Here is a 71,349-nt window from a genome sequence, read left to right on the forward strand (position 1 = left end):
CTCAGATAACCTCTCTCACCTCTTTTTTTCTTGTCTATACATTTCTATCTCTTTCATGGGAATTTTCTATCTCTTTCATAGGAATTGTCTGGCAATTACATGAGATACTATACTGGAAGTCACTTTATTGTAAGTTATCAAGTTAAAAGTAAAGTGATACATACACATGAATTAGATAGATATTACAAAGTTCTAGTTCAAGTCTGAAGGACGTCTGCTCTAGAATAATTTCTTGCTCAAGCGAGGGTGCTCTTTTTGGTCTGTTCAGGCCTTCAACAGATTGGATGAGACTAGTTCACATTTGGGAGGGCGATCTGCTTTACTCCAAGTTCACCAATTTATGTTAATCTCATCCAGTGATAGCCTCAGAAAAGCACCCAAGGTAATGTTAGATCAAATCTCTGGCCACCCACAGCCCAGCCAAGTTGACATAAAAATGGATTATTACAGTATTATTATTATCACCTCAAACAAGCCACACTGAGAGGTGTGTAACGGCTGAGTTGTATTCTTGGCACTCATCTTCACCTCGACTTTTTCCAAACTATGGTTACATGTACAGATGCTTCTTTTTTTTAAAGATTTTATTTGTTTATTTTTAGAGAGGGAAGGGAGGGAGGGAGAGAGAGAGAGAGAAACATCAGTGTGTGGTTGCTGGGGGCTGTGGCCTGCAACCCAGGTATGTGGCCTGACTGGGAATCGAACCTACGATGCTTTGGTTCGAAGACTGAGCTCAATCCACTGAGCTACACCAGCCGGGGGGCTACAGATGCTTCTTGCCTTACAATGGGGTTACATCCCAATAAGCCAGCATAACGTGGAACATACTGTGACTCGAAGGACAACCATGATTAGGGACAGCCATCAGCTGTGACTGACTTCCCCTCAGCACTCCAGAGTTGCGCCTGGGGGAAGGTGGCTCTGGTAGGTTCCGGGGCGCACGAGACGGGCCCCACGCCTAGGTGGTGCGACCTGACAAATGTTGAGTGGCCCCACCTGAGGACTACATCTTTCCTCGGGGACATTCCTTGGATTCTCATTATGAAAGGCTAAGCCAAAAGACCTTTTTAAAACACACAGAAGTGTCAGCATATTATGGATTTATTTAATAAGTAGATTAGAACAGGAATAAAAAATAGCTTTGCAAGAGGAAAAAGGTGATTATACTCTCATCTTTGCTCTGGCAAAGAATGTTTTTTTTGTGGGTTTTTTTTATCAGACCTCCCCCTCCAAAAAATATTAGTCTTGCTAAATTAATCTACTTGTTTACCTGAAATCAGGTAGGTCACAGATTACTGGCTGTTACGGCTTTATGGCCTGATTCCTCACCACCTTCTCCATGTGTTCCTAGCTAGCCGTGTTTGCTTCCCAACGATGGAACCTACAATAAGCTTTAAAGGATTTTCCATTTTCTTGGGAAACATTGGTGGAGTTTGATGGCTCTTTGTTTTGCTCAGCTAGAGAAAACATGAGGTTCAGACTTTGACCTAAAGAACGGGTACGGACTGCAAACAGAAAGCCTTCTGATTGATCAGCATACGGCAATATTTGCAACGAACACTCTAACAGGAAGAAGAAAGGAGTTTTTGAAGGATCCTTATCTGATGTGATAGGAACAGCTAAAACCGTTCTCAAATAAACATGTTACATGATCACATTTTAAAGTTAAATATGATATGAAGATGGTTCACTTATAGGGAAGCTACGTGAGCCCCTTGTGGTGGTCACTCACTGTCACTGTGGCTCATCCATCACCGTTGTTTCCTGGAATGAAAACGAAGGAACCTTTACAGAGTTTTCAATGGAAGTGAACCACGCACAATGGAGCTGCGATGTAGCCAGCCTTACTCTCCCGCATGTACAGAGTCATGCGGCTGGTGAGTGGTGCATCTCAGACTCCGACCCAGGGGTCTCTGACTCCCACGTGTGTGTTCAAACTACTGAGTCACACCTCTTCACACATCTGGGAAGAGAAAGGATATATACATACACGATATTTTAAAAAAGGAAAAGAAAGAAACAGAAGACTAGAAACTGCCAAAGATGTGTCCTCAGAGTAATGTCTTCACTGATGAATATATATGCACAATATTTTACGTATCGATAGTCATAGTATCTATTATGCTAATTAGGCCACAGTTGAGCATGCCTCTTATAACGTCCAATACCTTTCAGTTATTTTTTCAAAATTCCTTAATTTATTAAGGAATAAGTCAAGTATATAGTTTTCATTTTTAAGAAATATTTTTATCATATTTGAGTTGCTTTCATAACTTTAGAGAACTGTCCACTGCTTTTATGGACATTTCGTAGTGTCTGCCTTACTGGAGACAAGGCATATGTAGCATTTCTCTGAAGTCCTGTCATATATTTGTTTTTTGCACTTTGGAGTAACAAGTATTTATAAAAGCACCAGAAAATGATTTCTCAGTATTATTTTGCTGACTTGACCATATAAAGGGGTATTTAGCTTTTAGCTAATATTTCGAATACATATGGCTAGATATTTGAGGGATTTCCCCCCTGAACTATATAGAATACAGTGAACCTTGTATTTTATGTTTCCTACATTTCTGCATTTATTTAAATAAAAACGCTACCAAGCCAAGGAAAACACCAGTGGGTCATGCTGAGTTCCAGCACAGAACAAGGCCCGGCCCCACACGCGGAAACGAAAGGAGGCTGGAGCACTCTAAGCTTCAGTTTTCTCCCTGGGTAGCTACTAATTAGGAGCGGTGGCTGTAAAACAAAACCTGAAACTCTGCAATGAGGAACTGCGTTATTTCCACTGGATTCATCTAGGGGTAAATATGCTCACAAAGACCTTACTTGGTTTTGAACAGGGACAAAAAAACTGTGATCTCCAGACTGACCCACATTGCAAGTGTAGTTGCAAATATCACTTACTCATGTTTTGGTACCATGTTAAAATATGAAATCAAATCTAATCTCTCTTCATAGATGATGATCCACTCGACGTGAAGACCTCTTCAACTCCCTGGGGCTCGTAATCTGTCCTTTTATGTCATAACCAGAAATCACAGCGGAAGTCCCCGTGTGGACTGCTGTGTGGTCACTCACCACACGGCCCCCGCTGAACTCAAGATGCCCTGATAAAATGACCCGGGACTGACGACCCCTGTTTCCATCCCAAACGCTCGCTGACCCAAGGCTACTCAGTAAGGTTTCACACGGGGGAAATAGATGTCGCCACACCAAAGAAGCTGCCGTCACCCACAGAGAGAGGCTGGGGCCACTCTTCTCCCAGTTATCGAAGGCCCTGACCTTTCCATGTTAAACTAGATCCACTGCCATGTCCGCAAAGAATGAGAGAATAAGCTGCAAGTGCACCAAACTTTCAAAAGTATTTTGTAATGACTACTTCTCAGGACCAACAATGGGACAGTGGGAGGGCCCAGTCCTAATACCCAGCACCGAGGATCCACGGGGCAAACAGAAGTGCACATTCTATGAGAAGGTTTTTACTTGGGGCGTTGCCCCCAAGTGCCCCGAACAGGGCCCAGACCCATGAGAGGGCCCCTGTCAATGGCTTGTACGATGGTAACAGATACACTTATTTTCATTCATCAAATGAAGGCATGGACATACTGTAAACCCAGCTTCGTCTTGGTTACCCAGACGTACGTCATTCCATCTTCCCGAAGAAAAGAATGTGTCATTCTTGCAGAGAGGCAGAGGGATAGCACAAGGCCCGGGACAGAAGCGTGGTCCGGGGAACGGGAGATGTGGAACCCCAGCCATGGCTTTGAACTGGCGTTTGCAAATCTCTGGGCTCCCCAGTTTCCCTATATTTGAGATAAAGGGCCCTGGCTGGCGTAGCTGAGTGGATTGAGCACAGGCTGAGAACCAAAGCATCGCAGGTTCCATTCCCAGTCAGGGTACATGCCTGGGTGGCAGGCCACGGCCCCCGGCAACCGCACATTGATGTTTCCCTCTCTCTCTCTCTCTCTCTTTCTCCCTCCCTTCCCTCTCTAAAAATAAATAAATAAAATCTTTTAAAAAAGATAGAGGGGCTTACAGGTCATTTAGATCTCCAAGTGCCCACTAGTTCTGCAGTTCTCAGCATGTGAGAAAGCTCACGGCCAATGGAACTGCCAGGTGGGCTAAAAGAATTCCTAAGGTAGTGTTATCAAAGGCAAGATAAGAAAAAGAATTACTTGATTTCTCTAGTTAAATAATATTAAAGGAGAAAAAAAATCAATAATTAGAAAAAATAGGCCGGCACCTATTTTTAGTGTGATAAAAATAATAATTGATAAGATAGAATTTACTGAATTGAAGTGAAGATTTGCAATTGTCCTATTTCTCTCTTGCTTGAAAGTGTTTTTATTAAAGCAGTTTCCTAGGGCAGTATCTTACATTCGGTATTAAGAAAACACTTTCTCTAAACACTGAGTTCCTAGCGGACCGGTACATTTTCTCTGCTTCTCCCTTCTACCGCCTGAGTCAGCTTCATGGAATGAGGCCACTGTCAGCCTGCTCCTCCCCGTTTACTCTGAAATTCTGGCTCCGGCGTGCATGCTGTTGTCCCCCGAGATCCAGCTTGCTGTGACGGACTCCCTGCTTGGCGTCACCTGCAGAACGTGGAACACGCGCCGTACATCTAGCAGGCCCGAGGTGGAAGGCTTGCTTGCCAACCTCATTGGTTTCCTGTTGCTGTGTAACAAGTCACACCAAATGGGGTAGCTTAAAACAACACCCATGTATTATTTCACAGTTTCTATAGGTCAGACACCTAAGCACGGAGTAGCTGACTTCTCTGCTCAGGCTGATGCGCCAAAATCAGGGAGCTGGCTGTGGCTGTGGTCTCATCCGGAACTTGGGGTACTCATCCAAGCTCACGTGGATGGACTACTGATGCCCCGTTTTTTTAGGCACCGTCACCGTGGACAACTAGCTCTTTGCTCGGTGACCTCTCTGGGCATCTCGGTTTGCTGCTTCTTTGGGGCCGACAGAAAAGCATCCTTCTGACTCTTCTTCACCTTCCTCCAAAGGGCTCCTCCTCTTGTTTAAAAAATGCAAAGTAAACGTAAGTGTAACCCAGTCATGGGAGCGGTACCCCATCCTGTTTAAGGGCCCTGCTCACACTCAAGGGGCGGGGACCATGGGGGTCATTTAGTGTTCTGCCCACCACACGCACTCACACTCAAACTTCTTCGCTGCGAGTCCCCCCGGGGGTTAATTGTTCAAGCCCCAAACCGAGGAGCCTCACTGAGTCCCCTTCCCTCGCAGCCTCTAGCCGAGCTGCCACGAAACCCTGGGAGCTCTCCCTGCACAGCACAGCCCGAACCTGTGCATCTCCTTCTCTGTAGCCACCATGTCTGCAATTCTTTCTCTACGCAAAGCAGAACAGTTTTGTGAAAGTCACCCTCCCCTCCCCGTCCTGTCTGTCCAAGGCTCCTGTGCAACCCCCATCCCCGCCCCGCCTTGGTGCCTTCGGCCCCTGCAGAAGCCACGAGTGAAGCTCTGTCCCCGAAAAACCGCTGACCCCAGAAGCCCATGGCTCCCCAGGGTCAGGATGCTGTCTGTTGTAGCCCCACTGGGTGCAGCGGGGCCTGCACGCCCCAGCCCTGCCCTTGCGCTCCGCTTCCCCACAGCGGGGTCTGAACCTTTCTCCCTGTGTCCGTCACGCCCCCATTCAGGGAGCTACGGTGTCCATATTACGCAGAGAGAACTCTGTATTTATGGGGGATGCAGCGACCCTGGCTAAGTCCCTGTCTCCGTGCATAAATTGTACAGACCATGAAGAACAAAAAAGGTTTTCATCAAATCCTGTTGCCTTCTTTTGGCTTCATTTACCAGTCTGAACGCAGGCCAAAGTCTCCAAGGAGACCTGCGAGGTCAGACGCGAAGGCCTCTTAGAAGAGACACTGTTTAATAGTGAAGTGCCTGGCTGGGGGGGAGGGGGGGGAGCTCCACCGCTGTCCCAGGGAAGACCGTCACCTGGCAGGGAAGGGGTCCCCGGCAGAAACCCCAGGGCGGAGGGAGCTGGCCTGTTTGGGGAGCCAGTGGGAGGCGTGGCGTGCCCGAGACCGTTGGTAGAGCGGAAGAGGTGCGTCAGCCACAGCTGCTGACCCTTCCAGGAAAACGTAAGTATCAGGGGAGATGGTAAGTGACTGCTGGTGGTGTGATTTAGCGCTGGTGTCCCCTGTTCATGCTGCTAGTAGTGTGGGGGTGCCCTGGGGGGGGGGGGGTTTGGGAACCCCCGATCCCTGGTACGTGGTCAAAGCTCCCTCCATTACTGTGCGATTTCGGGGACTGGATCCCTTGGAGATGCCCCCAGCTGTGGCGTTTCGTGCTCCGGGCTGTGCTTTCCCCGCCCCAACCCCAGTTCCCCTGGAGGCGTCTCTCACACAAGCGCACACTGAGGACGTCCCTTCAGCAGCCCTTGGGTGGTCCTCGGGTGCGGTCCTTGCAAGGGTCCTACTGGCTCTCTGCCCTGGGATGGCCCGTACGGGGCCCACTCCCACCTCCTTTGCAAGAGCCTCCTGCTCCCCCCCAAGCAGCTAGGTGGCTCTTTGTCATCCTCCAGGTAGAGCAGGTGGGCCTCTGTCCCCAGGTGCCGAGGCCCCCAGAGGTCAGGAAATGCACATGAAGCTCTCCAAGTGGCCTCGTTGAAACCCACTCTTTTCAAGACCACCTTCCTTTTCTGAGAAGGGATGAGGTTTAAAGCACCATTGTCCTTTTTCCCCCAAAGTTCTCCTCCAAGTAGTCACCCTTCTCCACACTCTGCCAGTTGCTTATGCCCTTGAACTGCCTGAGGGTTCCAAAAATCAGAGAACTAAGTTTCTGAGTGTCCCTCTGTGTGCTCAGCAAAGGAAAGTTCAGGGTAGGGTCTGCCTCCTATTCCTGCGGCAGCTGCGGCATTATCAATTCAGTAAAAAATCAGACGAGTCTCGGCAATCTCGCCTGCACGCAGCACGCACTGCTTTGCGTCACACAGACTCGTGGACGTGCGGCTCGTCTCGTGTCCACTGCTAAACTGTATTCTCTTTAGAAGAAGACGCAGTGATCTCCTTGTTTATGTAAGCTTTATGCCGTATGGATCTTCCCCAAAATTAATTGCTGAATTGAATCTTTACACAGCTCAGCCTGGAAAGCCGGTCAAGGGCCGGGGCTGGGGGTGGAGGGCTGGTCTGAAGGGGCAGGGCAGAGCGGGAGAGGTAAGCAATTAAAAATAAAACATCACATTGCAGAGCCTAAGTGTGCGTGAGTTTTACTTGTCAATTATACCTCAATCAAGCTGGACAAATAAAAACATAAAAAAAGAATCAGATATGGATATAAATCCACACTTTCCCTTTTACCAGCCTGTGGTGTGACCTTGGACTCGTGGCTTATATTTTCTAAGTGTTTGAGTTTTTATCTGTAGATGGTAGAGAGTAAAGTTTCCCTCAGAAGCTTGCAGTAAGAAATAAGCGAAAAGTTATATAAAAATCGTAGCTGTTTTGGTTATTAGATTTATTGTTATCCATATTTCTAGAAGGATAATAGATCTGGCCCAAAATAGTAATAGACTGTATGATAAATAATTTCATATGTAAATAAAACTAGTAAGTCAGCAATTATCTGGACAACTTAGTCATTAATAAGCAATCTTACTTTCATTATCTGAATCATGAAACTAATTACTTTGCATCTGTTTTTTATGCACTTGTCTTAAAGAAGTAAAGAAGGAAGGAAGGAGCAGTGACAAGGGAGAGGATGGAAAGATAAAGATGGAAGGAATTGTGTGAAGAGTACTAAGGATCCAATATATTTTTAATGGTTTTATTACATTCCTTTAGTTTGAGAAAAGTAGTAAACTACCCGTGTGAGAGGAAAAAGAAGGAAAATGTTATGTGGTTTATACTTGAAGATGATTAATCATGGAGAATGTGATTAAAATGTGTGTTTCGTTCGATACATATTCAAGGGCAGTGAGTTGGCCTGTGTCCTCCATCCCAGGTGGCTTCCTACCACTGAATCCAAAAGCCACTCTCCAGGTAAGGGTCCCTCTAAATTTACTTCTAATCAACCCAGATATTCATTAATGAGTTTAATGTAAATTGGATTTCCAATGGGGCCACTAGGTAAGTGGATTAACTAAAATTTCGCATAGACCTTTCCCTCCAGTCCTTTGTATGGACCCGTTATAAGAATCGGCAAATCTTGGACCGTTTACCCATATAAATGGTGCCTTAGGCTTTGTTCTTATATGGTCCTGCATTTACCAGTGATTTGAGAGATTGTGGATCATCAGACTCACGAGTTAAAATATTGCTTATCTGCTTCCAGTGAACGTTTAGGTCCTTGCAGGAGGGCACATGGGACAGAGGCTGGGACCTCATGGCCCAGAGAACAGGGTGGAGCCCCTTGGTGTCTGCTGATGCACTCTACCTGTGTAGCAGAAAGTGCCTTTTCTTGGTGGCCCGGAGCAAGGCTGCAGGACACTTACTATATCCCTCATCTACCGCTAACAACTGGCGGTCATGTGTATTCCCCACAGAAAATCTAATAGCTATGCATTTCCAAATTCTGTTAGGTCAGTTTGCACCAGAAAACATCAATATATAGTACAAGTTACAGAAATAATAGTAATAAAGCTATGTATTTTTACTTCTCGGAAGGGAATCCACTTTGAGATACAGCCTTGACACTGGTATTCAAAGTGGGTAGTGCTCCTTGAATTATAGACGGCTTCCTGGCTAGAAGAGGGATGGAGGAACAGAAGTGAATTGTATCCATAGTCATGGAGGGGTGAGACATGTGAGAGGGGTGATGGTAAGCAGAAGTATCAACAGAAGTATCTTCTATTCTAAGAGGCGACTGTACTAATAAGAGGTTCCTACGTGGTACTTAGAGATTATCCATTTCTCCTTCCTTGTTTTCCATTGCCCATGTGAACCAGAACTGCAGGATGTTTGCCCTAACAGTGCCACCCATCGGGATAGCTGGGACTTAGGTATGGCTAGATAAGGCCCTGATTCGAGTGGAAGGCCTCACACGGAAGTGTCTGGAGCGGCCAGGTTCACAGCAAACTCGGACACCTGCTGCCTCAAGCAGCCGGAGCGAGTGGGACCAAGATAGCAGCTTGCAGCGAACCACAGCTCTGCCACAGCCCGAGGCGCCGCTAGGTGACGGGACACGTCGGTGTGGGTTCACACGGGGTCGAAGGGCAGCAGGGATGACGCAGCAAGAGCCCCAGCTCAGGCGAATGGCAGGGAACATAGGCCTTCCCCTCTGAACCTCCTTCTTTATCATAAGGGCAGAGGGTCTGGCTTCGAATCCCCCAGATTCAGTGCGCAAAATCACTAGCTTTATTTTTAAATAAATTTAGTTTCTGTTCTGGGCCCCATTACCCCATTTTGCTGGGCAGTAAAAATAATCTTGGTCAATTCAGGGTAATCTCAACCATCTCGGCTATTTACCCTTCTCCCTATAAATTCTTCCCTGAGCTTGTATCCCAGCTGCCAGGGCCCCAGAGGGTATCACAAAATTAGCAGGTTTTCTGTGGCTCTGAGTGGTCACTTCACACTGGTTCCCACTGCGGTGGGCATTCTGCTGGTCTCTGTCATCGGCTCATACCCATGACAGCCGTGTCTTTCTGGTCCACGTGGCCCCTCCTCCAGCCTGCTGAGCGTATCCACGCCTCTTTCAGCCCCTCCACAGAAACACCTTCTGCTGCTCTCTGGGCTGTGTCTGGGGGAGCAGGAGACCCTAAGAGGCCATGGTAGGAGCTGTACCTCGAACACCTCATTCCCGCTTTTGTTCTTCCTCGTGCAAGGGTGGCGGGGGGCAAGGACGGATGAGGGTGGGGAAGGGCAGGACGGATATAAAGCTTGACATGCTTCTAAACTCCCTTGGGAGATACCTGGTTTCCTAGATTTGGAATCCCAAGTTTATAGGGGTTTTTTGTTTGTTTTTCAACCCATTACCCCAGAGCTGAGGGAATGAGGTACACAGAATCGCTTCTCCAGTGATACACCGGCATCTGAACACTGCTCACCCTCTGTCTCTGCTCCTTCCCAGCCCCTGAACTTGCTCGAGTAGACTGGGACAGCTGGTGTTGATTGATAATGCGTCCATGTATCATTGTACCTTGGCTTCTTTTCCCTCCTATTGTCTATGCTTTTTAAAAAATCGGGTTTTTAAAAAAATGTTGCATTTGAAACTCAGATACCAATACTTTGGTTTTGTTGTTGCTATTCTGCTGTTTCATCCCTTTCCCAGGACAAGCTCAGAAAACCCCAGCTGTTGATAACATTGGAACCACAGTGAGAGGGATGTGGGGGCAGAGGAGAGGCCAGCAGGTAACAACCCAAATATCAGCAGAAATCCTTCAAACTATTGCTATCCTGCTGCATCATGGTCAGGGTCACCGTGGTTCTTACAGAAGGCCTACACAATTTCACAAAATATTTTCCTAAGTAGCTCTATTGTTTTTCTTCGGAGTCTTCCATAATCTGTCTCCAGAATAAGTCTCCAGGCAGGCCTATATTAAGCACCGGGTGCATCATTGATCTTGGGCAGTTACCGGTGTTGTTAAAAAGAATAAAGGAGAAAAGATTCTGTCTCACGCATAAAGGTGTGCTTATTAAGACCTGTTTGGTTATCACTGATAAATATCACAATCTGAACTCTCATTAGCGTTTTTATCCATACAACTGAGTATTCGGTTTCTCTCAGTCATTGAAAGGTCTGATCAAATAAATGTTTTCTACAAAACCTAATCAATACATCTGATTCTAATTGTACATGCAAATATGGCGGCCAATATGCCGATAATGCTTTCAAATTGAATAATGTCTATACTTTCCTAAAGGACTCCTAAAATATCTGAATGTTTTTAAATTATCTAATTATGACCTAATTAGATCAGATTGAATTTATTTTGGAAAGGATGCAAGGTAGCCCCTGGCAGATGGCTCATTTAGTTGGAGCACCGTCCCCTAGACCAAAGGGTTGTGGGTTCGATCCCCATTTGGGGCACGTACAGGAGGCAACCCATTGATGTTTCTCTCTCCCATCAACATTTCTTTTTTTTTCTCTCTCTCTTTTTTCCTCTCTCTCAAAAAATCAATATCCTCGGTCACTGGAGGTTTACAAAAAAGAACCAAAGGACGCAAGGTAAAGTTATCACATGTACATGTAATTGCATATGTGCGGGCTTATATATCTACGGAAGATTTTGACTCTGCATCTCTTCCAAAGTGATATGCACGCACACATCAGCCACGGAACCCTTTATGCTATAGATTCCAATGCCAATGTCCAATCAAGACAGACCCAAACACTGATCTCGCACGACACAAAACAGCGCCCGCCACAGAGCGACCCCCGCTGCAGCGGCCCGGCAGGCTGCTCCTAGGCACGTCTAGCCAGGGCCGCCCGGCGAGCCAGAGACAGCGCCGCGCACTGATTCGCCTTTCCCCGAGATCTGCAGGACCCCGGCTCGATTGCAGCCCAGCCCGCGGCCAGCTGCGCCCGCGCTTCCACGATCGGCTCTGCCTCCACGTTCTGAAACACTAACAGGCTTCTAGTGGGTGGGATCGGATGACCGCCCCTCTCCCTTCACCTGTGAAATTTCAGAGCCTCTTTGAAAAGGGCCATTGTTTCCCAGGAATGCCAGGCCCCGTCCAGGAAAGAAAGTCTTCATTTCAACAGGAATTTGGAGCCTGCCTGAGGAGGCCAGCCAGTTACTTGGTGAAAACTGGCAATTCATTCAGGTTCTGAACAGTTACTATTCCGGCCTCGCTTTCTGACTTTCGGCTCCCCGAGCTTCATGACTAATGTGTTTTTTTCCCCTGAATCACAGGGATGTGCTTGTGTGTGCCTGCGTGTGCGTCACCGCAGAAAGGAGTGTGCGCGCGAAGCGCCGCGGATGAAGGGGCCTCTCTCCTCCGACAGCAAGCTGCAGCCGCGAGCGGCCGACACAGGTCCCCTCTGTTCGAGTTCCAAGGGCAGCCGGGCCCGACGTTCACCGCGCTGGGGTGCACGCATGTGAATAAGCTCGCGGGTTTCATGAGCATTCTGAAATAGGTTCCCAATAAAACACATTTGTGCGAGAATACAAAACAAAGACACAGTGCCCGCATTCAGGATTCAGACAGAAGGCCCCTGTCTGGAGCACATTAGAAATAACGTCTAAAGCAAAATTAGGACTGGAAGCCAAAAGAATACATTGCTCTAAAAAGAAAAATAAATAAATAAAACCGAACCTTGACACAGAGGTGCAGCAGTTAGATCTTTCTTGCTGGAGCACAGAGGGGCCGACCTACTGTTCGGAGCCCTCTGACATTTTCTGCAGGGTGACTCGAGCATTTTTCAAGATGTGTTCATTCCACCAATAAGATATTTAAGTACCCAGAATCCTTACTAAGAAAACCTACCTCTGCCCCGTAAATGTTCCAAAACATCTTCGGACATCCACATTTGCTAAAAGGTAAGAACTAAATAATAATATCAACAAACTTGAAGGCTAGCATTCACCTCGATGTGTTTTTATGAGCAAGGAGGAAGTGGTGTGGCCGAGTCAATCAGGGTAGAATTTGGGAAATATTTTTTCAGGGCAGAGGTGAGCAGATCTGAATACGAACTGACGTTAATCGCTTTACTCAGCATCTACAGGTCTGGGGAATCTTTTTTTTTTTTTTTTTATGGCTCCCGATACAGCACAGATTCAATCTCTCATTTAACAGGAAAGCACCACTCATTTGTGGCAAATGACCACGTAATTATGTTCCAGAGAGCATATTCTAAAGTTAGAGCCCTGAAAACAGGCTAATCGAGTCAAAGGGTGACATTTGTTTTCTTTCCTCCCCTTTCGTCAGACGTTTCCTGCGATTTTGTGACAGCCCCGATGCGGTCACATTATTAGTCGCTGGACTTCAGGAAAGATGGGGCACAAAAGGAAGCCTGTCCTTTGGAGACCTGCTTTTGAATCAGTTACAGACGGCAGAAAAATGCTCTTTTGTGGTCGCTAAAGTTCAGGAATGAATTCTGGCAGCCGTGCCCAGTTCCCTAAAGCGGAGGCCACGTGACCCACATCTAATTGGCAGGCTTCGCCCCTGACTCCCACTAGGGCCAGGGTAATGAGTGGATTTGGCGGAGGTGCTCTGAGTCATCTGCGGAGGGCTGGTCTGCGCACCCGGGCTCTCCCTCGGACCCTCCCCAGGCGTGCCACTCGAGGGAAAGAGACAGGCTGATGTGCTTTTGCAGAACAGCCACAGACGCTGCAGTTTTATGGAATTGGAGTCCCAAAGAACCTTTGTTTGTTTGTTTTTTTTTCTCCATTCGATACAGAAAAGCAAAAGAATCTTAGGAAATGAAACATATTCTCGGTGGATGGCTTGATTCCTTAATTCCCACTCCAGAAATCTTTTCTATCTGGCTTGAATATCCAGCCGGCATGTGACTCCCTCCAGGCCTGCGCCAGGTTATGTCTTAGGTAGAAATGGGGCCCCTCTACACCCAGAAGGCAAACGGTCGAGGCTGATGCGAGAGTCTGATGCCCACCGTGACCAAGTGAGGTGTGGAGACAGACGCTGTGGCATCCCGCAGTCTCAAGGCCAAGGAGGATTTACAGTCGCTGCGTGAACAATGCAGGGGTTTGGGGTGCTGACCCCCATGCCGGCAAAAATCCGCCTATAATTTTCGTTGGCCCTTCAAATGTCCACATTCCCAAATGTGGGCCAAAAATACTATCTTCAGTCCACACTTGGTTGGATCTGCAGATGCGAAACCCATAAATAGAAAGGGCTGATTGCATTTATATTTATTGAAAATAAAATCTGCATTTAAGTGGACCCACACAGCTAAAACCCGTGTTCGGGGCCAACTGTGCTTTCATTTACGAAGTAACTGTTTTGTTCCTGTGTGACAGAGGGACGGTTTGCTTGTTTCCTCTAGTTCAGCACATGTCAATAGCCTTCGATATTTAATATTGATCCATTTTCCATCTTGTTAATTCTTTAAATAATTTATGCCAAGTTCTATCTGAAGTATTTTCACATCTGCCCCTTTACTGAAGTTCCACCAGTCTCCCATATCTAGTGACCAAGACTGAATATTGATCACTCCAGTGCCAATAATAATGTCCCAGTCGAACTGGGCAAGTCGAAGAGAGGTTGAGAATGAAAATGCAATGGCAACCGTGACGAAAATCGATGGATGATGTATTAGTGCTGGAGCAGCAGTCTCACTTTCCACCAGGAGACTTTGATACAGTGATATTATTTACTGTTTTGGCAAGCATTTTCAGCACTGATTTGTCTTGAAGGAATATAGGCTCCGGCACAAATACCGCCCCCATTTTTTCATTACAAAATCCTAAGCATGTAATTCTGGAACTTAAGAATATCACACTCAAGCCCACCCTGTGACATTTTAGGTGAAATGTTCAAATTAAAACTATAGCCCTGGCTGGCGTAGCTCAGTGGATTGAGCGCAGGCTGCGAACCAAAGCATCACAGGTTCGATTCCCAGTCAGGGCACATGCCTGGGTTGCAGGCCAGGTCCCCAGTGGGGGCCATGTGAGAGGTAAGCACACATTGATTCTCTCTCTCTCTCTTTCTTCCCTCCCTTCCCCTCTCTAAAAATAAATAAATAAAATCTTTAAAAAATTAAAACTATAAATTATGACACCCACATCGTCACCCTGCCAACCACACTCACATGGGCATCCTTGCTTTTCTGCCTGACCCCAATTCAGTCACAGGGAAGTAAGTCATGAGATCATTTTCATTCTCTGCTGTATTCTCGTCCCCTCTCCCTTCCCCAGAACCAAGATACAACACACACGCTGCACCAGCGTACTTCAAATGAGTGCAAAGACAAGAAGTCTCAGTAACAGAATCCACTTCGGGAAGCTTGGGGCTTTGAACTTCTGCATCGCCGGCCCCGGGTTTCCGCATGGGCGGCCCGAGAGAGCCCCGGCCACGTCTGAGTGCAGCGCGAACAATGGCCCCCTCACAAGTGGGCCTGTAACTGATTACGGCTGTGTTTATGGAAGCGGAAGAGAACTGACACAGGATGACAGAGTCCCTCCATCCTCCGGGTTTGCAGGCCTGCATGCGGTGGGGAGGGCGGCTTAGGACTGGTCCTGCTGCCTCTCCCCACGGACGACCACTGGATGGCCGTCTAACTCAGGGAACGCTGAAATGATTACTTATGCCATTTTTTTACCAGAAGTATCTCCCCAGTTTTTTTTTCTAATGGGGTAAAACCTGCAGTTTTTAAAAAATACGTAGTCCATGTTTACAGAATTCAAATAAGGTCCAGTTTCCACCTGTCTTTAAGCCATACATTCTTATTAAATATTATAGAAGACCACTAAATAATAGGAATTGATGAAAGCTTAAGGAGTCTTTCTTCTTTCAGTTTGTTTACAACATTGCAGAGATGGGAAATCCTCCATCGTGTGATTTGGGTAGCTCATCCAAGTAGCAATATCTACTTTTATCACTTGGTTATCTAAAAATACCAGGACTTTACATTTGGGTTCCCTTTTTATAATGTCGTTATCCGAGGCACTTTCCAGTGCTCAGGGACCCACAGAGCTCAAGAATTAACTCTATTAACCTGTGCTTCCAAAAGGCTTTTCTTTTGTCTGGTGTCTAATGGTGACCTCTGCTGGTCAACTGTGATAACAGCATGCACCCCGCGGTAGCTGCCGTCCAGTCCAAGGTGCATTCCCTGAAGAACGGCGGTATGATTGTTAAATTAAGTTGAAAATATATTAGACCATTGGTGACCATTTAGACCTAAATGACCATTTAGATTTTAAATCCCACAAAAGATCAACTGGTCTTATAAATACCTGTGTACTCTGATTTAAAAACAAAGTGATACCTGGCAAGGTCTTAGCTGATTTATTTAAAGAGAATTAAAAAAACTTTGGTAGCATAGAAGCGGAAAAGCCTAAAATGTATGTTAGTGCCAATTTTTTTTGTTAAGAGAAACAAAGAAGAAAACATTAGCTATGACTTCTAGTTCTAAGAGGTGAGTAATCATGAACGCCGATATAAAAGAATAAATCTATAAATCTATATTATCTCAGAGCACAGACAGTATTTTCCAAGGCAAGTATTTTCACCAACAGTATCCAACATGGACTTCTCTTTCAGCCCATAGTGCAAATGAGTAGTTTTGAAAGTTTCTTATTTATTTAGGAATAAATTGTATGCTTGTATTTTACTATCATGTTGTTACGTCATTGCTTTTGAAAAGACGACATACCCTGGTTAAGTCCACAACAGAGAGAATACCTCTCTTGGCAGTATTACATCTGATCATCCTACACAAACCAACTGGGAAATGTCTCACCATTGCTTCCGTTCCAGTTACCATTTCGGATTCTCAAGGAAACACCCGCTCTGACTCCAGTCTGCCCACAAATAATCCAATAACCAGACTTCCTAGTTTCAGTGACTTTTCTTCTAGTTACACCAGCTGGTCCAACAAACACCTGAAAACTGTGGGTCAACAGGCTGCAGGTTTCTGACGCCGACCTCTTATCCTTCCGCCTCTTCCCATCACCCCACTGGGGCCCCGAGTGGACGGTCATCTCTCTGTCCCCCTCGCCCGAGGCCCAGCGCTCCGAACACTCCCTTCCTGGTCCCTTTATTCCTCAGCCCCACGCCACTGCCTGCCACCAGGCCAGCGGAGCCCCAGCCTCCTGTCTGTCTGTCCTCTGCAGGCCTGCTCTTCCGGGGAGGAGCTGGGCAATGCAAGAACTTGTTTAAAATCGATAAACATTCCCGATAAACCAGGCAGCATCTCTTGAAAATAATAAGGTATGGTTTCTTGGCAAATAACTATTACTTTAAATAATAAGGTTCTCAAATCTGGGATTTAAAAAAAAAGAGTTATAAAAAAGACAGTTCCATCCTAGCCAGAGCAATTAGGCAGGAAAAGAAAAAGGCATCCTCATCGGAAAGGAAGAACTGAAACTGTCACCATTTGCTGATGATACATGACACGTGAGGCTGTATATAGAAATCCCCAGGCTCCCCCGAAAGGAGCCTGTTACAATGAATAGGCAAATTTAGTAAAGTGACGGAGCACAAAATCAACAGACAAGATTCGGTTGCATGTCTATACACCAACCACAAACTACCAAAAATAGAATTCAAGAAAATAATCTCATTTACAATTGCACCAAAAGGGACGTCATACCTAGTGGTTATTTAAACAAAGGAGCGCAAGGCCGATACACTGAAAGAATGTATGCAGGTAGATATGACCGTAATGATACACTTGAATACAAAAAGAAAGAACAAAAATAGAATGTTAAACATGAGCGTTTAACAGTAATAATGCATACTATTTAAATACTCCTCACGACTCCACTCTCTAAATTTTTCGTTTAGACTCGTCCACCATTCCGTGTCCCAGAGACTCGCTCGCTGGACTCCGCAGGAACCGCAGGCCCCAGAGGGGCAGGCCCTCAGGACCTTCCCGCCCACCTCCTCCTTCCGCCAGGGATGGCCACTGTGCGGGGAACTGCCCGAGGCACCCGCCGCCCCGTGATCAACCCGAGCCTTCCCAGACTGAGCCGGAGGGCCGAAAGTTAAGAGTTGCGGCGGGTGCTCCTCATGGGCACCGCACAAACGGGTTCGAAGGGCAGACAGACAGACAGACAGCGGCTGAGCAGCAGGGAGGACGCTGGAAGGTGGACTGCAGAGTGTGCAGGGCCTCTGGGATGAGCAGAGAGCGGTGTCCACTCCCGAGACCCCACATGCCGGCCCCCGGACTGACACCCAACACCACTCCTGTCCGTTCTCTGGGATCCTGACACCGCGTGCCTCTATAATAAGGAGGGGGCCTTGGAGACTGGGTGGGGAACAGGGAAGGGACTAGAAGGTGCTGCCCAGTAAGTACAGAATGGCCACCGGGATGCAAAGCACAGCACAGGACTGCGGTCAGCAATGCTGTCCGACGTGTGGATGGTGCCGGGTGGGGCTGGAAATACCGGGGCGCCGCTTCATTACGTAGGGGATTGTGCCCCTGAAACTAATACAGAACAGTGTGGACTGTAAACTGACACTGAAAAATAAAATTTAAAAATGTATGGCGTGAAAAACATTGTAAATAAACCACTTTTACTTGTTTACTAGTTTAGCTTGGTGTCTGTACCCTGAAACCTAAAGAATTGGACAGAATAAAGAAAAGGCAATGCATCGGAACACCTTCATATATACCCCCCCTTTTTACTAAAAGAAAATAAGAGGAATATCAGCTAAAAGTGTACACGAGTTCACACGGCTTCTTTTACACAACCAGCTGAAATCTCACTTACACGCAGACAAATGAGCGGGAGAGCTGGGCGGAGAGGGATGAGTGAGAGATCCCAGCGTGGGAGGATCTAACCCGGGCGCTGGCCCCGCAGTGCGGGGGAGGGTTCCGCCGGGCCAGGAGCACCTCTGCCCCACAGCCACTAGGAACTGGATCCCCAACAGCCTGCAAGGGTTTCGAGGGGGATTTCTCCTGGAGCCTCCCGGGAAGAGCCAGCCAACTCTTTGATTCCGGCCTCATGGAACCTGGAGCGGAGAAACGAGCGGAGCCCGTCCGGCCTTCGGACCCACGAGCTGTGAGATGACACAGTTGCGCTGCCTTCGGCCACAAATCTGTCCGATTTCTTACGGCAGGCGGCCTTAGGCCACCTCCCTCAGGGGGCGCTGACATGACCTCCAGTGGCACTGGGACCCCAGCGGAGCCTCGCCCAACCGCTGACCCACGGACTGATGACTGAAGCCACACAGTGTGCGGGCGGCTCGGTAAGCAGTGAGACAGAACGGACACAGAAACCGGTGCCGAGGAGGGGAGTCCGCTGTGTTGAAAACCTGATGCAAGCGGCAGCGTTGGCTCAGAGCTGGGCGAAGGGTGGAGACTCGAAGGGAGGGAGGGAATGGGCCGTGGAGGCTGAAAGAGGCTGAAAAGTGCTCATGAGACTGCTATAGGGCGCTAGGACTGGTGGCCGTGTGCTTGACAGTATCCCCAGGGAGAGGGTGCACAGTGAGAAGGGAACCGTTCCATCCTGGGAAGCAGGAGCAAGGGGGCGTGCAGGGGGCAGGAAGCTGTCGGCAGAGGAGGCTGGAGAGTCGTGTTTGCCCAGGCAGGCAGAGGGTCGGGGTAGAATGATTCAAGCAGACTGATAATCGGAGGCCGGAACGTTGTTTGTGAGGAATCTGACAACGTGTCTTCCAGGCGTCAAACATATGTGCATACTTCCCTGCCCTGGCTGGTGTGGCTCAGTGGATTGAGCACCAGCTTGTGAACCAAAAGGTCACCGGTTCAATTCCCTGTCAGGGCACATGCCTGGAGGTTGTGCCAGAGGCAACCACACATGGATGTTTCTCTCCCTCTCTTTCTCCCTCCCCTCTGTCTAAAAATAAATAAGTAAAATCTTAAAAAAAATAAGGTGGATGAAGCACCTATATCAAGAAAGCTTTAAAAATATATAGGTATGTTTCAATGTATAATTATGCATTTGGCAAATTATCCTAAGGAAAATGACAGCATTGTTTCATAGCCAAAGAAAACTTCAAAACAATCTAAACACCCAACAACAGAATAATGATTAAATTAATGAGGGTGCAGCCATACTAGGCAACCATTCTAAATTATTTCGTAAAAGGCTATTTATTGACATATAAAGATAGTAACCTTTTATTGACTGGTGAGAAAAGCAGTTTACAAAATTTCATAGACTTTGCATTTAAACACACATATGTGTGTGTACATATTAGAAAATATCTGAAATCATGTTTAGTAAAAGGGCAATGGTAATCCCCTTTAAACTGTAGGATTACCGGTTTTTCTCCTTTTTATTCATATTTCCTAGTTTTCCTATGATGGATACATGCAAGCCAAGCTTTTTTCACTTGAATGTTAATGCATGTCCTCTACCAAGGGTGCTCAGAAATACCGAGCGGCACAGAGAATAAACCAAGGGGGAAAGAAGTGGTCGCACGACCAACAGATTATTGACGATTTAAGAGACGCCGTTTCACGTGAACGTAGAAAATGCAGGGAGGTCGAGGGACGAATGGTAACGTGGGCAAGGAGCCTGGCCAGAGCCTGATACATGGGAACAGAGTCAGCACCCAATCACTGAGCCCCGTGGGCACCTTAGACGAGGGTGACCGTCTCCACCTTCCGGGGGACAGGCTCTGCGTTAGGTCATCTCAGGTCCTCGGCCTCCCTCAGTCTGTGTCCTCGTCTGGGACCCGGGGGTGGGGATATCCACAGACATTTGCTCACAAGTTAGGACTTCACACTGATAATACGTGCAAGCCCAGGCTCTGAGCCTCGGCCTGGAAACATTTTTGGAGTCCTGACACGGGGACAGAGAGAGCCAGGCTGCAGCGCCCTGACAAGGAGCCTGGCTGTGGAGTGAAGGAGCGTGAGCAAAGCTCCCAGCACTCAGGGACTAAGGGAGGGTGGTTCCCAGACAGGAGAGATCAAGTGTGCGCACTCACCCTCCGAAGAGAGGGAGAGGGCCAAGAGTGACCAAAGGGGGCCACAGAGGGAGACTCATGTGCGAAGCAGTTTCCTTGGAGAAACAGGAGCGGGTGGGCTCTCGGGCACAGGGTACGCATGTATCCCAATCCCCTCTCCCGGGAGACGGGAGGTGAGGCAGGTTTGAGTGTGGGGGCCCCGATCCCCCCGGGAAAGCCCGCCCTGGCCTATCCTGCCATGTCTGGCATCCACCTGGGGCTTGGAGGCTGTTCATGTTTGACCCATACGTTTGAAAGCAGCCACCATCACCACCAGCATCATTACCAGTATTACCATCATCATCATCACCATCGTTATCACTTCTTGTTTTCCTTGGTGTATTAGAACAGCAACCCCACCCTCAGGAACAGCTTAACTGAGAAAGGTATTTTACTGGATTAAAAAAAAAAAAAATGAAAGACATTTCCTTCCTTGAGTAGTGCCCTATTTAAACACCTTACCCCCAAACCACTGCTCGGCCCCAGGTACCTTTATACAATTAGGCCTCAGTCACGGGCACCCCCGCTCCACATAAACACCGCTTCACACAAGGTGCGTGCTTGTTCCCCTAGTGCTTTGAATGAACATTTTGAACGCTTCTAGTTTTCCGGGTCCTGTAAAAGGAACATTTTCTAAGGTATTTTTGGCAGGTGCTCTGGCCAGCCTCACTGAACCCATTCATCAGTACAAGGGGGCTTTCTCCACGGGTCGCGGAGCCAACCGAAGGTACAGCTTACTGAGTAAACATTCCTGTTTACTTGTCACGGCCACTGATTTGATTTATGGTCAAACTGGTTTACTGCACACAATAGTTTTGTTTGATAAATAAATTAACAAATATCATACCGGGGCCAAGATAGATAGTTGGCTAAGGACAGTAGAGCACTGTGGGACTTTAAATAAAGTAGATTATAATGTAATTTGCATAGCTATGCATTGCAATTATCATCATCATCATCACCATTATCATTTCAGAAGTTTCTCCTAGCCCATGGACAGGAACATATCTTATACTTAGTAACTACTTTAGCTTCGCCCCAGTGTTACGGTTCTCCAGAGAAATGGAACCAATAGGTTGTGCATACATACAGAGGTTCAAGCGATTTGCGTTCCTGGTTCCAGAGGCTGGCAAGTCCCAAACCTGAAGGGTCAGGGTGGGCTGGGAGGCAGGAGACCCAGGGGAGAGCAATGAAGGCTTCTGCCAAAGGGCTCCCTCTCTCTCGGGGGAGGTCTGGCTTTTGTTCTATTCAGCCCTTCAACTGATTAGATGAGGCCCACCCACATTTTGGAGGGCAATCTGCTTTACTCAAATTTCGCCAATATAAATATTCATCTCACTTCCAAACACCCTCCCAGACACACCCAGATTCATGTTTGATCACACAGCTGGGCACCACAGCCCAGCCAAACGGGCACATAAAATTAGTCATTGTATCCTTCCTCAGTTGCAACCTACCTTAATGCAACTTAGAGAGGCTGGAAGGAGACACCTGTGAGAAAGAGTTGGGGGCAAGGCGTTACCACCAGGGAGAGACCTTTCAGGTGCCCGTCCCTGCCTCAGTCATTTCTGCCACGCAGGACACACTATGTGCCAGGAACCCCTTCCCCCACACCCACCCCTACCCTTTAGTGCAGATGACCGTGTGTCCGGCACCATCAGGAAGGCAGGGAGGAACGGATGATGGGCACAGGTAACCAGCAGTGTTGACCACATGTCTAAACTTCAGTGTCACAGTTAATTAGGTATGTACACGTGTGATTTTGTGTGCATATGCTTGTAGACATGCATAACATGTTTAGAAGGAAGAGTAGTGTATTTTACAGCTTAAAATTCATTACTATTGTAACTATCCCTCTGCTATTGTGATATAATACATCTCTGTCAAGAACTATTTGCTTTGTGTGATAAGGTATACTAGATTCATTTGGATTAAATTTGAAAATCTGTAAGCACTGGAACATTTCTCTGTGGATATTAAGTAAACTGTGTGGTTTATCCATTAGTTTGTCCCATGAAAAAAAAGTCTCCTCACAGATGAGTATCAGCCATTCCTGCGGCTGTGCCTGTGACATGCCACCCCACACCTCCGAGGCACGAATGGCCGGTGGCAACCATTCGTTCTTGCTGCCCAGCTGTGTGCTGGCCGGAGGCTGTCCGGTTTAGGCTGAGCTCGGCTCCCAGCTACCGGCTGGGTCCCAGCCTGCTCTCTCCCTCCGTCCGGGGTCAGGGGGACGACTGGGCTACCTGGGGTGTGTTCTTCATGCGACAGCCACAGAAACACAGGAGGGTGAACTCGACTTCTCCGTTACCGTTTAGACCTTCGTTTGTGTCGTGGCTGCAAGTAGTGCACAGACCGCGGCCGGACAAACGTCCAAGCCCCCGCCCGAGGGCTCATCCCCCACCCGGCACACGGCCGGGACGTGAGTACACACGACTAGTGCGAGGCAGTGAACACTGGGGTCACTATGTCAATCTGCCATGAACTCACACTGCGCCCCTCCAAAGCCACCGTAATTCCACTGTGTGTATTACACTCATTCATATGCATGGATTCACTTCCTCTCTATTTACTTGGCTCCTATTATGTGTGAGGCACAGATTTTTTTTTCAAACATTTTTAAGATACATCGCTTGCTGTATGGAAAAGAAGAGTAGTTTGGTGAAAGGTTACAGCAAGTTTAAAAGCAGTTACACTAGAACGTGGTAAATGCAGCCACAGAGGTATGGAGAGGGCAGCAGAGACCAGAGGGGGCATCTGTTTCAGCCGGGGGGAAGGGAGGAGTACTGGGAAGACGGCGTGGAAGAAATGTCTTCAAAAGCTGTGATAAAACGGGGGGCGGGTTAAATTCTATCAGTTATCTTCAATGCGTTAAAACTACCCAAACAACCCTCCGAGGAGCTGTTTGGGTTTGCTGGGGGGGGATGCTCTCAGTCTCACCCCGAGCCCAGAGCCCAGAACCTGCCAGGGTCTGTGCTTCTCAGGGGAACCTGGGAACCGCAGTGAGCTAGAGGGAGTGTCTGCAGGAACCAACACAGGTGTTCTAGCTCCCAAAATCCTATTGGCCGAGGCCAGTCACATGGCCGAGCTCATTATTAAGGAGTAAGGCAGAAAATAGATTCCTTTGCATGTGGGGGAGGGGTAGAATTAAAAGGTCACAGGGCAAGTGATTGGGGTGGGGGAGTTGAAGCAAATAATCCAGCCTACCTTACAAGCAAAAACATCACCAAAACCTAATTTCCTACAAATACTGATCTATGTATCTGGCTACACTCACATGCGTTACTATAAGTGAAAAAATAAACACATAAAAAAGACAGATACATACGCTGTGTACTGAGTCCACACCATGTGACTCAGTCCATCTGGTGTGATCGGCACTATGGCGTTTGGATGCATTAATAAATATGCATTATTAGTACACACCGCACCAGCTCTTAGAGCTCGGGGAACGCTCGCTGACTCCCTGGCCCTTCGTGATGACAATGGGGATATTCCTTTAGTATTTGCTTAGTATTGTTATGCCATTTTCCATATTACCACAGAATTGACTTGTGGTATAAATTTTTTAAAAGATTTTATTTATTTATTTTTAGAGAGGGAAGGGAGGGAGATAGAGAGAGAGAAACATCAATGTGCGGTTGCTGGGGGCCATGGCCTGCAACCCAGGCATGTACCCTGACTGGGAATCGAACCTGCGACGCTTTGGTTCACAGCCCATGCTCAGTCCACTGAGCTATGCCAGCCAGGGCTTTATTTGTGGTATAAATTTTGAATATAGCAAACCATTTCTTAAATTCTCAGTACCAAATTTGGTGGGTTATTTTTTATTGCATGAAACGTAGTCCTATGGGACTCAGTCTTGGAGGCCGGCTTTATTAAAAGACAGTGAGCATTCACAGCACCTGATGGGTTTGGTGTCTGTGTGTGACTTAAGTTCCACCAAAAATGACAGCTTTGTCTTTGCATCACAAGGGCAAAGATTTTTTTTTTAACAAAGTGGATTTTTAGGTCTCTCTTCAAGAGTCTGATGGCGTATAGGCTGGGTAGGGGTTTGAAAACACCTAATAGAAGTAAGTGGAATCTTTCTAACTATATTGTGAAAAAGTAGTCAGGTGGTACAGTTAGTCCTGGAACACAATTTGAGAAATATTGATTGTGGGTTTAGGAGCGCAATGGGAAAGAAATCAAAATAGCAGGTAACAGCGGACCAAAAAAAAAAAAAAAAACAGTGCTTAGCTGTTGGCTATTTATTTTTCTGACAGGCACTGTGAAGATAAGATTTTTTAACATAAGGCGCTAAGTGGATGTGTGTAAAGCACCACTGAAATGAGTCAATTAAAATGCAGGTTGTTTTTATTTCATTAAAATGTGCAATGACTGTGGATATTTAGTAGCATTTTCTAATTGGAAACGTCCTCAATGAGATGCTGTTCGGGCTGCGGTTGATTTTTACTCAGCAAAGAAAAGGCTTCCAATAATCTGCTTTCTCCCTTTTCCATTATTTGAAGTGTTCTCGGGTCTCATGACTGATACCTCTATTCTCATTCTTTCCTAATGTATCTAATCTGCTCTAAAGAATTAGTACAATCCGATAAGCCAGGAAGGGTTTTCGGCTTCCCCGTGGTGGGCATTCCTTAAAAGTGGCTGCCAGCAATATTCTTAAACTGAAATATCTGATGTGAAAATCTGATAAGTGATTACTTGATGAAGTATGTAAAATCCAAACTGGATATGTCCAATTTAACTACAGGGTTTAGCTTCCAACAACACTTAAAAGTTACAACAACACAGTAATAACCAAACATTATTTAATTATGGCAAAGTTGATCATTCATTACGATAGTAGGAGCTAGCGTTGCTTGAGGTCCCACAAGCTCCTCACAGATGTTATTTCATTAAATCTGCCCAAAAGTTCTTGAGCTTGTTCTTGTAATTATTTTACAGATGAGATCAGAGAAGTGATTCCTCACGATCACAGAACTAATAAGAGAGCTTATGAAATACGATAGCTATTTTCTCTGACTTAATAAACTGGAATATACCATCTGGCTGAAACTATCCAAGAACAGTTAAAAGCTTTTAGAAACTTCAGAGATCGAAGCAAGAGAAGCCTTTAAGCTAGCCTTTCCTTTCGGCTAGACGTGGAGGGAAAATCACATTAACGTGCCTTTTGACTATCAGGAGGTAAAGCCGAGAGCCTCTTCTGGAATGAAAAGTTTAGAAAGGTGAAGAGTTGGGAGTTTTGTGTAACATTGCACATGCGTCCTTTACTGTGATGGGAGCTGCACGAACGTTGATTGTGTCCTTTAGGAAGACGGACCTTTGGTAAATGTGGATGCAGACGACGTCTCTGAAAACCACTTACTTGGAGGAGATATGGCATCTACGTGTCTTCGTATTCGAGCAGTAACTCCCAAGGGACAGATCAAAACAAGACGCTCGGCGAAGGCAAGAAGGAGAAACTTGACCTCAGACAGATGCAGGGTCTCTTTGGGGGCTGGAGGCCAACCTGGATCGCTCAGCTGGAACCTCCTCGTGCGGCTGTGACTGGGGAGATGTGCCAGTGTCCACGGATCGCCGTGAGGCAATGCTTCCGTTTGGGAGTGGGGTGGCGGGTTCCCGTGCGTTCTTTTTATTATCATTAGGCTCTCTAACATCTATGTTACACATACTCTTTTGTATAAAGTCCTGTGTTTCAAGATGTCATAAATAAGAATAGTAAAGGGATTCATTAAACCCATGCATCAGGATTCCATAAACTATGATACGACGAACAATGCATAATCACACAAAATACGTTTGCAGTACATTACTAAAAATTACAAAGTAACACGAATAATACTCAATTTTCATGAATACATGTGTAAAATCTAGGTAGTGTAAGTAATAGATGACCACCTTTCTTACTAAGCAAAGAATAGGAAGAAAAAAAAAGATTTCTTCAGGGATGAAAAAAATTAACCAAGTTTCTTTCTTTTAGCCAATAATATATTATCTCAAGGCACAAAGGGGAAAAGATTATAAAGAAATGCATCACTTTTTTTAAAGCTACATTTCTAGTGGTTTTTTCATAAAATGAGAAAATATATTTTCCAAAAATTATTATAATAAAGACTATTATCACTGTCTTAAAGAAGAACTATGATTCAATTTTACATGTCCACATTTTGAATATATTTTGGTGAATTTAATTTATCAAAGCATATACACACATTTAATCAATTTTAATTGATATTTACAAAACTTTCAAAACCCCAAAAAATGTGATCACGTAGAGGTTATCTAATTTGTAGCCTCTTCAACACTTTTTGTTTCTTTGTTTTGTGCCAGGTGCCTGTAGGTAATTTTGCTAAAAAAGGCGAAGTTAGACCAGCAGGACAGCATGCAACCTAACCTATTCTTTTCCCCAAAGGGTACATGCATGTTGTAAGACAACAAAAACGACAGGTGCTTCCCACCCACGAGTGCCCGGTAATCAGAAAACAAGATGAAGTTCTTGCTCAGGAAGGAAGAACAGAGGGTATATGATAGAGAGTAACGTGTTCCAGCCAGAACCATAACAGATTTTGCGAGGGGGCCCTGTCCTGTGGTGTCCCCCGGAGCTGCGGTTGGAACGAGACTGCCAACACCAGACCTGCTTGGGGAGAGAAGGCTGGCTCATCTCTCAGCGGAGAAGAGCCCCAGGTCCTTCCTCCTGAGGCTTTTATTGAGAAGATCTGTGCAGTGCCAGTGTTCAGCAGGCTTGCAAAGCTCATCAATCCCGGTCCAGAGGCCACAGTTGCAGAAAACAGGTATTATCTACGGATAACAGCTGAGGAAACACAGAGATCTGCCTCAGGTCAGGGTCTGTGAGATATGCCGAGCCCAGATGGTCCTTAAGGCGGGGCTCAGGAGTCTTCCTCCCTGCCTTGAAGTCAGACACCTGGTTATTCATTACTGGGGCTGCAGCAGAGCCAGCTTGGGTGTATACAATGCATTCTCTAGGTCAGATTTCCCCGGGAACCCTCGGTGCCAGCATTGGGGCTTGCCTGCCAGCATTCCCAGCGTTCTGGTCCAGGACTCACAGGCCCTTATTCAAGGCCCCGCCCACCCGTGCAGGGGCTACAATTCCCGATACCCCACAAAGCGGTCCGCAACAATTTTGGAAGCAGCCAGTAAAGGGTTTGAGGTTGAACGTTAGGAAAACTCCTGTTAGTAGTAAATAGTAGAAGAGACCTCCCTAAACATTGGTTTTATTTATCCACAAAAAAAAAAAAAAAAAAAGGATATCAAGGTGTTAGTGGGGTGCCAGAAATGCTAAAACGCGTCCTGTGTAAAAGGTGACCGGCTGACCCCCACTGTGCCCTGCGGGCCCTGGGCGCCCTGCCGGCCAGGGAGGTGCCTGCACTGCGCAGCCGCACCCCCTCACTGGGCCCTGCACCAAGTACCTGGGGGCGACAGAGGAAAAAAGCCGCTGCCGCCCTCCTGGGGCCTGTGACCCCGTCTGGGAGCCCGCACGCAGGTTCTCCGGAGGCTCTGACTCGCGGTCGGTCCCCACCGGACCACGCGGGGCCTCAGGCTCTGGAATTCTGAACGCGCACATCGCCAGGCGGCTGGTCTGAGTTCGGTTTCAGTTCGGATGCTCAAGGGATCATCCTAAGAGCTCAGCAAATACGGGTTTGTGTGGCTCTCTAGCTGTCCCCGTTTGGAACAACGTCCCGAGGGGAGGAAGGGACAGTTGCCGCGGTTGGTCCGTGAGTAAACAGAAGTAAAGGAGGAATTTCTAGAAATGAAAGGGCTGAAACTTGTGCATATCCAGTTGTATGCCTCTTGCCGGCTTTGGTGTTAATGCTTTCAAGATTTCACCCCTACGAACGAAAGGTCAAGGGCGGGGACACCCAGAAAGGGAACGTGCCCAGGCCTCGGGCCTGCCCTCGCCGTGGGTCGGTGGGACAGCTGGGGGCCACGTCAGGGTACACACACCGGCGACAGGCTCACAGCGGCCCGGCTGTGTTCATTCAGTGTCTGTGGGGGGCTAGTTACAAATTTTAAAAATTAAATAATAAATAAAATAAAAGAGGAGCTCCTCAGGAGGGTAGACCACCCAGTGGAATGAAACAGAATAAATCTTAGGCAATTTTTCTTGTTTATGATTGAGCTGTCATATTCCTAGCATTCTACCAGCCAAAACATATTTATATAATAACAATACATGTTATACACATATAATATATAATAATATTATATGCTATTAATGTTATTATATAACAACACCTATTATACATATATTATATAATATTATACTGCAAAATGTATTTCCCCCCATCTTCAGTTCTGGAGGGCTGAATGCCAGCAACACTTGCCTTGCCTAGGACGCGACTGCCACCTCGTGGCCGACCCTGATAACTGCAGGATGTGGGACCGCGTTCAGGGCACACGTAGCGGCAGCAATTCCTAGCGTTCTCCTTGCGCGCTAGGACGCAAGGGTGGGGAAAAGTGCTGTGGTTCCCAAAAACCTAGTGGGGACGACAAAGACGGACACTACTCGAATAATCACCAATTACAAAACAACAAACAGAACAACTCCGTGCCAGGTTAACTCACTCAATACTGCAAGAGGCCTCTGAGGGAGACGGTCTCCCCATTTTACAGGTCACAAAGCCTGGGTACCCCTGCGTGTGAAACTGAAACTCTGGCATAGGCGAACAAGACGAACGCAAGACTGGACAACATTCATTCGCTCGGCAAACATTTACCGACATCCCACAATGCGCCGGGCGCCGTGGGCCTGCAGATACGGCAGCACGCCAGACAGACACGAGAAGCGCTCTCACCTCGTGGGGCTTATCTCGCAAACGCACGCGTGCCCGCAGACACGCACGCATACCTTAGCGTTAATGTCGCCTCTGGGCTGTTCCAGGCCGAGGGGTGAATCAGGTAGGATGAGTGACCGGGGAAGGCGGGGTGAGGAGGGGCAGTAGGTCCAGCGCAGTCTGGACGGGCTCTCTGAGCAGAGGAGGAGGGACCCCGCTTTTCCTTCTGGCCTCCACCCCACCCTCACCCCCAACCCCGGGGCAGCAAGAACCAGTGCTGGGAGTGGGCGAGAATCAGAATAGCAGACCATGAGGCCACAGAGGTACCCGGGAAGGTGCCGGAGGACAGCTTAGGCCTTCAGATTTTATTCCAAGCGCGGTGGGAAACCAACGGACGTTTCAAACGGAAGCAGCCTGGTCAAACTGAGGTGTTTTAGAGATGGCAGGAGTTGCTGGAGGAGAGCAGACGGTGGTGGGGTTGGGGGTGGGGGGTTAGGAAACCTATTGGAGGGCTCTTGCAATATTCCAGGTAGGAGACAACGGTGAAGTGTAACAATGTATCAAATCCACCTTACAGACTGCTCAAATACAAAGGGAACCCTACCTGCCACAACAGAAGGTACAAAGTACACAGGAGATCAAAGCAAAGGTCCCGCGTGGATGAGGATCAAGACCATCATCATTTAGGCCCTAAATGTCCAACTCATTTTCACCTGGGGCCACATCAGCCTGTCCAGCCCCTAAAGTGATAGGGGACTTAAGAGTTGGAAAATCTTAGTTTAACTAATAGCTAATAAGCTTAGTAATCAATGCACATAAAAGCTGTTGTCCCAGGAACTGAAGGGGTGACCCACCCTGACTCCAGGAGACCACAAGCAGTTCCACCTTTGTTCCTCCGGGGGACTGCAAGCCACTCCAGATGACATCTGAGCCACTGTGCGCCAGGGTGAGACGCCCACCACCCAGGACACAGTTTAAGGCCACCACCTGGGGCAAGAATGCTGGAGTTGCTTTTCTTTAAATCCAATTAACTCCTCCCCGAATTTCAAAACCCTTCACCACACCTTGTTTATTCCCTGCTACAAAAACATTGGCCTGGAAAGAAAAGACAAGGTGGTCTGCTCGAATACAAACCTGCCACTTCTCGGACCGCTGGCCATCTGAGTAAAGCGCCGTAAAGACTCAATTGCTGTCTCTGCCCATTGGGTTTGCTAGTGACAGGCGACTGAACTACAGTGTCTTCACCAGTTTCAAAAGGGTGGAATGTACCTTCAGGACTGTGTACAGGTTAACTACGCCTTAACTAGGGGCCAGGTGCTGCACCGGGTAGAAACAAGGTGCTGGGCCGCAAAAAACAAGGGGGAGGGGCGGATTCGGCCCGTGGGCCTCGTGTTTGCCGCCTGCGATTCAGGGAGACGTGGGCAGCAAACCCAAGTGCACAGGAGCAGGAGCATGGGGGTGTCCGCAAGAAAGAGGAAACAGTTCAACTTCCCCGACACGAAGGCTGGTGGAAGGGCAAAGCGTGGATGAGAGCCAAATAGTGGGGGACTCAATGGATTCCGGAGCTGAAACTAACCACTATTTTTTCCTTCTCTCTGCTTTCTTACCCAGCTTCCCGGGAGTCGCCACAACATCCGGGGCCAGGCTGCTTTCTACCTGTCAGGCTGATTGATGGGTCTTTTTAAGAATGTGGGACACAGAAAGCGTTCATCAGAAATGGTCGATACACCTGCGCAAACACAACCAAACTGGGACCCGTCCGTAGTCTGACCGAGTTAGACTCATTACTTAGACTCACCACAAGTGCTTCCGGAGCCGCAGAACAGCGGGGTTTTCACCCACAGGCAGAGCCAGGGTTCGTACAGGTTTGGGGGCAAGGTGGAGCTGAAGTGAAATGTGAGCGAAGGGCTCTTCCATAGGGTGAGAGGGCACAGGGCTGGACTGAGAACTGGGCTTCAGGTTCCGTTCCCCCGGAAACTGCAAAGTTGGGACAAATGTGGAATCTGGGGCCTGAAACCACCGTCTGAATCTTCGCAGCTGTGTGGGGAAGCGAGGCTGCTTTCATCTGTCCAAGCGCCTCCTGGCTCCGCCCCCCAGCGCGTGGGGACCTTCCCATCCCACTGACATGGCTCCAGGAAGCAAAGCTTCTCATCCTAGTTTATGATTGTAGGGTACAGTCTTCTCAGTGCTTTGCCACTGGGGTCAATTAACAGAAGACGCTTGCTTTTGTTTACAGTTTTATACCACAATCGCTTTTAACATGAATATTTGATTGATTTTTATTATTCTTCAATAATTTATTATACTTTGTGAAATGAAAAGAGAAAAAAACCAACAAAGATCTTTAAGAAATCACAGAACAAGCCCTGGCTGGCATAGCTCAGTGGATTGAGCACAGGCTGCGAACCAAAGTGTCGCAGGTTCAATTCTCAGTCAGGGCACATGCCTGGGTTGCAGGCCGTGACCCCCAGCAACCGCACATTGATGTTTCTCTCTCTCTCTCTCTTTCTCCCTCCCTTCCCTCTCTAAAAATAAATAAATAAAATCTTAAAAAAAAGAAACCACAGAATACAACTATTGAATTAAAGTATTGATTTAAACATGCTTAAAATACTAAATGTGTGCAATTACAAGTACCCTGTCTCTTTTCAAAAATATGAACGTATTCAGTCACAGGTCAAGGAAATCCGTAGGATTGGGTTTCTGACACAAGCAGAGCACAGACGGAAGGGGACTACACCCCGAGTGGTGCGTGCACAGCGGGATATGCAGGCGATGTATCACAAAATCGTGCACCTGAAACTTGCATAATGTTATGTCACCAACGTTACCCCGATAAATGTTCAATTTATTAAGACACAATTTTAACACACCAGCTTTGACTAAGACGTTGACGTTGAACTTAAGAAGGCAGCAGAGGAGCACACGGGTCTTGGGAAGGTGTGGGAGAAGAGGAGAGGGGCTCGGGGAGCTGGAAGTGCGGTCCCTCTACCCTGTCTCTACGTTACTATTATTATTATTATTATTATTATTATTTAACGAAAGCACTTTACAAAAGGGAACATTTTATTATCTACATGCTTTGGTCTGTCTTTCCTATTAGAACGAAGAGTCAAGACAGAAAGGGTTAATCAACTTGTTCTTCCTCCTCTCCTCAATTCTCAATATTGGCATGGCCCACGGATCAATACCGGGCGCCCTTCTCTACCTAAAGTATCTCCAACCCTTGGCTACACAGTAAACATTTTATGCATCAATGCTACATGTGCGTACAGTGTTGACACTTCTCTACTCTGCCGTGCTCACATATTCAACTGCCTACTTGAAACATGGATGCTGAATAGGTCCTTGAAAATTAAAATGTGTCCCTCCCTCCCCCACCCTCCCCCACAGTCCCTAACCTAGTGACACTGTAGTCACCCTTCTCATGTTGCATAACGGCCATCATCATCTGCCAGGACGGTGGACAGTTCGGGGCACAAGTCGAAAACCCGGAATTTATCCTTAATCACTCATCTTCACCTGCAAACTTATCAATTCTATTTCCCAAATATACCTCAATTCTTGTTCGCTCTCTCCGTGTCTACTGTGACCACACTATTGGAGCCGTGCCTTTCTTCTGGGCTACCGCGGAAGCCCAACTGGTCTTCCTGCTTCTGCTCTATTCTTCACACTGCTGCCAAAGACAAAGTTTCATATGTACCTAAAACTTAGCCATCACACACACATATGTACACATAACCCTACTAAAAAAAAAGTCTGTCGGTTTCTAATTCTTGCTCTTCAGATAGCCAAGACTCCAGACGAACCCGTAGGACTCTCACAGTCTGGCTCTACACCCCTGACATTTTGTGGTTTGTCCCCGTGTTTTTTCCCATTTTTATTAATGCCTTTCTCTCCTGGATCCCCAACTCACGCTCTCTGAAAGCAGAACTTTGACTTATTGTTTATCGCTGTATCTTTAACATCTAATCAGGTAGCAAGTGCAGTCATGCGTTGCATAATATTTCCATCAATGATAGATCACATATACAACAATGGAGCTGTGATATTATAATGGAGCTGAAAAATCCCTATCGTCTAGTTATGTCTTAGCCGTCAGAATGCCCTAGTGCAATGCATGACTCAGGTGGCGATGCTGGTGCAAACGCATCTACTGTGCGATCAGTTGGGCAAAAGCATAGCACACAGCACATATTATGTATAGTCCTTGACAAGGATAATAAATGACGGTGACGCTGGTTTATGTATTTACTCTACTACACTTTTTATTATTTGAGAGTGTACTTGATCTACTTATCAAAACCAGCTTGCTGGAAAACAGCATGTTGTGTTATGCTTCATACGTTTTGAGGTCACCATGTCTCTTGATTGCAACCTTTTTTCCCTTGTTCCTGATTTAACCTCGGGTCGTTTTGTACAGTAGCAGGTTGTGCAGGCTTCTAGTCTGCGAGCAGTTGGTAATACCAGGGGGGCTAAGTGCGTGTGTAGCAGGCGGTGTCATGTAGGTGTGTGTGCGAGCACTCTATGATGCTCACACTAAGGACACATCTCTGAGAATGCATCTCCCTGGTTTAGTGGTGCAGGCTGTCAGAGCAGGCAGCGAGACGCACCTTAGGCACCCCCGACCGCAGCAGCTGCACTTATCGTGACACGCCTCCGTAGGGTCCTGGAGGCTTTCCCTGTGCACAGTGAGGGAGACCCTTCTACCTCGTGCTGGGCTGATCTGTTTCCCTGCACCCAGAAACCATACAGAGCGCTGGCTCAGAATGTAAAGCTGTCACATCAGCAGGATCGAATCCCAGCTCTGCCGTTTACTGGCTGTGTGACTTGCGTTGTAAGACGGAAAGGAGTACTTAGGGTTGTTCTGCAGCTACACGTGTTAAGGGTATGTGTGTGTTTGTGTGACTTTATGTATATGCACATGAGGGTCTCTCTCCCAAGAGGCCACCAGTTCTGTGAAATGAACAACGGCACAATCATGTGCACGATGATTCCAGAACACAAGATACGCGTCTGTTTCAGCGCTTTGTTCCTTAAACTGGGTTCCCTGGCCCACGTGCACCCTCCTGAGTTGAAAGAACCTGCTACCTTCAGCTTCACCATCCCCACAGCAAGCCACACCCCAGAACCCTGCACTGCACCCCGCTCTCCCCCCAGGGGGCAGAAGAAATCCGGCGAGGGCAGCAGAGGGCGCCTGCGCCCAGACCGCACCCGCTCGCACATGCGCAGCAGAGACGCCATCTGTCCTTAGGACTTCACCTTGTCTCACGGTCGAGCTCTCTGTTCCTTCTTTGACAGCACTTAAAATCCTCACACCTCTCTCGTGCAAACTTCTCCCTCTAATACCTTCAGCTTCTGCCTGGAATTTGGACCGTGTTACTTCCCAATCCCTGCAGCAACTCTCCCTTCAGTCTTAGGAACCAGCCTCCCAAGAAGTGTCGCTCGTCCTCGCTGCAAGTATCGCGAGAAGGCGTGCGGGTCTCGCGGTATTTCCGTGTCACCAGAATCCTTAGCGCGAGGCGGAAACACATTCCTGGATCCCAGTCTGCGCTTCCCCGCGGCTTCTGGGCTCGGCGTCCCCGTCGCTGCGTCTCCCAGGCTGATGGCGGCCCCCGAGCAGCCGCTGCTGCCGATGTCCCGGGGATGCCAGGGCTCGGCTTCGCTCTCTCCGCCGCGGGGCGACCGAACCCTTCTCGTGAGGCACCTGCCAGCCGAGCTGACCGCGGAGGAGAAAGAGGACTTGCTCAAGTATTTCGGGGCGCAGTCCGTGCGCGTCCTGTCCGATAAGGGGCGACTGGTAAGGGCGCTGGGCTGCCGAGCCCGGGAGGAGCGCTCGCGCGGTGCGGGCGTCCCTCCTTCCCACCCGCGGCGCTGCGTGCGGAGCGAAGTTGGAGCTGGCTGGCGCCCGGGTTACTGACAGCTCGGCGACGGGGCGCAGGAGAGAGGCGGGGCGCGAGAGCGGAGCGTGCGTTAGTTACGGCCCCTTCTCCGACCGGCTTGGGGATCTCGAAACTACTCCGATTTGGGGTGGAGCGGGGCAGGGTCCTCTTAGACTCCGTATTCTCAGAAATATGGAACAAAGGACTTGTAAAAGGTCTTTCTTCATTTACAAGCCCGTGTTAACACCGTCCATTCGAGTAGAGCAGGAACTACGATAGTAACTTTACTTAGTAAACTAGCCACAGTGTTTCTATTTCATTTCTTTTATACCTGAAGATTGCCTCTATACCTTTAGATGGATCTGTCTGCATTGCAAGAGTGAAGGCGCTGTTAAGTTTCTGCAAGATGGGTTTTCGTGGGGCAACACACTAATGGTTCTAAAGTCCCCCCAGCGATTCTAAAGGGCAGTCGGGATAGGGACTTACTGAAAAACTACCGATTTTGGTCCAAGTGCCGAGTCCTCAGTGTCGTTGATAGGTTCTGCAACTGTAAGCCAAACGACGGATAAGGAGTGCGGTTTTACATAGGCTGATTGATATAAGGAAAGTCCTTATAAGGAAAGGACTTTGAACAAAATGACATTATCCGAGGACCTGCTACATAACCAGCAAGTACAGATATTCTGTGTGATTCAGTGTAAGTCCGCCTAATTAGGTCACTTTGGGTCAAATTAGGCAAAAGTACAATTGTGATATAATCACTCAAGCAATTTTATTTTTTGAATTTTCATTGTATTTTTTCCAATACCATTTAGCCCCCTTATACTTCTTCCGCCCTGTCGTCACCACACTGCTGTCCATGTCCATGAGTCCTTTTTCCTGGGTCCCTTCACCCCCTACTCTCCCCACTCCTGTTAGCTGTCATCCTCCTGCTCTCTGTGAGCCTGTCTCTGTTGTCAGGCAACTTCAAGTGCTTTAGTAAGTATTGACAAGAACTTTTCCTTGGCATAATAATCCATTTACTTTTAACTTAAGTTCTTTTTCTGATGGTTTTAAAAATATGTACAACTTATATTTTAAAACAGATCTCCCCCATTGAACCCTTGTTACAAAGAAAAGGTCCAAAGGAAATATGCCCTCAAGGAATGTTTTTTTGTTGTTGAACATTTTAAACTCAGCATTTGGCTCTGTAGAGGAAAGTTTAAGATCTTTGGAAGTGTTACAAAATGGGAGACATTCTATATTTTTGGATGGTTAAGGGTGGTCTGTTGTGTATAGTAGCAGAGTTTTTTTTTTTTTAATCTTTATTTGTATTGATTTTGGAGAGAGAGGGAGAGAGAGACACTGATTTGTTGTTCCGCTTATATATGCATTCACTGGCTGTTCCCTGTGTGTGCCCTGACCGGGGATCGAACCCACAACCTTGACCTCTCAGGATGATGCTCTAACCAAGCAGGCTACCCAGCTGGGCCATAGTGGCAGTTTTTAAACTTTCGGTGAAAGAATGTGTAAAATGTGCTGTGTGTGCACGTACCCTTTATATAAAAAAGGCTACATAGCTTTTGTCCCAAAGAAGTCCAATCAAAAACAGATTCAAAACCCCTGTAATGAAGTTAGTAATAACCAGTTAAAATCATCCATATTTCTCATCCTTTTCCAAGATTTCATGAATGTGTCAAATACTGTTAAGTGGTAAAATATCAGATTTCCTTATGAAGAACTGAAATTACATTGGAAATAATTTGTGCCTTAATTCTTTTTCAGAAACATACAGCTTATGCTACTTTTCCTAATGAGAAAGCAGCTGTAAAGGTATGACTTTTTCTTTACTATTAAAGTTATCACCAACTTTTTATTTAATCATGGTTCAAAAAGAAAACATAATGTTAAACTATAGTTTTTTAAAATGAAAGGGTTTGTATTTCAAGATGTCGCCCCACAGGCTACATTTGGTTTGTCATTTGGCAGATCTTAACCCAAACCTTGAAGCGCTTGGGCATAAGAATAGTAGATTAACTGGAAATAAAATTGAATTGAGAACTGAATTGTAATCTCATGTATTTAAAAATAAATTCTAAAGGATACAAAGATCAGTAGCTTTGTAATTGTTGCAAGGCAAGATGTGTTAAGTATCAAAGGGAGTGTGGCATGTGTGTGTTATATTAAATCCTGGGGAGTCGTTGGCGATGGGAGTGATGGTCCATGTGGGCTTTTAACAATTAGTTGGATTTCAAGAAGGAAGCAAAGGGAGCCGACCTTCCAGGTTGGAGACACCGGGTGGGGAAAGCTGTAAGGGAAGCGGTAGCCGTGGGCTGAAATGCAAACAGGGCTTGCTGTGGAGGTTCGGTCTGAATTTGGGAAGGAGGGATCGAATTTTGTTTCCAGCCATTCCAAAGGCACTTGATACTTTCCAGCTGCCAATCGTGTGGCCAGGCCTGTGAGAGAGGTCTGGTGGCGCTCCTGCGGCGGGCTGGAGGTGGGACAGGGTAGGAGGCAGACTGAGCAGGTGGGAAGCCGAGACGAGAGAAGTAATGGCCCACGCAAGAGGAAGGGTCTGCGTGAGCTAGGGAGAGGCAGAGGAAGAAGCAGGGGTGAACTTGGCAGAGGCTGGGCTCGTAGGTCTCGTGACCCCTGCAGTTGCTGCAGAGGCTGAAGGAGAGGGAAGGCTGTAAGACGCTGGAACGAAGTTGCTGGGTTGTCGCGTCTGCTGACAGGAGGGGCGGGGTTCAGAGGGTGTTTGTAAAAGTGGAGAAGGCATCAAAGAGGAGTCAGCAGGCCACATCCATGGAGATGTTTTTAAAACAGTTAAAATACGGCTCCAGAGCTGAGGCAGGGTCAGCAATGGAGTGTCTTCAGCCAGATGAAGGCACGTGGTTGCCCGGAGACTAGCCAGCAAAGGCGGTGGGCTAACCCACTTTGTCCCATCTGCCTGTTAGTTGATGTGCAGAAAAAACTGTAGCAGAACTTGTACCAAATTGTTAGTACATATCTTTATCTAAGGGTGGGGTTATGGAAGACTTTATACATTTTTTAACATATAGGAATATTTCTCAGAAACATAAGAGCATAAAAATTGTAAGTGAAATATGGAGCTAAAAACCACATTGTGTTAGGCTCAGGATTCACTGGGAGGAGAGGACAGGGAGCCAGGCGGCGTCTTTGGGGACTGTTCCCAGCAAAGAAAAGAGATGAGAAGGTGGGGGCAGCGGTGGGTCTTTAAGGTAGAGTGCCTTTGACTGATTGACTTAAAAAAAGGGAGAGAAATGTTTAAGCATAGGGTAAATAGCTGAGAGACAGGGAAAGGAGTCAACATTAAAAATGGAAACCTTACCTCCTTGAAAAGAGGAGTGTGTGTGATGTTCGTTCTGAGAGGAGGAGAGACGAACATTTAGCTTCCGTGCCTGGGTTTCAGGTGATGGACAGTCAGCTGACCATGAAGAAGTTGATTTAGGGGCTTGGAAATCACTGAAACGTTTCAAAACTGTTCCTGTATAATGGAGGAGTCAAATAAAGACACTTCAAGAGGATAGAACAAAATTGTCGTCCCAGTGAAGGCCTATGGTTCCATTTGTCCAAAGCATATTGAGTGCCAGCCGTGTGCTGGATGCTGCGCTAGGTCCTGGGGTGCCTCGGCGAATGGCAGTTTTATGCCTGCATTGGGGATCACGTTCTCAAAGGGACGGTGGACCATACATTGTGTAACATGTTAGAAAATGATAAACTCCGCGAAAAGAAGAGGAGAGCAGTGGGACCGTGGGAGGAGGGGGGTTTTCGATGGAGGGCTTAGAGCAAGGGTGTCAAACTCACGTTCACCGGGGGCCACACCGGCCTCGCGGTTCCCTTCAAAGGGCTGAATGTAATTTCAGCTCCTTAACTGTTAAGGAGTTACATTTATACAATCATTTCGGCCCTTTGAAGGCAACTGCGAGGCTGGTGTGGCCCCCGGTGAAAGTGAGTTTGACACCCTGGTCTAGACGACTCTTCAGGGGTAACCGTGGTAAATAGGGTCGCCCGCTGAAGGAGGGAACAGGATGGGGGAAGCCGGAGCGTGCATACACTGATGTGAGCAATCCCACAGAGGACGGAGGATTAGCCGTGGAGGTGAGGATAGCCCCAAACAGTTCCAGAGAGTAGAGGAGAGACTCCTGAGTGGGTGGGAGGGGGCAGGACTTAGCATCCAAGTCAAGCCATTGGAGAAAGACAAAGCACGTGGATAGTTAGTATTGTGGTAACAGCTGGAAGGGAGAATGTGTGGATGCAGATGCTGGTAGATGGGGGTTAGCGTGAGAATCAGAAGTTCTCATCGCTCGCTCGCGTTTTCTCCAAGCCGGAAGCAAGGTCCTAGACCAAAAGAGCAGGGCAGGAGCATGGGGAGGCTGAGGAATGCAGAGAGACAGGCAGAAAAAATGGGCTAAGAGTCTTCCTATAACTTGTCATTGTGCAGCCTCATTCTGGTCCACCCCCAGCTTTGTGGTTGCAGTCATGGTCGTGAGTTTAAAGTGAGACTCGTAAACCGAGCAGATTCATCGTGCTTGTTTCCCTAACCACCTTCAGCTGCCAGGGAATAGGCAGAGTTGGATCGAACCCGATTTTAGTTTTGCTAAGTGGCAGGAAGCAGTTCTTGGTGAGCAGTGCAGGCCTGGCAGCCTGAGGTTAGGAGTGGGTTAGAGATAGCCCAGGAAGCCATGACAGCACTGACAACGAACGTGGGTAATGCAGGTGGTGTCTGACGGATACTCTTTGGTGCAGTTGCCAACTTTTCCACTCTCCTATTCCAACCGAAGGCACTGACAAGACTCCACCAGCTGAAACTTCTGGGCCATACTTTAGTTGTGGAGTTTGCAAAAGAGCAAGATCAAGCTCATTCCCCATGTCCCTCTTCAGGCACTGAGAAGAAGAAGAGGTAAGTAGATGTTAGGCTTTCCTAACATTTCAGAGTGTTTTTTGATCAGTTGTGTTGCGATGGGATTGTTTTCAGACTAGCAAGTACATACTTTGAACAATAAATGACAGCTCTCTCTCTAATTGAATCTAGTACATAGAAACGGTGTATTTATTTTTGTTACTGTTGTGCATTAGGAGTTGATTTAATACTATTAGGAATGAATGCGAAGTGGGGAGAGAATGGGGTTAAAAGCACTGAACTTGAAGTGGGGGGAAGCTCGCCAGGATAAAGCCTTTGCTGTATGGCAGAGAGCGGGTGTCCCGACTAGGCCTGGCCTTTGAAATCAAAGCTTAGAATCGGGTTCCCAGCTGTAACTCCCGATAGTTACGGAACCTTGACAAATTTGCTTTATACCCACGGTGGTTCTGGTTCGCAAAGACTAGTAGTCCCTGGACCAGCTGCATCCTCCAGGGTCTTGAGTGGGATACAGATTCTTGGGCCTCAACCCAGTCCTGCAGAATCAGAAATTGGGGGTCGACGGTAGGGGGTGTGTAGGGCCCCAGAAGCCCTTTGGGTGATTCCGGTGCACGTAAAGCCTTTCAAGCACCGTTGTGGAGGCCCTCAGGGGTCCTTAGGGCCCGAGATCTCTGATACCGCCTGCGGAGGGTGGCAGGAAGAGTACGGGAAACGCCGTGTGCCCTGTGCGGAGTCTGCAGGGGGGCGGGGGGCGTTCAGTTAGGTCGGTTCTCTTGTCCTTCCTTATCATTGGCGTGAGCCTGGGAAGGGCTCGACGTTTCATTTGTCGTGGCGCTGTTTTCCTAAGGCCGAGTGTGGAAAGAACGTGTTTTCTCTGTGCCCAGTTTTTCACCTGTTTCCAAAGGTGAGACGAACTCAGACTTTGGTGTGTTCCAGGTCCGACGACCCTGAGGAGGAGGAGAAAGAGAAGAAGGAAGTTGGTTGTCTAACCGTGGAAAACGGAGTCGCGCCGAGCCACGGGTGAGCCTTTGCTGTCTTTATTCTGTTCTTTCAGTTTGTTGCCCTGGTGCGTTTCTGTGTGCGCATCGCAGATAATATAAGTTTAAAGGGGCAGTTTGTCGTGTGTGTTATTCATTTGTTGACTAAACATTCTGAGCAATGAGAATTTGTCACTGAATTTGCTTCCATTAGAATATTCAGAGCTGTAAGATAAGGCCTGATAAGAAGGGCCTTGGTTTCCTCTAATGGCGTCAGAAGGCAGGGTTCTCTTTGAATGTCCTCGTTTGGATCTTGTGTGCACAAAGTGAGTCTAGAGCACCGAATCGTTTGAGCGATTTGACACGTTGTCAGATGACCTAAAACCAGCTGTCGGTGTGACACTCGGTAAAACATGGTCATTTTAATATTTTTTAGGCTGACCTTCCCCCTAAATTCATGCCTCAAGTACATGTACCCGCCGCCGTCGAGCACAATCCTCGCAAACATAGTGAACGCCCTGGCCAGCGTGCCCAGGTTCTACGTCCAGGTGAGTGGGATGCAACCAGCTTCCCCGGGCACATGCTTGTACACCTCGCTGTGCTGGTTTCCACGCTGATTCTCCTACTGTTTCACGTGGTATTAATCAGACTAATTCCGACCGGCGGTGATCCTGCGGTATTGTAAAGGTGTCTCGGTCAGTTCCGGCCCCTGTAACCAGGTGCCGTAGACTAGGTGGCCCACAGAGAACGGACAGTCGTTTCTCGCAGGGCCGGAGTCTGGGCGTTCCAGGCGGGGGGGCCAGCATGGCTGGGGGCGGGGCCTCTTCCGGCTGCAGCTGCGGTTTCGCTTTGTGTCCTCACATGGCCAGAAGGGGGTGAGAGGGCCCTCAGGGGCCCCTCTCGTAGTGGCACTAATCCCCCTCCTGGGCTCTGCCACAGGACCTACTTACTTCCCAGAGGCCCCTGTCTCCTGACCAGCACACTGGGGGTCAGGATTTACTGTATGAATTTGGGGGAGGGTCGCAAACGTTCTGTCTCCTTTCCTTACTCCAGCATAAGCAGGCCATCATGTTCAGTGTTGATACTAGTAACCGTAAGGCAGTTCAGGAAGCATAATTTCGGGTGATTCTCTGTATTTCCGCACACACCTTTACGCAGGGATTCCTTCTGACAGGAAGAGACCCGGTGGGCCGCCTGGCCAGGGCCGGAAGTGTCCATTGTGATAGGATGCTCTTTGAAGTGCAGCACATGCATATAGATAATGTTTATCTTCTTCTACTTCTCTCTATTCACTCATTCCACGGTAACGGAGGGGAAAATGACATTTCAGAAGACTTTACAGTTTACTAAGGAGGGTGGTGCCTGGAGAGGTGAGGAACGCCTGGGGAAGGCTGGTCTCCCGAGCGGCCCCGGGGCCCTGTCCCGGCCGGGCCCGGGGAAGTGAGGGAGCGGGGGCGGCCGGCCGCCGCGCCACCGTGATCGGCAGTGCAACGGGGCATTTCTAAGTGCACAGTTGTGTGAGCTGGATCATCATTTTTCTGAGAGATTGTAAATGTTTCATCCCTTTAAGGTGCTCCATCTTATGAATAAAATGAATTTGCCCACACCTTTCGGACCCATCACCGCGAGACCTCCCATGGTAAGAACGCTCCTAGAATTCTCAGGACTCAAAAGGTCTCCGCCAGAGGCGGGATGATTGAGGCTGAACCCCACAAATGCTGTTCCAGTGACTGGTCATGTGCCCTGAAAGGGGGGCGCACGTGTGAAGTTAACGTGGTGGCGTAATAGTGGACTGGAGACCCGGGAGGGAGGGAGGGAGGTTGGGAGCCAGGGGCACCAGGTCCGCAGGGGGGTGTGGCCCTCCCACCCAGACGGGGCGCCGCCCTGTGAGACGGTCACGTGGGAGAGACGTGGCGCTCCAACTTCCCGCTGCTCCGCTCTCGCTGCCTGTATGTGCAGCTTCAGTTGCAGAAGGGGGTTGCTGGTGGTTATTTATTAGACTTTCCTGGGCGGACTCACCAGTGACTAGGTGATCGGCTTCGCCTGCCCCTGAGTAATTCCAGTTGCTGCTTGCCATAGTGCTTTTGGGTGGCGCCCCCGAGGAAGGGTCTGAGAGCTGCCGTGTACGTAGAAAGTGCGCCTTTCTGTGGAGCGCGTGGGCCGGCGGCTTCTCGGAGCGTGCACCTTAGCTCCCCAGCCATCCCCTGCAGCCCCCTGCACCACAACACCCGCACACTGTGCGGGGGGGTGGGGGGGGCAGGAGGGAAGACGTGACGGGCTGCGGGAACGGGCGAACTCGGGTCTCAGTCACTGGCACAGAGAGGTAGTTCCTGCTCATGGCAGGCCCACTCCCAGAGCGGGCAGCATGGCGTCCTGCTCTGCTGAGCCACTAGGGGGCGCCCTCAGCCGGCCCACTGCGAGGTTCCCGGGTTGGAGGGGTCACCGGCACGCAGCCTGCAGATCCAGAAGGGGGAGAATTCCGTGGGAAGGTCCGTAGGCCAGCGCCCCTGCTGGCACCCAGGTCCGAGGTGCGCTCTAACTGCCAGGGACGTTGGGGGAGTTCCTCCGGCCAGGGCCCCGGGAAGAAGCCGTGTTACCTCAGCCAGCGGCCGCCACTGCGGGGGCGGGTGTGCTACCGAGTGTCCCGGGTGCGGAGACGAGCATCCTGCGTCCCAACGCAGTGGCTCCCCCGCTCCGCCAGCGTCACGGCGTGTCTGTTGTCCTTGTCCAGTACGAAGACTACCTGGCGCTGCACGCCCCGCTGCCGCCGGCCTCCCCGCGGCCGGAGGAGCCCCCGCTGCCGGACGAGGACGAGGAGCTGTCCAGCGTGGAGTCGGAGTACGAGAGCAGCGACGAGGAAGACCGGCAGAGGTGCGCAGCTCCCGGTGTCGGCGAGGGTCCCCGGGCACAGGCTGACTGTCAGGGACAGCTTCTCTCGCTCACCCTAACTGTGCCCGAGTTCTTTGTAACTCACGTTAGCGTTTGTGCTTCCCAGCGCCTCGAGCGCGCAGTGCTGACAGATTCAGATCGGAGACTAGATGTCAAGGTATCTATCTAGATGTCAAGACCTAAGGAAACATTTTTGGGTTATGAGTGATTTTTCCGATTTATGACTATGGTAGTATAAAGTACAATCGATCCATTATCTGTGGATTCACCCACTTACTGAAATTTGTTTGTGACTCCACAAACAATGGTTGTGGTGCTTTCATGGTCTGTGAAGGGCACGGGCAGGCACAGGACGGTGGCGGTTGTGAGTTGTCGGACACACACCTTCCAAGATGAGGTAAGACAGGTAACCCTCTGCCTTCCCGCCTCAGCTCCCGTTCTGTAAACAGGGGTCCTCTCCGTTGCCTGTCCAGTACCACGTGCTCCCCTCCTTGTGCTGTTGCTTTGGTGGTGTTGCCGTTTAAGATGGTCCCCAGGCGTCGTGTTGAGGTGCTGCTGCCTCATGTTTCCAAGATCAAGGCCACTGCGACGGGCCCCGGTGGAGTGAAGGGGTGTGTTAGATACGTGTGGTCAGGCGGGAGGTGCCGGTGCCCGAGAGGTCGGTGGCAGCGCATTGACAGTCGCGTTGACAGTCTGCGTTAGGTGAGGTAGGTGTGTTTGCACAGAACACACGTTGCACAGGGTGCGTCTGGGTCAGGGCCCCTGGAATGTCAGGAGCAGATGCAGGAACCTGACCCTGAACTTCCCTGACCCCGAACAGTATGGTGTGCTGCATTGGGTTATTATCCTTTGTAAAGTTTACTTTCATTATAAAAATAATGGCAGTAAATACAAACGCTGCATGTGGACTGGCCCAAACCTTTTTGTTAGTTTTGTGCCATTATGTTTACGGAGTCCTGAGAAGGACCAAGTCTTGGCACGAACCAATCTCTTGCTTCACGTTTCCCTGTTATCTTCTGGAAATGTGGAAAAAAGACGGTATTTATTTATTCAGCAAATGCGTGTTGCTCACCACGTGTAAGCCTGGCGCTGTCGTTGAGACTTCGTGTAGTTCGGATGAGCAGTGTATGAATGTAGGCGTGTGTGTTGTACGCCCGGATTTCCTCATAGAGGCTTTGGTTAACCGTGGTGGCTATGGTTTCAAGTGTTCAGCGTGTGCTTACATTTTCCCTTGCGTAGGACAAAAGGTATCAGTCTTGTTTAAACCACGCTGTGCCTCTTCCCTGCATTTTATTGTGTGTATGCTTGCTTTGCTCTTAAATCGCACCATGTGACTCCGGAGAGGCAGCAGGGGTTTTGGAGCTCCCGCTCTGTGGATGTGGAAGCGAGTGTCTGGCCCTGAACAGGACACAAGGTGCCTGGAGGAGGGCTATCTAAGTAGTGCTCGTAGGGGAGATAAACTGTGTACAATGTATCAGTTGTCACTCCGTGGTTGTTACTTATAACCTGCTTCAGAGTATCCTGTTTGAAAACTTGGTTCTCAAGTAAGTTACTTGGTTCTAGAATGATTTGCAACAGTTATCTACAAATACTTCTAAATAAAAACACTTCACTCCCGGTTCCTTTTAATGCTTAGAATATGAATCACAATATTTTTAGTGTGTTTGTAAGGCCTTGGATGGCCATCCAGGAAAGAGCAGTGAAGTTGCTCAGGTTGTATGAGTGTATCCTGCTCACCTGTTTGCATCCTGTTGGGCCATTTTGGAGGGCAGCTAATCAGTTTTATAATAAAACTTATCCTTATCAAAACTTATCCTTATCCTTATCAAAAGATAAATTAAGTTCCCACTTCTTTCAAACTAAGACAAAGGTTCAACAAGGAGATTTAGAACCCATTCTTTTGTCAGATGTGGTATATCTTAATTGATTGCTTAGGAATTACACTTATAGTGTGCGAATTATTTTGTAATTTTTAAGCCCAGATGCAAGTTTAAGGTGAATGGAAACAGTGGTGAGTAGTTAGTTATGCGTCCACATAAGGAAATACGTGTTTTTGCTTCCCCTCCCCAATGCAGAATGGCCAAACTAACGGAATTAGCAAATCTTCAGCCCAAAAGACCAAAGCCAATGAAGCAGCGCCAGGTGAGGAAGAAGCGGAAAATCAAGGACATGCTGAGTGCGCCGGCACCTGTCCCACACAGGTAATCCGCTTCGGGTTCTGAGGTGGGGTGGTGCGTGCACTTGTCCGCTCGCTCAGTTCACGTGGTCTGAGCAGGTATGGCGGAGACCTGGCTTGCCTGTTCGCCGTGGAGTCTGACGGACTTCCACACCTCAATCACACAGAATTGCTATTCACTGCCATTTTAATGTCATTTAACTTTTCTGCCATGTAAATCTCCCTTGAATTTGTAAGTAATTTCATGAATTGAGAATGGAGCTTCTTAAAATTATCTTTTTCTATTTTTAAAGGAATGAATTTTTAATCCTTGTTTGTTTTTATTTCATCTTAAGTATTTTTCCTACCTCTGTTTGTCTTGGCACCAGTCTCATGCATTTAATCTCTATAGGAGCCCTGAGCAGTTAAAAATAAACTAATGTGAACCAAATTAAATGTTCTGATAGCTACAATAAAAGAATAAGAAGAAACCGATGAAATTAATTTTAATGATACATTTTACCCATTATATGTTTTGCGCATTACATATATTTTACCCATTATATAAAGTATTATTCAGCATGTAATTAATATAAAATGTTATTGATGTTTTACATTTTTTTGTACAATGTTAACGAAGTCCGGAGTATATTTTATCTTTAGAGCATATTTTAACTTGGACAGCAACATTTTAAGCATTCATGAGCTACTCCGTTGGACAGCTTTATCGTATAGTAAATGAATGCACTGCATGAAAAGGTTCCTATTAAATGTAGAATGAGCTTGTATTGTGTGCCGCCCAGTAACCTTCAGTCCAGAACCGACAGTCCGCAGGTACCGTCTCTGTCACTCCCTGAGTGACGTGATGCAGTTTCTTAACCTCTCCCAGTCTCCTTGTCCATCTCACCTGGGACTGAACAGCACCGGCAGCAGCACGTGTGCTCGGGTGCGTCGGGGCACCAGACGGAAGGTTTGCTTTGTGCAGTGCCCGCAGTGTGAGTGCCTTCCAGGGCTGGCTTCCCGACGCACCGCACAGAGGAAGGGACGTCTCCCTCGGGGTCCTCCTCGCGGTTACAAAGTAACGCCGTGTGTCGGTTGTCCCCCCGCAGCAGCGGGCACCCGGCGCTGACCCCGTCGGACGTGTTCGACCAGCCCCCGCCGGTGGGGAGCAAGAAGATCGAGTTCCATATAAACACCGACGTGCCAGCCGCATTGAGGAAAGACTCAGAAAAGGAGCAGCAACGTCCTGAAGAACAGAACCGTGGTACGCAAGTTCCAGGCCTTTAATGTGCTGTGTAGACCTTCTTCTCACTCGGCGTTTGCGTTAGAATTAGATTTTGTGTGTGATGTTTCTGGCTTGGTATTTGTGAACCGTTTAAAATATGCAGTCAGGTCTTCCTCAGTATCAGGGACTACTACCATTTTGAGCCTTTTTCTTATGAAATGAAAACGGGTGCTCAGTTAACAATGAGGATGTCACGTGCGTTTTGCTACTGATGAGCTCCAGGGCAAAATGTAGTCCAGCTTGTGCTGATGTTTACACTGAAATTGTTATAGAAGAAGTTCTCGAGTTGACTTCTGTACTGCTTGTTAAGTGCGACGTCACTGGTTTTGTTGCTGTTTTCCGTTAGAAAGCGGCGCTGTGACCGTCTTGTGAGTTGTAGGTTTTATGTAACTTTCTAAAAGTCTGAACATGGGAGATTGTTCACCAAGATACTGTTTTAAGTTTAAAGATAATTTATTGAAATCACAGATACTTTTCCTGCTTATTTTAGGCACTAATTTGATAATATAAGGGCATTCCTTTGTTCTTTAAATCTTTCATTTGAATTTTGGAAATAATACAAGTTTATAGAAAATAATAACCGAAACAAGGGCATGTAAAGTAAAACTTTTTAAGTTAGCACTTCACACCCCACTGTGCCCTATTCCGCTACTCAGAAAAAACCGCTGTTAACAGTTGGGTGCGGGCGCTCCTTCGGGACCTTATTCTGTCTGCACAGCATTGGTCAGCCACGCAGGGGCCGCCTGTGGGAAGCGCAGAGCGCGGCGGGCCCTGTGCGAGGCCCCGGAGGGCTCGTCAGACGTGGTCACTGTGCTTTCGGGGTTTCAAGTGCCGCGGGAGTAGCTCGTTAGTCGGGTCGGAGCGTTAGGGCCCGTGTGTTACTTGTTCACGGCCCCTCAGTGGTGTGGCTGCGTCACTCTTCAGCTGCTTGTGCTCTGTCCCCGAAGTTGAGGGGGTTTCCCTTTTTTGCTCTCATGTGACACGCAGGGACGCATGTCTCTGCTAGGGTGTCTGCAGCGCTGGCGTGAGCTAGGCCGGGGTCCCGGTGGGCGGGAGCGGAACGCCACCGCTGGTTTGAAGTCCCGGCTCCCGCGGCCGGTGTGGCTCCCGCGGCCGGTGCGCGTGCGTTGCCGGTTCGCCCAGCTCCCTTCCTGTTGGTCTCAGCGTCTGCATTCCTCCGTCCGCGCTGTGCTCTTCCTTCTCCTGTCATTTCTGTGCCTGTAAGCTTCATTTAGCCAAGGGCGTAGCCCTGCAGGGACAGGGGGACAGGCTTCCCGTCCGCGTCGGTGTGAGCGGGGCCCTTGAAGCGGGACGGGAGCCGGGTCGCGTGCCCCCCTGTCTGCGGCCCCCCGGGGCCTGTGTTCACGTGCACGCTCTTCCGCGCAGCGCAGCGTGTCCTCTGCTCCGCTTCACAGCTTTTCAGAGAGTCGGTCTGTTCGTGGGTGGTGCACCCAGGGCCTTTCTAGTGCACGGTGACCGGCCTCCTCTCCTCCCCCTGCCAGGCGGGACTGGCTTCTCCTGAAGCTGGTCTCCGTGCTTCGGTAGTCAAACCCACTAAATGTTGTTGTCTAAGATAAAAAGTTCACAATGTTTTTAGTTTTCCTAACCGAATGAGTAATTTCTTAAGTATGCAAATAATTCTTTTTCTTGACTTCCTGGATGATGAAGATTAGGATTGACTTTTTTTCTCTTTTTGGGAGTGGAGGTTTAATGGATTTTTTTTAGTATCTTCAAATAGGAGTGTCTTATTTTATGGTGTTTACCCAGCAGCCGTGTTTGAGAAGGTTGACAGTTGTTTCACAGTATTCTGGTGTGGTACTATGAAATCTTTATACACATTGTATAAATAATCCTGAATGACCACATCCCATTAGCAGAATGTCTTTTATAACTATGTAATTCTCTGATGAAGTGCAGGTTTTCACACAGGTGGTGAATAGTTCTTAGCGGGCAGGTTAAACAAGATGTTGATTACCGTCCTGCCCCCAACACACATCCTACCTCTTCGTCACCAACCACATGTGTCACTGGATGCAGTTCCGGTGCCTCACGCTACATACAAACGAAACCCGGGTGGGCAGAGGCAGGGTTGCAGGGCACTGCGGCCTCCTGACGTAATCACGCTGCTGTAACAATCACAACCCGCGTGTCTCCTAGCACAGGAAGAGCTGTGAACCTACCGTTGCCCTCCCCACATGTGGCGCATGTGGAACACGAGTTCATTTCCTCCCCACGGCCCAGGCCCCCAGAGTGCACCCCGAAGCAACCACGGGCTGTTGGCTGCCGTCTGTGCCGGTCTCCCGTCACAGTGGCAGAGCCGAAGGAAGGGTCCCGGTGGGGACCACACTGCCCGCGGGCCCTGGAATGGTCACTCTTCCAGCTCGCGCAGTGCAAGTCCGCAGACTGCTGGGAAGGGAGGGGTTTTAATGGCTGCTGTCAATGTCAACTCATAGATTCGCCTGCTGCCGAGGTGGACGCGTCCAGTGTGGGGTTTGGGAAAATCTTCCCCCAGCCGAACGTGAACGTCGCAGAGGAGAGTAAGGAAGACTCGGATGAGATGCCATCGGAGTGCATTTCTAGGAGGGAGCTGGAGAAGGGCCGAATCTCCAGAGACGGTAACTTCCTGAAGCAAGCAGACGCTTACTCCGTTTCCCGTGTCTCCCTCCTTCGGAAGCAAAACTGCACATCTCTCCCCGCTCCTTGCCTGTGGGCACAGACTTCAGGCATCCCTCAGCTGGTGTTTCTAGTGGCCGCGTGTCCGATTTTAGTGCCCAGAGGTCATGGGGAGCACAGTCTCTGTCAGTATGTTTCCGATTCATATTTGGAAACACTGTTGTTTTTTCCTGAGTCTTTTCTGCAACATTGTAAACAAGTGCCCGGGCAGGCGATCTGGGGATCGGAGTCCCAGTTGCTAGTCCAGCCCAGTGCTGTCCTGAGACTCAGGCACAGCCCCTGTTTGTCTAAAACCAACCATTGTGACTGTTTGGTGATTGGAAGTCCCTGTTAAGGATTTTATATCTTAACACGATAGTTTCTTATTTCCAAAGGACTTTTTCCTGTTTTTTATACATTTTAGGAAGATATTTAGGAGTTTTAGGTTGACATGGAACACCTTATAATTTTTCCTGTAACAATGGGAAATAGGTTTCTACCGGGCATTTTTGCATAGAACGTCTCATTGTCGGGAACAGGTTATTGACACTAAGTAGGAGAAGAAGTATAGGGGTTTGGGAGCTGTGTTTGTCTGAAATACTCCAGTATTGTGTGTGAGGACTTCATTCTCCCTTAATTTTAATATGCCGGTGCCTACTGATTTGGGAAATTGACTTTCAGCAAAGCAATTATACCAACAATTGTTAACACTAATTTGGTTCAGTCTTTTTAGTAAAGTAACTCATCTTAAAAGGAGCTTTAAGTAGATAGTTTATTGGATAAATTTCAGTTATTTCAGATGCCCGAAAATTTTACACTTTATTTCTTCTTATCAGTTCAGATTTTTAACAGGTATTTTTATCCCATTAGTAACATTACTTTTAATTTTGTATGGTTTTAACATTTTCATAATGCTTATTATGTCTTAACAGTTGTATTTGAATGTTATAGATTTTTTTTAAAAATTGACAAAAATATCTTAATTTTATATCCTTTTTTTGTTTTTAATAAGAAATGGAAACGCTTTCGGTTTTCAGAAGTTATGAACCTGGTGAACCAAACTGTAGAATTTATGTAAAGAATTTAGCTAAACATGTTCAAGAAAAGGTAGGTTGAAATTTATAAATAAATTTTATTATTTTATTTTATTTTTTTTTGCTGGACTTCCTTATTTGTTTCTTTTTCTTGTTGAAATTCTAGGACCTTAAGTTTATTTTTGGAAGATATGTTGACTTTTCATCAGAAACACAACGAATAATGTAAGTGGCAGTGATATTACCAGCTTTTTTTCTTAATCGGTTGTGAACCAACCCCCTTGTTTATCCCAGCTGTTTCCCTGTGGTTGCAAACAGGAGTCAGCAGCCTCCTTGAAAATGGGCAGACAGTAGAAAGTTAATGTTTCAGTTTCCTGGCAGGCCCTACGGTACCTGTCGCTACAACTCACTTCCGCCTTTGTAGCACAAAAGCAGCGTAAACAATCCATACGCAGATACTCATTCACGGTTGATTCTGAGTGAGGCCGCACGCCACAGCCTAAGCATAAACCCCCGCTACCGCAGAGGCCCCACGTGCCAGCCTGCGTGGAAATGACCCGAAGAGCTGGGCAGACAGTTTTCTGGGCCCGTCACCAGAGCCCAGTTTTGTGGGTTGAGGCAGTGCCCACGAACGTGCATCCCTAAGAAGCTCAGGGGCCCTGCAGAAGCTGCCGGTGGGAGATCGCACTGGGAACCCCACTGTTCTGATGACTCATCATCAGTGAGAGCCGCAGCCAGGCAACCTGGTTAGCGTCTCCCCCTGGCGGTGAGCTGCATGAGCACTGCGTTCAACAGGGCTCCCAGGGTTATGAGAGAGAGAGAGAAGGCTCTGACTGGTAATGATGTAGAAGCTAATGTTTGGAGTTAGAATGTTATTCTTTGAAATTCCGTAGTAACTCCTAACTATGCAAGACCCTTCGCCACGTAATTAGAAGGAGGGAGAAAGGGCAGGAGAGACTTTTCAGCGAGGGCAAGAGGGAGGAGTGGCTCACAACTGGTTGGTTTTGTTTGAAACTCCCTGTGCAAGCAGCTCTGCTACAGTCTTGTCCGGCCCGCGTCTTTTCGGGCAGGGACGCGCAGGCCTTACAGTTCTCCATTACACGCATAGGGGAGACACCGCTTCCTACCAGGATGCCAAGTTCGATTCTGCTGGCCGCGCAAAACCCTGGCCTTCCTCTTGTTGCGCCTTTGAATGTGATTATAACAAAAATAGATACTTTAATGCACCTAAATATATACAAATGTGTATACACATTTCTTTTCCTCTACTTCTGGTGTTGCCTATAATTAGGTTTTGATGGGGAAAAATTCTATATTGAGAAGGCAAAACAACAGAATGATAAATGAATAATTGTTTCACACAGGACTAGTTAAGTGAATTTTTGAAATTTTTACTGCATTTTTTATGCTTTATAAAATGCTTTAGCCTAGTCCTGTAGACTCTCCAAATGGCAAGCAATGCTTTAGTTACAAGTTACAGCCTGATTCTTCTAAGGAGGTTTGAATACAGCTTTGTCTCAGACATGCTGAAAACCGACCCCCTGTGGCACAGCGGGGCATTGCAGCCGGAGTGCGAAGGTCTGGGCTGAGTCTGCGTCTCTGACTCCAGCTGCACGTGGGACCGGGACGAAACCTGGTCCCTGGGGCCCCACTCCTGAGACCTGGGCTCTGACTCCGTGACGAGTGACACCCTCCCACTCGTGGCAGGTGGCGCCCTCCGCACTGGAGGCCCTCGGCTCTCCTCTGGTTCCCATCAGCCCTCCCCTTCCTGGCGCGTAGTCATTTTTGTCCCTTGAGTGGGTGGTATTGAACTGACTGCATGAAACTTTTTAGAAGAGAGATGCAAAATAAAACCTTAAGAAATTTGCTTTTACAGTTGCTAGTAATAAAATTCTTAAATCGCAAATACATGTAAAACTGCTAAAAAGATAGGTATAAGTGCCTCCTCAAACTTGTATTACGTACTTGTAGAATCGGTTTTAGAGCTGAACGCAAAATACAGTCTTGGAAAGCTTGAATGGTTCATGGGTTCGATTGTGTAGCTGTTTTTCTCTCTGAAATACCAAAATTGTGCATTGTTCAACACATTTCCATTCACACCACCAGAATTGTTTGACCTTCTTTGAACCAAACCCCCTCTCCCCCCGCGACTCCCCCCAGGTTTGACATACGCCTGATGAAGGAAGGCCGCATGAAGGGGCAGGCGTTCGTCGGGCTGCCCAACGAGAAGGCCGCAGCTAAGGCCTTGAAGGAAGCGAATGGATACGTCCTTTTTGGAAAACCGATGGTGGTTGTATCCTGCACGTCAGTCTGTTTGAAAGGCTGTAGTTTCTAGGAGGAGGGTGTAACTGAAACGGATTTTTAGTATCCATAGGAACACTCCACAGCTGGCATTCTAACTCGAGACAGTGACAGACGTGCTTAGCTGAGTCAGAGGAGTGTTACTTCGATTTTCCTTGAAAAATAAAGGGACCTCAGCAGTGTGAGGTTGTTAGATGTGGCCAAGTCTAAACGTTTCACTTACATAGCTCAGAACAAGGTCTTCATGCCAGTCCTGAGGCTACAAAATCCAGAAATATGTTCCGAATCATTAAAGAAAGATGTGGTTCATTGTAGGTTTATTTTTAGTTTAGCATATTGTAATTCATATTTGTATTTGAGAATTTGAGTAACCACAATTTACGATTTATTAAGCACCCCACTGTTAGCAGTTAATGCAGTTTGCAGACTAGAAACCAGCAGGATAGAGGGAGGAGCAAAGGTCCGGGTGTAAAATGTATTCGCTGGAGAGAAAAGGTAAATTTTTTGCTTCCTTCCCAAATCAGGGGCAGTAAGTAGATAAAGAAATATTTGACAAATGTCTGAGAGTAGAAAAATAAAAAAGGTAAATTCAAAAACTGTACTCCTACCCTAAATTAGAGAGTTCTTGATAATTCTTTAGAAAAGATTACTTTCATGTTGTGAAGAAATCCTTAATGCTTAAATATTAGCAATTTGCTCGATCCGCTAGACCAAAACAAGATTCTAAAGAAGGAAAAAGAAGGTGTTAAGGATTGGTACAGGTAAGTATGGATATAAACTAATAAAAGGGGAAGACTTGTTTGAGCTGAAAGTTAAGAAGAATAAAAGCCTAATGGAGGAATAAGTCAAGTGTCTCCTAAGATTTTTCAAGGGTCGGTCAGATCCCTCTGTCTGTCTCTGTCTGTCTGTCCATGCAGTTAATTCCCATTAAACTTCAAAGCTGTAACCACAGAAGAAAGCCCGTCTGTATGTGACAGTCACCTTTGGAGAGTGGCTTTTGCACAGGGAGTGAGTCAGCCCGCCAGGTCCCCCCACCCACCCGGAGGTTCTGGTCCGGCAGGCCCAGGGCGAGGGCCTGCGGGCGCCACCCTCCACGTTTTCCTATAGCGGTTCCACCGCGCCAGGACAGCTGGGTCACCCTCGGCGGGGCCTGGGAATCTGCATTACTCATTACTCACTGAACACTTAAAAGAAATATATACGTGTTTTCTGTGGACTGGAATCTTTTGTCTTCTAAGCATTCCCAACTTTAAAGTTGTGTTACATTGACTGATTTAGGAAAGGCAAATGAAAATACATACTTTTTGTTTTCTATTTAAAATCTTTCTGCCTTGGTATACTGGAAGAACATGAAGTAAATGGGTCAAAATTACTGGTGTTAAGCTGAGAAAATTATATAATTTGGAGAATATCTTGCTTAATCTTTATAAATTCCTTTTGTGAGAGATACCTTGACTGTTTGTTTTAAAGAATCGATACTAGTTTAGTCAGAAGTCCTACAGATTCCTTAGTGAAACAGTTACAAATAAAGTTTTCAGTGTGTACTTTAAAAAGCATTTATTTGTGACTCCACTGTGGAAGAGGAGAAGAAATCAAACTGCCGTCTGCTGTTCTTCCTTAGAGCGGCCCTGCGCACACGCTGCCGTAGCCCCGTCACACACAGTGTAACCAAGTGTATCCTTTCGCGTATCCTTTTGGGGGCAGCGCTTTCCGGTTTTTGTTTCTCCTAAATGTTTTGTCCCTTCCACCCACCCACTGGTCCAGATGAAGCAGCAGTTTTTTCACAGTTTCAAAGAAATATTGCTGAATATCAGTGCTGATGGAACAAATTTTGTATGGGTTTTTTAGATTTGCTGCTAAATTTTCTATTCTGTCCTTTAGCTTACCCGTTTTTTGCAGGGAAAGTTAGTGAATCAGGTCAGTTCGTTTACTTGTAGAATGTGTGCATTTACTTTGATACAGAATTTAGTCTTTTTCTTCATTTATGTATTTTCTAGGCCTAATTCAGTATCCCATGTATTCTGTTGCATGACATGTCTGGTTTAGAAATTCTATAGAACGTGTTGTAAAATTTGGCTGGGGAAAGGAGTTGGGTTTTTTTTTTCCTTTAAAAATGACAAATACTTGGAGTAGAACAACTGGATTCCTGTGTAAATTCCACATAAGAGTGGCAGACTTCACACAGGCGGTGTGATGATGGAAGTCTCCGTTGAGATGAATAGCAGTAGAAGTATTTTTCCTCCTTTTTCTAAACCAAACCAAACCAGAGGGAGAAGCAAAGAGTAGCGGAGGTGGAAGGCAGCCGTGGCCCAGGGTAGCACACGAAGTGAAAGGAGATGGTCCCGGTGGGTATGATAGGAGAACACCGGTTTCCAGGCTGGTCCACAGCGGAACCACCCAGAGCTGGCTCTCAGGCTCGGCTGCCCATCCAAATGACCTGGGAAGCTTTTTAAAAATACTGGTTAGAATGTAAAACAGAAAGATACGCTTAAAAAAATATACTGAAGCCTGGGTCCCTCCCCCAGAGTTTTGACTTACTGATCTGGCATGCGACAGATACTGGCTGAGAACCACGGACAAAGGGTTTTTAGACATAAAGATTCCTGAACTCTGTCCTAGGACAAATAAGTCAGAATCTCTGGGAATGGGCCGAAGATTCTAAGTTGACAAGGTTGCCTCCGTGTAGTTGTAAGGACTGACCAGTTTGGATACTAATTTGTGAGATGAAAATGGTTTGGTGCCTAATTCATCCTAGCCATCCAACCTTTTGTAACTGGGAAGATAAGGTTGGTGTCTCTACATTTACAAATCCTGCTTTCATCAGTGCTGTGAAAACAATTCAAACAATCTGTTAATAGCTATTCTTTCCCTAAGAGTATAAAAAAGTATAAATATTGAAATTTCTATTATTTTTTTTGATGGGGAAGTTAAAAATGCATTTTTTAATGTTGTAAATCAGTTTCTGTGTTGAGCTATTTTTTAGACAATTAAAGTTAATGCTGACATGATTCACTAATTTTCTAGATATAAATATTTTAGCTTTTGGTTATTTTGAAACTAATTAACTTTTTTACAGTCACGATTATTTTTAATGAACTTTTATGCTGTTTTAGGTTCCCTTTGAATTCTGTGTCTTTCCTGTGATTCCACCTTTGAGAAGAAATTGACCAGCTGGGCCATGGAACTGTGCGTAACCACTTTTAAAGTGTATTTAAAAATTAAGCCTATATTCACTTCAATTAGTTTATTGGAGATGTATTATGTACATTTTAATCAGCCCCATATATAATAAATTATTTTCTTTCCAATAAAATGATGTGCTTAATTTTTAATGTGTTTTATACTGCTAGGAGAGTATAATTTGATAATTACATAAATTTATTATAGTAATTTTACATTAAATTTAAATTTTACTTTCACATTACAAATAATGCCCTTTTTAAATTTTTATCTCTATACCAATGTACTTACTTGAAACATTTTTATCTTATTTCTGTTCATTCTTTTAGAAGTTTGGTTCTGTTTTTGTTTTGTTCTGTTCTGGGTTTTATTTGTTTGTTTGTTTTTAGTAGTGGGGGATTTTTCCCAGTTAAGGAAATTTGTATCGTTGCCCTAATTTCGCCTTTGATTTTTGTGCCCTTGCAATCTATCGGAATACCACTCAGAAGGTGCGGATGTCCCCATATAAAATTTTCTCTTCCCAAAGTGAAATTAGTTCCATTGTATGTAAGCACGGGACCTTTTCATGCAGGCAGAGCTCACAGATGCCGCCAGCTGGGCCCAGAGCACCACGGTAAAGCTAGTCACACACATTCCGTTGAGTTCCCAGTGCGTCTCAAAGTTACGTCTGTACCGCACGGTAGTCCATTGGTGTGTGATAGCGTGACAGCCGACAGAAGCAATGTGCATACCTTAACTTAAAAACGCTCTATTGCTAAAAGATGCTACCATCATTTGAGCCTCCAGCAAGTCAGTTCGCTTGTGGGCAGCGGGCCTTGCCTCTGTCCCGATGGCCGCTGACCTTGCAGGGTGCTGGCTGCTGCGGCTGCTGGCAACTCCTTAAAACAGGACGGCAGTGAGGTCAGCTGCACCGGCGGACTCTTCCTTTCAGGTCGGTTTCCTTGTAGCATGTGATGCTGTTTGACAGCATTTTCAGCCACAGTAGAAGGTTTTTACAACTCGGAGACATTCCTTTCAAACTGATGCTGCTTTTTAAACTCAGCATATGTTATATTTTAAGTCTTTGGTTGTCTTCTCAACAGTCCTCACCAGGAGTAGACCCCATCTCAGGGAACCACTGTCCTTGCTCATCCATAAGGAGCCTCTCCTCATCCGTTAATCTTCAGGCTCCTCTTCCAGTCCTGGCCCTCTAGATCCCTCTAGATCCCTGCCGCAGCAGCAGTCACTGCCTCCCCTAGAGTCCTTACCCGTCAGAGTGCTCCGTCAGGGCTGGCGGCAGCTCTTTGGGACTCCTGTTACTGTTCGTGTTCTCACCTCTTTTCATGCAGCACCCATGTTCTTAACGGCATCTAGAGTGGTGAGTGCTTCCCGGGAGGTTTCCAAGGCGCTGGCCCTGCTCCACCACAGGAGTCACTCGCTGTCTGTGGCAGCTAGAGCTGTACGAAATGTATTTCTGAAGTAGTGAGACTTGAAAGTCAAAATTACTCCTTGATCCTTAGCAGAAATGAAAATGACACAAATTTCATTGTACATCTCCATCAGCCCTCTGGGGTGACCAGGTGCATTATTAATGAGCAATAGTAACTTGAAAATCTTCTTTACTGAGCAGTAGGTCCTAACAGTAGGCTTAAATATTCAGTAGACTTTCCTGTAAACACATGTGCTGCTGTTCCGTTTACGGAGCACAGGCAGGCGGGTTCAGCACAATCCCTAAGGGCCCTTGGGTTTGGGGACAGGAAGTGAGCGCTGGCTTCAGCTCACTGTGGCCAGCCACATCAGCCCCTGACGAGAGCCAGCCTGTCCTCGGACGCCTTGAAGCCAGACAGTGACTTCCCTCCAGCCGTGGAGTCCTAGATGGCATCTTCTTCCGATGTCAGGCCATTCCGGCTGCACTAAAGCCTGCTGTTTAGTGCGGCCGCCCCCACCAGTTCTCTGCGCTAGGCCTTCTGGACAGCCAGCTGCTGCTTCTGCATCAGCACTTTCGATCCACTTGCCCTTTGACATTGGGGACACAGCTTCTCGCCTCAACCCTCATAGCCCAGCCTCTGCCGGCTTCAGGCTCTTCCTCTGCAGCCTCCTCCCCTCTCCCAGCCTTCCCAGGATTGACGAGAGCCAGGGCCTTGCTCTGGGTTAGGCTTCGGCCTTACAGAGGGTCGCGGCGGGTCTGGTCTCCTCTGCAGACCGCTGAGCCTCTCTCCAGACCTCAGGCTGGTGCACTGTCTTATGGTTTGTGAGGGGCCCTTCTCGCTCCCTCCAAGAGCTTGCCCTTTGCGTCCACAACTTGGCTGTTGGGTGCAAGAGGCCCAGCTTGGTTTCTGAGATGCCGCCTTCACTAAGCTTAACCTCTTCTAGCTTTTGATCTAAAGCGAGAGACATGTGACTCTCCCTTGCACTTGAACACTTAGGGGCCGCTGCAGTGTTAGTCACTGGCCTGTTTTCAGTCTTGCTGTGCTCCGGGAGCAGGGAAGCATGAGCGGGGGGAGAGACGGGCGAAGGCTGGTCGGTGGGGCAGTCAGAACGGACACAGTGTATAAGATATGTTATTACCTCCTTATCGCTGTTCTCCAATTGTGCCTTCTCCAGGGGCTGGGGTGAGCATGAAGCGAGTGAGACATCTAGAGTGTCTCCCTTCAGGGGATACTCTCAGGACAACGCAAGTGCCCCTCGCCTCACCCTGGCCACAGCCCTGCCCCCCGTTAGTAATGTGGATGGCTCAGCAGAACCCAGGCGGGGCAGCCATCAAACCCAGGGCGGCAGCACTCAGGTGGCTGTCCGAGATGACTTGCAAAGTGTCTGCTGTGCGAAGGAGACTCCTTCGGAACTGTATGGAGAGACACCAAGGCTTCCCAGAAAGTGGGGGAAAGGGTGCCTCCCAGGCACCTCAGACGCAGAAGGCTGTACTGCGTGCTCAGCTGTGGTCACTGTTTGCTCTTTACTGCCATATGGGAAATGCTTCCTGTTGCGAGTAGTGGAGGTTTTTCATGAACTGCAAGTCAAAAGGCATTTCATTACATGTAATTTCCTTACCTAACGCCTATAGAACAAAACTAGTGCTGTCGGTAGGATAGTTCCGTGGGCGTGAGAGCTGCCCAGTGTATCAGACACACGAGAGAGGGAACTGATGATTCTTAGGGGGAAGGGAGTCCCTGCCCCACGGACCTTAGCTGCCACCTAAGCTGCCGACACGCACAGGAGCAGCTGCGGTACAGGAATGGCACTCACGGGAAGGGCGGGGGGTGGGGGGGGTCTCAGACAACCACCCCTCCCCCCGCCAGTGCGGACACAGCGCGGGGAAAGAGAGGCCCCAGGCGTCTGGCTAACCAAACCAGAACGCCACGGGGAGAGTCGGGAGATGAGGCTTTAGAACGTCTGTGGTTAATGGACAAACGCTCTAAGGGCATTATGTCTATTAAAAATGGATGTCGGAAGTGAGAAGGAGGGTATTTGATACCACAAGGGGAAATGTTAATTTTAAAATAATGACGTAGCACCAGTACACCATTTCCATAGTAGTTAATGTACCAGGATCTTTGAAATTCAAAAACTCACGAAGAAAATCTGGGCGCCAGGTGACTGTATCACAGGAGACGCTCCAGGGCCGGGAGAACCTACGGAAGCACCGGAGCCCCTGCACTGCGAGGCGGCGCGCTGCGGGAGGCGGAGGTGGGAGGGAAGGGCGTGGGGGCTGGGCGGGGGCGCCCTGTGTGTGCTTTTCCTTCAAAAAGATATTTGAAGAGAATCTTGACAAAGTGTTAACATCTCTTAAATCTGGGTCTTGAGACATGGAGTCTTTTTTTTTAATTATGTTTTTCTATGTGACAAATACAACCAAAACGAAAATAAAACAATATGGTGGAACACCTCCAAACCAGTTTCTCAGCTACTTTTTTATTATTGTCCCTCCCAGAGGAGCATTTTTAGACATTTTAAATTGACCTATATGAAATTTTAAGATCACAATATACTCTGTGTCTGTTTTTAAACTATATGTACCTGTCCTATGGATAAATAATATTTTTCTTCCTCCCCTAACCCAGGAACTAAACAACCACCAACCATTTGGAAGACAAATGATTCTGTACCGTTAAACAGAACAAATCACACAAAGTATATTCTTTGCCCTTGCCTGAATTAAACTGCATATCAGTAACAGAAATTTTGAAAAAATCTTTCAAATTCCTGGATATTAAATAACAGATTTTAAAATAACACATAGATTTAAAAAGCAGGATTCTTAAGGGAATTGAGAAAATAATTGAATTTGAATGGAAATGGAAACACAGCACAAAAATATGTGGCATACAGCCACAGGGGTGTTTAAAGGGAATTTGCTAATATTAGAAAAGAATAAACGTCACATATTGGTGATTTACATTCTACCTTAAGGAACTAGAAAAGGAAGAACAAATTAAATCCAGAGCAAGCAGGAAAAGGAAATAATAGAAATAAGTACAAACCAATGACTTGTAAACAGAAAACCAAAAATGTAGTGGTAAACAGAACTAGCTCCTGAAAGATCAGTAAAATTGCGGAAATTCTAGTCAGATTGCTAAGAAAAATAAAAGATCCCTCAAAGTGTAAGAATATAAAAATGGAGTATTTGGAACAAATTTGTTTTCATAAATTTGACATCAATGAAATGGACCAGTTTCTTGAAACTCACAAACTTCCTAAGTTTATTCGAGAAGTTGGTAACTTAAAACAGCCCTCTATCTATTTAACAGGTTTACTTAGTAATTAAAAAGTTTTCTGCAAAGAAAACTTATGGCCAGGTAGTTTCACTGATGAGTTCTGCCAAATGCTAAATGTAATCCAACTATTTTATGGAAGAGAACACTTCCAAATTAATTTTATGAGTCCAAATTTACCTTGATACTAAAATGAGACAAAATACAAGAAAACTACATATCACTGCTTTCTCATGAGTATATATGCAAAAGTCCTCAACAAAATACTAAATTGGTCCAGCAGTGTGTAAAAAAAGGATTATACATTATGGTCAATAAAGTTTATCTTGGGAAATTCAGATTAGTTCAGATTCTGAAAATCCACTATAATCCATCATGTCAACAGAGTAAAGAAAAAAAGCATAAATGAAGGAAATGCATTTGACAAAATTAAACATCCATTCATAAAAACTCAGTAAGGTAGGGACAGAAAAGAGCTCCCTTGATCTGCTGAAGAATGTCCACAGAACCTTAGCTATCCTAATACTTAAGGGTTCAAGGCTGAACTTCTTCCTCCTAAGACTGAAAACAAGGCAAGGAAATGTGCATTCACCACTCCTTTTCAATCTCTGCATAAAACGAGAGAAAAAAGCCATACAATTTGGAAATGAAGACATAAAATTGACCCTATTCAGAGATGACAAGTAGGAAATCCCAAGGAATTAAAAGGTTCCCACAACTAACAAATGAGTTAGACAAGGCTACAAAATTAAAAGCAAAGGTGCAGAAATCAATTGTATACCTATATACTAGCAATAAGCAACTATATTTTGAAATCGGTCTAGAAATACATTTGTAATAATACCAAAACTGAAATAATTAGGTATAAATCTACCAAAAATATGGACTAAACTTCTGTGGTGAAAACCACATTTGTTTTCAAATTGTTTACTATCAAAAAACTACATTTTTGATAGTAAAAGAAGAAAAATGGAAAGATAATGTGTACATGGGTCAAAAGACTCATGAGTCTTAAGATGTCAGCTCTTTCCAAATTGACTTATTTCCCATTCAGAAATTGTGTTTTGTTTCCCTGGCTGGCGTAGTTCAGTGGATTGAGCGTGGGCTGTGAACCAAAGTGTTGCAGGTTCGATTCCCAGCCAGGGTACATTCTGGGTTGCAGGCCGTAACCCCCAGCAACCTCACATTGATGTTTCTCCCTCTCTCTCTCTCTCTCTCTCTCTCTCTCTCCCTCCCTCCCTTCCCTCTCTAAAAATAAATAAATAAAATATTTAAAAAAAAAGAAATTGTGTTTTATTGATATTGCCAAACTGATTCAGATTTACTTGGAAAAAGAGCTAGAATAACAAGCACAATTTTGAAACAAACAAACAAAAAAATCCTGGATGACTTAGACTACCTAATTCTAATGCTTATTGTAAAGCTAGAGTTTTCAAAATGGTGTGGTTTTCTCACAGAAATAGAGAAATAGATCACTGAAACAAAAAAGTCCAGAAACAAACTCACGTGTACGGTAAATTAGTTTTTCACAAAGGTGAGGTGGCAGTTTAGTGGAATAAGGATAGTCATTTTAACATATGCTAGAATAATTCGACACCTGTATTAAAAACAAAACCTCAATGCATTTCTTAAACCTTGCACAAAAATGCATTAAAAAATGGATCATAAACCCAACTGTAAAACTATAAACTCAGAAAAAGAGTTGGATGAAATCTGCATGATCTTGCTTAGACAGGAAGTTCTTATATACAACACCAGAAGTTTGATCTGTTCAAACAAAAAGATGACTTGGACTTCATCCAATAAAAATATCTTGTTTTTCAGAAGATACTACCTAGAACATGAAAAGGCAAGCCACAGACTTGGAAAAATCTTTGCAAAGCATAATTTGACAAAGATTGTATCCAGAATATGTGAAGAACTTTCAAAGCTCAATGAAAAGAAAAAAAAAAAAAAAAACCACCTGTCCTAGAAAACGGACAACAAATTTGAAGACACTTCATCAAAGATTTACAAATGGCAAATAAGCCTCTTGTAAGGTGCAGAACATTAGCCACTAGACAAATACAAAATAGAGTCACAGTAAGATAGCACCACACCCCTACTAAACCAGCTTAAAACCTGGCAGCACCATGACTTGTCAAAAAATGTGGCATCACTACAGCTCTCATGCATTGCTTGTGGGAGTGGAGATTTGTACTTCTGCTTTGCAAAAGAGGCTGGGGAATTTTGTTTTAAAGTTAAACATACACTTAGCACGTGACCTAGCTGACACATGTCTAAGTATTTATCCAAGTGAAACAAAAAAAAAAAATGTTCACACAAAAACCTGTACACAAGGATCCTAGGGGCATGGCAGATGGCGGGGTCAGGGGTGGGGGAGGGTTGAAGGGCCAGGAATTCCTCTACCTAACCAGACAGCAATGGCACTGTTGGAAACTGCCTGCTGTATTGTGGAACTCTGGAGGGGAGGAAGGCTTGTGAACTCCGGGGGAAGGCCTGAGCAGTAAACCACAGTTAATTTCATTCAGTTTTGGCTCCTAGCATAGTAGGAGCTGTCCATGCCCCTCCCCCAGCCATGTGGTAAGCCACTGTGCATGTGTACCCAGGGCAGCTGGCACACAGCGAGCTCGTGGGAGTCAGGACAGGCGGGAAGAACCTTGACCTGCACATGTCGGGGCCCTGTGCTCTGCTGGCTGGTTGCTGCTTCTGGTCAGAGGCACAAAGGGGCGGGCAGCCATGCGTGGTGGTTGTACCTCCCATTCTTGTAAGCCCACCTCCCTCCTGCTCAGCCTTTTCCTGCCCCCTCTTTACTTTTCTGTTTTTCTCCTTGGGGCAGCCAAGCATTAAAGACGGTACATTAAAAAACAAGTACATATATGGGGAAAATTAGAAATTTATCATGTATGTGAGGGGAAAAGCTCAAAACAGATCTGAGAAGACCTTCGGTTTTATGCCTCAGGCTGATCCACAGCATGCAATAATCAAAACCCAGAATGATTAAAAAGAAAAGCCAGCAAATCCTGGGGAGGCAGAGGATCTGAACTTCAGGGTTACCATATTATTAAATTCAAACGTCCAGTGTTCAGCAACAACAAAAGACAGGCATGCAAAGAAGTTGGAAAGTATGGCTCACTGGAAGGGGAAAAAAAAAAATCAAACTGTCCCTGAGAAAGACCTGATGGCAAACACACTAGGCAAAGAAAGTAAAAAAAAAAACGACTTCCAGTCAAGATGGAGGCATAGGTAGACACGCTGTGCCTCCTCGCACAACGAAAATAAGAACAACAACCATTTAGAAACAAAATAACAACCAGAACTGACAGAAAATTAAACTGCATAGAAGTCTGACGACCAAGGAGTTAAAATAGACACATTCATCCAGACTGGTAGGAAGGGCGGAGTCCAGCAGCTGGGCGAAGGGTCGAGGTGTTTCGGAAAATAACTCACATGCGGGGGAGATGGCGAAGCACGACCCTTTATTACGCTCTCAGGCTCAGAGGGGTTAAATTCCCCAAATCTTGAGCAATGAGCTCAAGCTGGAGTTTCTGTTATATGCATGTTACACCGGCAGAAGGAGGAGGAGAAAGGAGTGCAGCTGCTACAATGGGAGTTAGTGTACGGCCTTGAGATAACTGCTTGTCTGGGAACGGCTGCTGGTCAGCTCCTACCTGAGAATAGCTACTGCTCAGCGATGCCCTGTCACATTCCCCCCTGTGATGCTATAAGGTGTTTTTACCCCTTTAGCGTCACTAATACCTGGCTATACGGCTGAGGTCCTTGGGAGGGTTGCAACTGCGGATACTGGTGTTGGTACCACTGGAGAGCTAGCACTTTGGCGACTGCCCTATGAGTCACTGTGGCCCCAGTTCTTGGACCAGGGTCCGGAGGATGCAGGGTCCCATATGCCTGACACCTCCGGGTCTGGTATCCTATGGTTCTGGATGTCACTCCAGTCCGGTATACCTTCCCTCCCCAAGTGCAGAAGGATTGCTGTGGCTGAACGCAACCCGATGGCATGTCAGTGGAGGAGCTGAAAGCTGACCCTGGGAGATAGTAAGAGACCACTCTACCGCTGAGCATAATCCTATGCCCGGGGGTAGTACATTTGCAGGCTGGGGCTGGGACAGGGGCCGCATCTGTTAAGTGAAGCATGCAATAAACCCAAATGTAGAGACCAAACAGAGATAAACAATTCCTAGGGTGATTTGCTTTGCGGGGTTCCATTCTGCAGGGGTTACAGTTACTAGTCCAATTCTCAATGCTCCTGCAAAGGTGCCAATTAAAGTCAGGTACCCTACGGAACAATGGTCCATTCCTTGGTGTTTTCTCTACTGGCTGGCGTCCTCCAGTGCCTTAGCATGGGTATTCTCGGTGCAGGCCTAGTCCTCGGGTTCTTAGGATCTGCTGCTGTTGTGGCCTGGCTGTAGTGGATCCAAGGGGTGACTCCTGCAACCTAGGCAATGCTAGCGGCAGCAAGTCTGTCCAGGGCAGTCCAGTTTTCTGGTCTGCGTACCCGGCGACTCTCCTGCCCTCAACCATATAGCTGCTTCCATCCATGTAGTGGGTGACATCAGGTTGGGCCAGGGGCTGGTCCTAGAGGTCTGGCCGGCTGGCATGGACCTCTTCGGTTACTTCAAGACAGCCATGGTCCAGCTCTCCAAGTTCTGCCGGTAAGAAGGTGGCTGGATTGACTCATTTCATGCACCCTCGGGTTTCCTTGGAGGATGCCCTGGTACTGAGTCAGTCTAGGGTTCGACAGCCACTTATGCCCCTGCCCAGCAAGGAGGCTGTCCACTGAGTGTGGTACGTGAAGACTGACTTCGTGGCCTAGAGTTAGCTTGTCTGCCTCTTGCAAGAGGGTTACAGCAGCAGCGACTGCCCTCAGACAAGGTGGCCAGCCAGTGGCGACATGGCCCAACTGCTTAGACAGGTAAGCCACCGGGTGTTGCCATGGTCCGACAGGCTGGGTCAGAACCCAGGGACTACCTTGTCTCTCTTGTGGGTATACAGATCAAAAGCCTACCCCTGCTCTGACAGTCCAAGGGTAGGAACATTACTGAGGCACCCCTTGATATCTTGGAAGGCTTTCTCTTTATTTCCTCTCCATTCTAGGGCCTTAATGTCCGGACCCTTCAAAGCCTGGTACTAGGGCCGAGTTCCACAGCAGCAGGGTGCAGGCTGGCTTTCCCTTGGGAGAACGAGCATTTTTCTCAGAAATCAGACAAGGTTCTGGAGGGCATTGGCAACTCTGCCATTTTCCGTCCGCGCCCCTGATCACACCGTGAGCACTTCCGGCGAGCCTGGTTGCTGAGCTCTGCCCCTGGCAACACTGCTGGAGCCCCGAGGGAGCTTGCAGGCCACTGGGGCAGGTGAACCCGACGGAGCACCGTGAAGGGCCATGACAGAGGACTGCGAGGACGGCTGTGGGGGGGGGGCACTTCAGACACACAGTGCGTGCCCTCTGCAACTCGGCGTGAAGAGCAGGCGTGTGTTCGGGATGTGCTTCTGGTGGTCTCTCCTTAATCCAGCCAGGGGCTTCAGCAGCGTGTGTGTTCCCTCCTGGCACCGCTCCTGGGAGGGGCCGCCAGGAGGAGGTCGTCCGTGTACTGCAGAATCATCAGGTCCGGCCCCCCTTAGTGAGGGGCTTCAGGTCTCCTGCTAGGGCTTCCCCAAATATAGTTGGGGAGTTCTTAAACCCCTGGGGCAGCCTAGTCCAGGTCAACAGTCTTGACTGCTGTGTGCGGATCTTTCCATTTAAAGGCAAAAATGGGTTGGCTGGAAGGTGCCACAGGAATGCAGGAGAAGGCATCCTTCAGATCCAGACAGGTGAACCATGTTGCTGTTGGGGGAAGCTGGCTTGGGATGGTGTACGGGTTCGGGACGACTGGTGGAGGGTGACAGCTGCTTCGTTGACAGCCCGCAGATCCTGGACTGGCCAATACCCGCTCCCGTCCGGCTGCCATCATGGGTCTGGGCAGGTGTGGCCCCATGTTATAGAGCCAATCCTCTCCAAGCTCCCACGCAGGTGCTGTAACTCGGGGGACCTGCCTCCCAGTCACATCTTGGGTGGGGGGAGTCTTTCTTTATCCCCCTGGCTCAGAGCATGGCCACAGCTATTCAGCATATCTAAGTGACCAGCCAAAGGCCATAGGCATGTCAAATGACCATGCCATGGATTAGCTGTAAAGCTGTTGCTGTACAAAACAGCCCTGCATGTTCTTGCTCCGTGTGTCCCTCCCCCAACTCACACCTGTGGGGGAAGGGGTAAAGACACCTTAAAATCTCCTGGATGCCTTGAGTTCTGGACCCCATTTCAAATGCCCATTTGGGGTCCCCCTCCTTGGCTGCACCCTGTAACAATCCCTCCTTTCAGATATACACCCACTTTAAAATCTTTTAAAGGACAGTGGACGAAGATGTTATCTTCTTATAACTGCTTCCGGCTGGATATGGATGTCGTTCTACCTACCTGGGGGTCAGGGGTGCCCTGAAAGGGGGTGGGGGATGCAGCATGGAGGGAGTCCTTCCTGTAAGGGGAAGGACCTTACAGAATCCTGGTCAGTTGGCTGTCACCAGGAAGTCGCAGGCTTGGTGTTTAAAAACTGGCATTACTGGACCATCGGCATCCTGGTTATATTCTGGAGATGACAGATTTGGAAAGAGTTGGAAGGCACAATTAAATCATAACCACTAAATGACAAAGGCAGGGGCTTAGGTAAAGAATGGCTTATCTGGAGGAAGGTGTACAAGGCATGCTACACCTATCCAAAACCCTTGTGGCCCATTATACTTTACTCAGGCTGAGGGGAATATATTAGGATTTCCCTCCTTCCAGATATCTGAACCCTGCCTGTTCAAGCCATTAAGACAGAAAAGGGAAAATCAGTTTTAAAGTGAAGCCCACAGATCACCCACACTGCTCACCAACCCAACCACTCAGGTTCAGCCAAAGCATTGAGTCTCAGGGGGTGATGATGAAGATGGGCTCCTTAAGTGAGGCCTATATTGCAACCAATCACTCAGGTAATGAAGTCATAGGCATACGCCCTATGAAAACAGAAGAGCACACAGGTTGATTCACACAATAGTCCCCAAACCAGTCTCTGTGCCTGTGAGACTGTCTTTTGGGAAGACATTCAGTTGCAAGGTCTTTCCTGCAGTGACATTCAGCAATGGCAATTTGATAGGTTCTCCACACCTGTAAATTGTATATCTTTGATGATATTACAAAACCAGTTTCAACTTTTAAACAAAAAGATGCTTTCAAGACAGTTAGCTGCGTCATTCTGATGTCCAATACTGAGCACTGTGATTTCCTTGAACCATAATTTTTCTCCTTAAGATCACCCTCACTGTTATTAAAGGGACTACTTTGAGTTCCGCTTTTCATTTTGTCTGTCCGTTTGCATAAACACACCAAGAGCAGCCTGGATTACTTTTGATCTTTATTTCCGCTTTGCTGGAACTCACACAGGGAACCTTTAATTGACTTCTCAGTCTGCCCCCTCAGGGCACAGAAGCAGAGCCACACATCTGCCATCTGGCTTCACCTGTACCAGTTGTTTCACTCAGATCCTTGAGGCTTCCATTATGCCTACAGGTTCCTTTTTGGCCATCTTTCATGAAAGCAACCTTCATTCCTTCCCTGGAAAGACTGCCATAAACTGCACAACCAACCAAAGTACCAGGCTTTTTTCATGGGCTTACATTAGCTTTGCAAGTCAACCCCAGTTCCTTAGGGCTTTCTGGTGATGACCAGAACCCATACATGCCTCCTTCAGGCATGACATTCCAGTCAAAGTCTTGGTTAACAAAACCAGTATTAACGACTGGTCTTACTGGTTTTATGCAAAGAAACCTTATGTCTTCACTCACTCCTTCAGAATGCCAAATTCTGGAGGGATCAGGTAGGGAGAAAAATACAAAGCGTGAAGGAAAATCTTTTTCCTTCTTATATCCATCAGGCTTTTTAAAACTTTTACTTCTACAGACTTTCTGCAACATTCACAAACCCTCTATTCTTTCTCTCATACAGCTTCTGATATCCACCAAGATTGCATTTCCATGTCTTATACCTTCTATTATTAACTAATACCACATAATTCTTTCCTAAAACTTTTACTTTCCCATTTATTTTTGCAGTTTCCCACAGACTCTTTTTCATTTATATATATAAATAAATTATATTTTTTATTTACTTTCCTACAGAGTGTGAAGTTTCAACCTTCCCTGGAATCCTCACTTTCCTTTTTTAGAGCAGATACAGAGAAAAATCCAAAACACAGAGTTCCAGAACAATACACAGGTAGGGGCATTCTTTTGCACCAATGTGTCCATCAGTGCCTCACAGAGACATGCTCCTTTAGGCCTGGTCTTTTGGCAGAGACATGCTGCTTTGCCTCTGGCTGAAGCACTCATCAGCCCCAAATGACCCTTCCTGGGTCCCAAGTGGCAAAGGCATTCTCCCCAACTGGTTACAGGTGACCTTTCCCTTGGTCCTTAAGTCCAGAGGGTTTCTGATCAGAAACAACACCAATGTTAGAAATTTGCTTTTTTCCCACAAAACCAGAAAACAAATAGTTGAGGTTTCCTTTACTCCAGGCTTAAAATTTTACATTCTTTATACATAATTTTACTCATTCAGATTTAACCATTATTCTCTTTTAATCCTGGTTCCTTTGCCACCTTGGGAAGGACTATACTTAAACTCAGCATGTGGCAGCCAAAAGTCCCTGGCACTGCAGGTACCTTCCACTAAAAGTCCCTAGATTTGCAGGCGCATCCTGCAGTTTTCTGAAGCTCAAACCCTGCAAACACCCTATAGGTCAGATGCTCACCCTTGGACCTCAGTTCATGTCCTTCAGAACCAGAGCCATCCCTATCAGAACCAGTTACACAGAGAACCAGACTGATGCCGTGCCCACACAGCAGCAGCATACAGCCCATAATCTGAAAAGAGCCCTTAGCCTGGCACCTTGCCCAGTTCCAAGATGAAGGGGCTCTCATGTGACCCATCATCCAAGATGACGACAACCATGCACGCTCCACCCTCCACGGTGCAGCACTCACGTGGCTCATCCTCCATTTTACCCAAAATGGTGGCATACCCACGTGGCTTGCTGTCCGATCTCCAACATACATGCAATATAGTACTGTGGCAGAAACCCACCCCCCATGATGAATTCTCCTGATCGGCACAGACAAACAAAGGAAAAGGGGATCTTTTGCATGCCCCCCTGCAGGTGAGGGCCCAATCAGACTCCATAAGCCTGGCTGGCTCATCGAGTCACAGATACATTCACACACACAGTCACACAGAGTTTACAAATTTTCCTCCCCTGAGTAGGAGTCTGATGGTCTGGGTCTTGGCTCAGACTCCTGAATTTTTCTGGTTGAGAGGTGATCAGCCTCTCTCTGGTCTCGGGTCCAGTCCCCAGGGCACTTAACGATTCTGATTGGTGCCTCCAACAGTTTGTGGTTCGTCTCTCCCCCTCCACCCAGGTCTTAGAGCAGTCAGGGACGTGGCATGGGAGTCTCTGCCCCGGGAAGCCCGGAACGACCGGGGCATGTGCTCCTTCCCTTGTAGCAGGGCTCCCCCGCTGACCCCTCACCCCCGGTCGCCTTCACCGGAGGCAAAATGCCTGCTCATGTGAGCTGTTTTCCAGTCAGGGAACCAAAATGTTGCAGAAAATAACTCACATGCGGAGGAGCTGGCGAAGCACGACCCTTTATTACGTGCGTGGGCTCAGAGGGGTTAAATTCCCTAAATCCTGAGCAATGAGCTCAAGCTGGAGTTTCTTTTATATGCATGTTACACCGGCAGAAGGAGGAGGAGAAAGGAGTGAAGCTGCTAAAACAGGAGTTAGTGTATGGCCTTGAGATAACTGCTTATCTGAGAATGGCTGCTGCCTAATAACAGCTGCTGGTCAGCTCCTACCTTAGAATAGCTACTGCTCAGCTATATCCTGTTACAGAGGCACAAAAAGCAGTGGCTCCAGGCGTGCAAGACTGCAGCGGGCAGACCCTGGGCATACAGGCGGCGGCTGGCAGACCCCAGCTGAGGAGTGGCAATGGGAAGACCCAGCGAGGTGGTGATTGTGAAGCAAGGCACTGAGCCAGGTGGCTGGCTGACTGGGCGGTCCCACA

At 47.3% G+C, this 71,349-nt stretch overlaps 1 protein-coding gene across 5 annotated transcripts; it reads left to right on the top strand.

Annotated features, from left to right (window-relative positions):
- Positions 1 to 34,495: 34,495 nt before the first annotated feature.
- RNPC3 (RNA binding region (RNP1, RRM) containing 3) lies at positions 34,496 to 56,645 on the top strand. 5 transcript variants are annotated; one of them, XM_036015001.1, is made up of 15 exons: positions 34,496 to 35,096; positions 36,943 to 36,990; positions 39,963 to 40,081; positions 40,976 to 41,059; positions 41,453 to 41,564; positions 42,587 to 42,655; positions 43,748 to 43,887; positions 45,981 to 46,106; positions 47,170 to 47,324; positions 49,799 to 49,960; positions 51,010 to 51,104; positions 51,198 to 51,256; positions 53,192 to 53,324; positions 54,022 to 54,093; positions 54,922 to 56,645. In XM_036015001.1, exons 1-14 carry the CDS (start codon positions 34,902 to 34,904, stop codon positions 54,079 to 54,081), a joined length of 1,557 nt encoding a protein of 518 aa, XP_035870894.1. In that variant the 5' UTR covers positions 34,496 to 34,901; the 3' UTR covers positions 54,082 to 54,093; positions 54,922 to 56,645. The 5 variants fall into 5 exon arrangements, with proteins under 5 accessions (XP_035870894.1, XP_028358705.1, XP_028358704.1 ...); XM_028502904.2 differs by having other exon boundaries at positions 34,835 to 35,096; positions 47,173 to 47,324; positions 56,446 to 56,636; XM_028502903.2 differs by having other exon boundaries at positions 34,843 to 35,096; positions 56,446 to 56,645.
- Positions 56,646 to 71,349: the final 14,704 nt, after the last annotated feature.

This window comes from Phyllostomus discolor, chromosome 14 (genome assembly GCF_004126475.2).
Source record: "Phyllostomus discolor isolate MPI-MPIP mPhyDis1 chromosome 14, mPhyDis1.pri.v3, whole genome shotgun sequence".
Lineage (NCBI taxonomy): Eukaryota > Metazoa > Chordata > Mammalia > Chiroptera > Phyllostomidae > Phyllostomus > Phyllostomus discolor.

Coding starts and splice junctions, on each gene's coding strand:
- RNPC3 (XM_036015001.1), top strand. CDS start 34,902: ATGGCGGCCCCCGAGCAGCCGCTGCTGCCGATGTCCCGGGGATGCCAG. Junction 36,991..39,962: donor ATGAGAAAGCAGCTGTAAAG/GTATGACTTTTT, acceptor TTCCAACCGAAG/GCACTGACAAGACTCCACCA. Junction 49,961..51,009: donor GGGCCGAATCTCCAGAGACG/GTAACTTCCTGA, acceptor GTTTTTAATAAG/AAATGGAAACGCTTTCGGTT.